The sequence below is a fragment of the Panulirus ornatus genome, chromosome 48 (genome assembly GCF_036320965.1).
Source record: "Panulirus ornatus isolate Po-2019 chromosome 48, ASM3632096v1, whole genome shotgun sequence".
Lineage (NCBI taxonomy): Eukaryota > Metazoa > Arthropoda > Malacostraca > Decapoda > Palinuridae > Panulirus > Panulirus ornatus.
In genome coordinates, this window is record NC_092271.1 from 15,917,062 (window position 1) to 15,978,009 (window position 60,948).

Sequence of the window (60,948 nt, forward strand, 5' to 3'; positions counted from 1 at the left end):
TCCACATATTCTTCAATGCTCCCAGAACCTTCGCCCCATCCCCCACCCTATGACTCACTTCCACTTCCATGATTCCATCCGCTGCCAAATCCACTCCCAGATATCTAAAACACTTCACTTCCTCCAGTTTTTCTCCATTCAAACTTACCTCCCAATTGACTTCTCCCTCAACCCTACTGCACCAAATAACCTTGCTCTTATTCACATTTACTCTCAGCTTTCTTCTTTCACACACTTTACCAAACTCAGTCACCAGCTTCTGCAGTTTCTCACCCGAATCAGCCACCAGCGCTGTATCATCAGCGAACAACTGACTTGCTTCCCAAGCTCTCATCCACAACAGACTGCATACTTGCCCCTATTTCCAATACTCTTGCATTCACCTCCCTAACAACCCCATCCATAAACAAATTAAAAAACCATGGAGACATCACACCCCCCTGCAGCAAACCAACATTCACTGAGAACCAATCACTTTCCTCTCTTCCTACTCGGACCCATGCCTTACATCCTCGATAAAAACTTTTTACTGCTAACAACTTGCCTCCCACACCATATATTCTTAATACCTTCCACAGAGCATCTCTATCAACTCTATCATATGCCTTCTCCAGATCCATAAATGCTACATACAAATCCATTTGCTTTTCAAAGTATTTCTCACATACATTCTTCAGAGCAAACACTTGATCCACACATCCTTTACCACTTCTGAAACCACACTGCTCTTCCCCAATTTGATGCTCTGTACATGCCTTCACCCTCTCAATCAATACCCTCCCATATAATTTCCCAGGAATACTCAACAGACTTATACCTCTGTAATTTGAGCACTCACTTTTATCCCCTTTGCCTTTGTACAATGGCACTATGCAAGCATATATGTAGGATTTCAACTCTGCTGAACCTAAAAATCTTGCTCTTTTTCACATTTACTCTCAACTTTCTCCTTTGACATACTTTTTCAAACTCAGTCACCCACTTCTGCAGTTTCTCACTCGAATCAGCCACCAGTGCTGTATCATCGGCGAACAACAACTGACTCATTTCCCATGCCCTCTTATCCCCAATAGACTGCATACTCACCCCTCTCTCCAAAACTCTTGCATTTATCTCCCCAACCACCCAACCCAAAAACAAATTAAACAACCATGGGGCTATCACACACCCCTGCTGCAGACCAACCTCCACCTTGAACCAATCACTCTCCTCTCTTCCTACTTGTACACATGACTTGCATCCTTCACTGCTTCTAGCAGCTTACCTCCCACACCATATACTCTCATCTCTATCAACCCTATCATATGCTTTCTGCAAATCCATAAATGCCACATACAAATCCATCTGTTTTTTAAATATTTCTTGCATACATTCTTCAAAGCAAACACATAATCCACACATTCTCTACCATTTCCGAAACCACACTGCTTGCCCCTAGTCTGATGCTCTGTAAATGCCTTCACCCTCTCAATCAATACCCTCCCGTACACTTTTCAAGGAATACAGAAAACATATGCCTCTTCATTTTAACCAATCACCTTTATCTCCTTTGCCTTTGTACAATGGCACTATACATGCATTCCGCTAATTCTCAGGCACCTCACCATGACCTATACATACAATGAATACCCTTACCAACCAATCAACAACACTCACCCCTTCTTAATAAATTCAGCTGTAATACCATCCAAACCTGCCGCCTTGCAGGATTTCATTTTCTTCAAAGCTTTCACCACCCCTTGTCTCTTAACCAAACCATTCTACCTGACCTTCTCATTCCCACACCACCACAAAACACCCCTACACTTGCCACTCCATCATCAAACACATTCAATAAACCTTCAAAATACTCATTTCATATCCTTCTCACTTCATCACTACCCATTATCACTTCCCCTTTGCCCCCTCCACAGATGTTCCCATGTATTCACATCTTTTGCACGTTATTTATCGCTGTCCAAAACCTATTTTTATTCTCCCTAAAGTTTAATGATACTCTCTTACTCCAACTCTCATTTGCCTCTTTTTCAACCCTTGCACCTTATTATTGACCTCCTGCTCCTTTCTTTCATATATCTTCTAGTCATTTGCACTCCTTGTAAGTATCGTCGAAATGCCTCTCTTTTCTCTTTCACTAACAACTTTACTTCATCCCACCACTCACTACCCTTTCTAATCTGCCCACCTCCTGCCTTTCTCATGCCACATGCATCTTTTGCACACGTCATTACTGCTTCCTGAAAAATATCCCATTCCTCTCCCACTCCCCTCGTGTCATTTGCTCTCACCTTTTACCATTTTACACTCAGTTTCTCCTGGTACTTCCTCACAAGCTTCCTTTCCAAGGTCATTTACTCTCACCACTCTCTTCTCCCCAACATTCTCTCTCCTTTTTTGAAAACCTCTATAAATCTTCACCTTTGCCTCCAGATGCCCCTTTCAGCACATTAACATCTAAAATTCTCTCTTTTACATGCCTATCAATTAACACACAATCTAATAATGCCCTTTGACCATCTCCTACTCACATACATATACTTGTGTATATCTCTATTATTTTTCAACCAGGTATTCCCAATTGCCAGTCTTTTTTCAGAACATAAATCCACAAGCACTTCGCTATTTCCATTTACAACACTGAATACCCCATATACACCAATTATACCCTCAACTACCACATTACTCACCTTTGCATTTAAATTACCCATCACTATAACCTGGTCTCGTGCACCAAAGCTGCTGACACACTCATTCATCTGCTTCCAAAACACTTGCCTCTCAAGCTCTTTCTTCTCATTCATCTGCTTCCAAAACACGTGCCTCTCAAGATCTTTCCTCTCATGACTAGGAGTATATGCATCAGTAATCGCCCATCTCTCTCCATCTACTTTAAGTTTTACCCACATCAATCTAGAAATTACTTTCTTACACTCTTATCACACACTCCCATAACTCCTGCTTCAGAAATGCTTCTCCTTCCATAGCTCTTGTCCTCCCACCAGCCTCTGACTATTTCCAAGACTTTTCCAAACGAATATTCCCCTTTACTCTTGAGCTTCATTTCACTCAGAGCCAGATCATCCATGTTTCTTTCCTCAAACATACTTCCTTTCTTCTCATCTTGGTTGCTTCCACACAAATTCAGACCCCCCAATCTGAACCTTTGAGGAAGATGAGCACTACCCACTTGACTCCTTCTGCTTCCCCTTCTAAAAATTGAAGTACAAGTAGGGAGTGTTTCCAGCCTCCCACTCCAACCCCCTCTAAACACCTTCTACGACACGCAGGGAATATGTGGGAAGTATTCTTTCTCCCCTATCTCCAAACATATCCCAAAAGCCCCTCATACCTATATGCATCTACCATAAAGAATACACAGAGCACTTACTGCTCAATTACTTTGCATTCTCTGCACGTACACAACATCACAACACTTTATTACCTGTGGTCCCAACCACTGGACATGACCACATTTGTGAGAGCTGCAAGAGCCTCATAAGGTTAGGATTCACATAAAACTACATAACCTCACTAAGTCTTCAACCAAAAGGACTGGAATAGATGGGGATATTTACTTATTTCATAAAAATTTATCATATCAATACATTATTCTAAGACATTTGAAAACTTAACTTACAGAAATTTAAAAGATGATAACTATACTTTTGAGTGAATATGATGGTCATGCTTCAGCTCTGTAAAAGAATAAAAAATGTGCCAATTTAACTCTGCATATGTGCTGGGCAAGTGCAACTGCTGAACTGTGTGGAAGACCTAGATGCTGCACTAAAGTAGGCAAATTTAATAATAAGAAAGCACGTCCATCAATCTCTTGCTCCCGTAACCTGACTGCATGGTGACAAATTGCAGGTTGGCTCGCCACATACTGCTCAACATCATGAACTGTCCATTCTAGGGGGTCAGATGTAACAGTTGCAGGTTCTAGGCCTGAATTTGTATCAGGATATTCATTTTTTCTACTTCTTTTCATTCGCTCTTTTCGGTCAAATGGTTCTTCACGGCAGCTTGAAGCACTGGATGAACATTCTCCTACTTCGAATTTCTTTTTGACATGCCTCATTTTCATTTGTGTTGCATAATCAGGCAGTTTAATACCTCTAGTTTGCATTTCAAGCCGTGGAAACACTCTTCTTCGTCGATGACCAAGACCATGTTCCATGATTGGGCTTGTGGGTCGCGAACCACGTGAGCTTGTGTCACCATCGTCAGAGCCACTTCCAACCTCATCTTCCTCCACTTCCTCAATTTCAGCATCTTCCTCTTCATCAACATCCTCTGATACATCATCTGATGGTGCTGTAAGACATATAAATGCTGTATATCTGAATGCTTTATCACCAACATCCTGAGTATGTAAAACTCATTTACAGGTGAAATTTAACAGTATTACCTACAAAGAAATGGTCAACTTTAGCCAGGACCTTAATATCACACTCATTAGCTATGACCACATTATAGTTGGTGTCTTCATATAAAATCTTTTAAGCCATTCTACTGTGTTAATGCTTAACTTCTGAATTATGCAAAAAACAATAAGTAACAGCACACCAAATAATCCCTAAATTCAAATACATTTCATGTAAGTTGATTTTTGTCTTTATACAAAATGTAATGACATATTCAAGAAAGTGCATTTTTACACAAAAACACCTAGCAAATATCAGAATAGCATTCAAGTCAATGAATAGAAAATTATTCAACAAACTTCACATCATACATGAGTCAAAACTAGAATATGTTTTTCAAGTCTGATCACCATACCTAAACAAGCACAAAGAGCTAACAGAGGAGGGCAACAAATATGGTACCAGAAGTAAGAGAGCTGAGTTAAAGGGAAAGGCTAGAGGTTTTACATTTGTCCACCTTGGACAAGAAAAGAGTGAGGGATGACCCAACGGCAATCAGAAAACCTGAGGACATACCATGAAATTAAGCAAGACTTGTTAAAAAAAAATGAGAAAGTGTTTTTATAGTAAGAGTGGTCGATGAATGGAACAGAATGACTAAAGACATGGTTAATGCAGACAGCATACAGAAATTTAAGAAGTTACACAACAGGTTGTTCAAGAGATGAGGTCCCACGAGTGTAAAACTCCCTCTCCTTACAGTACAAACAGGTAATTACACATATACAGTCAGACCAGCCAAGATCTATAGGACCAACTCTCATCTATAGAGGGATCCATAACAGCATAACAAAGACAGATGTCAGGTACTATTCACTGATATTTCTAACACTCATTCTGTAACAGTGTTCAGGTAAATGATAACAAGAACTAATGAGATTAAGTGAATTAAATAGCTGATGGAAAAAAACTTGAATACCATAGTGTAACACTTAAAAACTTAAAAAACAATGTCTTTTTTGCTAATTAGGTGACCAAACCAACTGTTAGCAATGCTTGACTTCATTCAAAAAGATGCTCTGATTAAAATCTATAGCTCATAATACATGAGCTTGACTTTGAACATTCAGAAGCTTTATTGTGTCACAGTGACGAAGTTTTTATAGAAAGTTGTATTCACATTCATGGTATGTCAGCAGTGATGAAGTTTTTATAGAAACTTGTACTCTCTTTTATGGTAAAACTTAAGATAGAGGATACACTGGTTCCCAACTTTTGGGTCATAACCCAAAATTGGGTTGCCAAACTATTATGATTGCATTGGCAAGGGTCTCCAGTGACTGACAGTTCAATCTTTCCCTTATAGGACAGCAGTGGCAATACCAAGAAAGAGGGCAGAGGCAACCTCTTTCCAATATCATTCCCCTTCCCCTCTGCAACTCCATAAATCTAAAACATCTAACTTTGTTTCCATGATTACATTGCCACCTTCCACAAATTGATTTTCAAACAACAACAAATCTGACTATCTATTCGCACCAAAATTTTGCTATTCACAGTTTCTTGATGCAATTTTCACTTTTGTGCATCTTAAAAGTTTATAAAAAATTAATTGAATATATAAGTACCCTACATTCAATATTTCATTTTGAAAAACAAAACGGTTTCATTCACTGACATCCACAATGTCATAAAGTATATGTCCAAACTAATTACTGAACTGACAACTATATAACTGAGAATGTGATCAAATACAGCTAGGTAAAGAACCCATTAATTATTGATGCAGAACTACAAGAAGAAATTTCAAGTATCAATAAGGTGCAGGTGAAACTTGGTTAGCTCCAAAATAATGAAATGGAGCACAAAAATTTAAAAGAGTAAAAGGAATAGTACAAACACTGTGGATCAAAGTACAAAAGGAAAAGCCAGTTCTAGGGACTGAAGCATTCATGGTGCTCTTGCTCTCTGCTACAAACTACTTTTATAAAGCTGGATTTTCAGCAATTATTTGTCATGTTATATGGTTGCGAGGCGTGGGCTATAGATAGAGTTGTACAGAGGAGGGTGGATGTGCTGGAAATGAGATGTTTGAGGACAATATGTGGTGTGAGGTGGTTTGATCAAGTAGGTAATAATACGGTAAGAGAGATGTGTGGTAATAAAAAAAGAGTGTGGTTGAGAGAGCACAGGAGGGTGTTTTGAAATGGTTTGGTCACATGGAGAGAATGAGTGGGGAAAGATTGACAAAGAGGATATATGTGTCAGAGGTGGAGGGAACGAGGAGAAGTGGGAGACCAAATTGGAAGTGGAAAGATGAAGTGAAAAAGATTTTGAGTGATTGGGGCCTGAACATGCAGGAGGGTGAAGGGCGTGCAAGGAATACAGTGAATTGGAATGATGTGGTATACCGGGATCGACGTGCTGTCAATGGATTGAACCAGGGCATGTGAAGCATCTGGGGTAAACCATGGAAAGTTCTGTGGGGCCTGGACGTGGAAAGGGAGCTGTGGTTTCGGTGTATTATTACATGACAGCTAGAGACCGAGTGTGAACGAATGTGGCCTTTGTTGTCTTTTCCTAGCAGTACCTCGCACACATGAGGGGGAGGGTTTTTTTATTTCATATGTGGTGGGGTGGTGATGGGAATGAATGTATATGTGTATATATGTATATATGTATATATATATGTCTATCCCTGGGGATAGGGGATGAAGAATACTTCCCACGTATTCCCTGCGTGTTGTAAAAGGCGACTAAAAGGGAAGGGAGCGGGAGGCTGGAAATCCTCCCCTCTCGTTTTTTTTTTTTTTTTTTTTTTCTAATTTTCCAAAAGAAGGAACAGAGGGGGTCCAGGTGAGGATATTCCACAAAGGCCCAGTCCTCTGTTCTTAATGCTACCTCGCTAATGCGGGAAATGGCGGATAGTTTAAAAGAAAAAGAAAGTCTGTGTGTGTATATATATATGTATACGGTGAGATGTATAGGTGTGTATATTTGCGTGTGTGGACGTGTATGTATATACATGTGTATGTGGGTGGGTTGGGCCATTCTTTTGTCTGTTTCCATGCGCTACCATGCTAACGTGGGAGACAGCAACAAAGCAAAATAAATAAAATAAAATATAAAAAGAGAAATAAAAGATAAATGGATAAAGAAATCAAGAAGTGGTGGAACTTAACAAAAATCATTAAAAGTCAACAGTGATAAAGAGACTAGGGACAGAAAAATAATCAAAAAGCATAATAACAAAATCAAAGCTGCAAGAAAAATTCAAATGGAAAGGAGGCACATATTGTGAAAGAGATTAGAATAAAAAGGTCAGGGGGGGTCTTTCCAGAGGTCTCTTGAGATAAGTCAACAAAAGAAAGTCTCCAGTGCACATAGGCGGATGAAAACAGTAGACACACCTGGAGATTATTCTGGAATTGAGGAAGAGAAGAAGGGAGCATTAACTGGTGCAGAGGAGCAAATATCGGGACTCTGAAACATAGTGACACAGTGAATTACTATATGAAGCTTGGTTACAGCATGGAAGCAGTGACAGGTGGAAGAAAAATTACCTGAACATGTTCAGATAACTCATCAATACTGATGGGATGACTATGATCACTTCTAGGATAAGTAATGCATTTAGTTCCACCTTGTTCTTCACACAATATCTATTTACTGTTGGATATAAGTGAATGGTAAACCATTCTTTAAAAACATCCACTGTGACCCAGGGTATTGTCTTGGGTTGCCAAATAGTAGGGAGATGGTGTTTTGAATATCCTGTGGTGACTAAATAGTACACCACCAAGAGTGTGAGCTCAAAACCTTTTAAGCTACCACCTAGCAAAACGTCCAGTGGTCTTTCTATGAATCAAAACCCCTAACAAACTTTTCTTCTTTCAAGATGTATGTTCTCATTAGCATATGCTTCCAGGAAATACCTGTTTCATCCAAAATACATACTCAATGAGCTGTGTAATCATTTTCTTCAATAATACCCTTTAGTATGTTAAGGTAACTGGTTGCTGCTTTGTCATCACCACCAGGAACTTTACTATTTATCTTGATATTGTGCTAATTGCTATACCTTCGAGCATTCAAGCCAATTACAATCAGCACTAAATGTTTCCAATATGAACTCTTGACATAGTTTTCCTTGTACTGTCAAACAAATTCTAAACTTTTTCTTGTATAATCATCATGGAAATCCACAATCTTAACATTCTCTCTAAATTTTCCATAATACCACTCCTGTTAAGTGTGATCTTTCTAATGCTTGAAGGTGTAATGCTAAGCCCTTTCCTCAGTTTTCTAAATTGGGAAGACCAAACACTTTGCTAATATCACCAACATATTCACCTACTTCAGAATGTCTCAAAACATGAAAGTTACCTCTAAACTGACACTCTTCCTTTGCCTCTCCCGGCCAGAAGCACCTCTGTCACTCACTGGGCATTTAGCATATATGTTTATGGAGTTATGATAAAGATTTTAAGAAGAGAAGTTAAAAACATGGAATATTGAAAAGTCTGGGATGCATTCACTCTAACTAACCTTTCCATTCAGCACTCTCCCCAAGTTTTGCTGGGGAAAATGAATAAATGAATTTTAACAAACTATCATTTAGAAAACACACCTTAGAAACTATGGAACAATGAAGACACCAAGGAAAAAAAATATATAATTCGGCATAAACCCTGCGGAGACAGAGTCACAAGCTCACCCTGGGCAAGGGAAAGGAGTTGTGTTATTGCATAACAATACACATTCTATCAACTGAAACACAATCTAACCCATGTAAAAGCCCATGGGGGCCTATTGTTTTTTCATTCTGAGTGCATACCACAGTTCCAAACAAATCATATATGAGGTAATGCATGAATATATTGAACAAACTCCAAATTTAAAAAGGTGAGAAAACTGTAGTTACTTTTCCAGATTTGAAAAATGCCATAGCTTTTGAACTAAACAAAGTATCACTATTTGTTTTTCAAATATACCTAACCATGTACATCAGTGCAATTAATGGGAATACTGATGAGTGTGTGAAAAGAGAGGTCATTATCTGCCATGCAAAAATAGGTAAGTCTGGAGGTATAGTGGTCCCAACAATGTTATCTGGATGAGGAGGGTGGAAGTGTTGGAAATTAAATTTTTAAGGACAGTGTGTGGCAAGAGTGATGTGTAGTACTAAAAAGAGTGTGGTTGAGAAACCTGAAAAGGGTGTGTTGAAATGGTTTGGGCATACAGAGAGAACAAGAGAAGGGAGGTTGACCAAGAGGATATATATGTCAAAGTGAAGGGGACAGAAGTGGAGGATAGTGTGAAAACATTTTGTGTCATTGGGGCCTGAGCATGCATGGGACAGAGTGCTCTCTGTGGACTGAACCACAAGTGAGTGAAGCATGTGGGGGGAAACCATGGAAAGGTCTGTGGAACCTGATTGTGGATAGAGGGCTGAGGTTTCAATCCGCTGTACATGGCAGACAGAGAATGAATGTGAACAACTATGGCTTTTCTTCATCTGTTCTTGTTACTATCATTCTAATGCAGAAAATGGCAATCAAGTATGAAAAAATGTAAAAAAGATTTAGAGTGAATGTAAATGATATTTTTGAAGATGTTTTTAGCTGCTTGCAAAACAGACAAACAATTATAAAGTACATAATTTTCTCTTATAATACTAGCTTATACAACATATGAACACTAAACATCGAAAGTTACAGACATTTCAAGAAAAAGACAATAACTGCAGTAAATATACTTGATGAAATGAAATGATGAGTATAAGTTTTCAAAGTTTGCAAAACAAACAAAATAATATTAAGCATGTAAATTTCTCTAATAATACCTTGATATACTGAATATGAATATTGATGCTTAAAAGATGTGAACATTTCAAACAAAAGGACAATAACTAGTTTTCTCTCGTTTAATAGTTTGAAAATACACAAAATAGTACCCTATTATCAATAATTCTCTAAAAGTCACAGTAATAAAAATAATGATAATAACAGCATAAATTTATCCCTGGGGATAGGGGATTAAGAATACTTCCCACGTATTCCATGCGTGTCGTAGAAGGCGACTAAAAGGGGAGGGAGCGGGGGGCTGGAAATCCTCCCCTCTCGTTTTTTTTTTTTTAATTTTCCAAAAGAAGAGAACAGAGGGGGCCAGGTGAGGATATTCCAAAAAAAGCCCAGTCCTCTGTTCTTAACGCTACCTCGCTAACGCAGGAAATGGCGAATAGTTTAAAAGAAAAAAACAGCATAAATTATAAGAAAAACAACAAATGATACAAAAAAGTATATTGCACTCACCAGCCTAGTATCACTAATTGACAATGATGCATGGGTGGTGGGCAGTGAATTCTTGATTGGTTGGGGCAGCCTGTGTAGTGTGTTCGGGTTGGCATAATAATATCTACAAAGGCCTTAATGGAAAGAGCAGCACATTGTGATTGTTGGGCTGGTCTACTGGGGTAAGATGTGCCAATGTTGCTTTTCTGCATGCACAATGACACCAATGCCTTTTTCAAATATATATGGCAACTCAATTTTCTGTTTTCTTTGAACTTTCAACATTATGAACCATGCAAATAGTGGCTTATTCATTGCATACAGTAAAAACGAATGTTTGAAAATTATAATGGTACAAACAATCAGGTTTGGGCCATATTGGTTGAAGTCCTTAATGTGACCGGGACCTTAGATCCTCACGCACCTAATGGCTTGCTTCAGTTACGATGGTTCCATTTCTCAGGTATCTAAACAACTCCATTTCCTCCAAGGAACTGAGTCAATTGTTGTTCACCGATGATACAGCACTAGTGGCTGATTCGAGTGAGAAACTGCAGAAGATGACTGAGCTTGGAAAAGTGTACGAAAGGCGAAAGTTGAGAGTAAATGTAAATAAGAGCAAGGTTAGTAAGTTCAGTAGGGTTGAGGGACAAGTTAATTGGGATATAAGTTTGAATGGAGAAAAATTGGAGGACGTGAAGTGTTTTGGATACCTGGGAGTGGACTTAGCAGTGAATGGAACCATGGAAGCAGAAGTGAGTCACAGGGTGGGGGAAAGAGCGAAGGTTCTGGGAGCGATGAAGAATGTGTGGGAGGAAAGAATGTTATCTTGGAGAGCAAAAATGGGTATGTTTGAAGGAATAGTAATTCCAACAATGTTATATGGTTGCAAGACAAGGGCTATAGATAGGGTTGTATGGAGGAGGGTGGATGTGTTGGAAATGAAATGTTTGAGGACAATATGTAGCATGAGGTGGTTTGATCAAGTGAGTAATGAAAGGGTAAGAGAGATGTGTGGAAATAAAATAGTGTGGTTGAGAGAGCAGGAGAGGGTGTGTTGTGTTGAATTGGTTTGGACATATGGAGTGAACGAATGAGGAAAGATTGACAAAGAGGATATATGTGTCACAGGTGGAGGGAACAAGGAGAAGCAGAAGACCAAACTGGAGGTGCAAGGATGGAGTGAAAAAGATTTTGAGAGATTGGGTCCTGAACATAAAGGAGGGTGAGAGGCGTGCAAGGAATAGAGTGAATTGGAAAGAAGTGGTATACCAAGGTTGACATGCTGTCAATGGACTAAACCAGGGCATGTGAAACTTCTGGGGAAAACCATGGAGAGGACTGTGGGGCCTGGATGTGGATAGGGAGCTGTGGTTTTGATGCATTACACATGACAGCTGAGAATGAGTGTGAACAAATGTGACCTTTTTCTGTTTTCCTGAAGCTAGCTCGCTCAAGCAGAGGGTAACTATGCTGCTTTCAATGGGGCAGGGTAGAGCCAGGAATGGATGAAGGCAAGCAAGTATGTATATGCACATGTGTATATATGTATATGTCTTTGTATGTGTATCTATATGTGTATATAATGATATGTATATGTGCGTGTATGGGCATTTATATATATATATATATATATATATATATATATATATATATATATATATATATATTCCCAATCATCAGTCCTTTTTCAGCACATAAATCTACAAGCTCTTCACCATTTCCATTTACAACACTGAACACCCCATGCATACCAATTATTCCCTCAACTGCCACATTACTCACCTTTGCATTCAAATCACCCATCACTATAACCCGGTCTCGTGCATCAAAACCGCTAACACACTCATTTAGCTGCTCCCAAAACACTTGCCTCTCATATATATGGGTATGTTTGAAGGAATAGTGGTTCCAACAATGTTGTATGGTTGCGAGGCGTGGGCTATGGATAGAGTTGTGCGCAGGAGGATGGATGTGCTGGAAATGAGATGTTTGAGGACAATGTGTGGTGTGAGGTGGTTTGATTGAGTGAGTAACGTAAGGGTAAGAGAGATGTGTGGAAATAAAAAGAGCGTGGTTGAGAGAGCAGAAGAGGGTGTTTTGAAGTGGTTTGGGCACATGGAGAGGATGAGTGAGGAAAGATTGACCAAGAGGATATATGTGTCAGAGGTGGAGGGAGCAAGAAGAGGGAGACCAAATTGGAGGTGGAAAGATGGAGTGAAAAAGATTTTGTGTGATCGGGGCCTGAACATGCAGGAGGGTGAAAGGAGGGCAAGGAATAGAGTGAATTGGAGCGATGTGGTATACCGGGGTTGACGTGCTGTCAGTGGATTGAATCAAGGCATGTGAAGTGTCTGGGGTAAACCATGGAAAGCTGTGTAGGTATGTATATTTGCGTGTGTGGAAGTATGTATATACATGTGTATGGGGGGGGTTGGGCCATTTCTTTCGTCTGTTTCCTTACGCTACCTCGCAAACGCGGGAGACAGCGACAAAGTATTAAAAAAAAAAAAAAAAATATATATATATATATATATATATATATATATATATATATATATATTATCCCTGGGGATAGGGGATTAAGAATACTTCCCACATATTCCCTGCGTGTCGTAGAAGGCGACTAAAAGGGGAGGGAGCGGGAGGCTGGAAATCCTCCCCTCTCGTTTTTTTTCTTTTTTTTTTCCCCCAAAAGAAGGAACAGAGGGGGGCCAGGTGAGGATATTCCACAAAGGCCCAGTCCTCTGTTCTTAGCGCTACCTCGCTAACGCGGGAAATAGCGAATAGTTTAAAAGAGAAAGAAAGATATATATATATATATATATATATATATATATATATATATATATATATATATATATATATATATATATATTTTTCAAACTTTTCTTTCAAACTATTTGCCATTTCCCACATTAGCGAGGTAGCATTAAGAACAGAGGACTGGGCCTTTGAGGGAATACCCTCACCTGGCCCAATTCTCTGTTCCTTCTTTTGGAAAATTAAAAAAAAACGAGAGGGGAGGATTTCCAGCCCCCGCTCCCTCCCCTTTTAGTCGCCTTCTACGACACGCAGGGAATACGTGGGAAGTATTCTTTCTCCCCTATCCCTAGGGAATTATATATATATGAAAATAAATATATATATATATATATATATATATATATATATATATATATATATATATATATATATTTTATTTATTTATTTTGCTTTGTCGCTGTCTCCCGCGTTTGCGAGGTAGCGCAAGGAAACAGACGAAAGAAATGGCCCAACCCACCCCCACACACATGTATATACACACACGTCCACACACGCAAATATACATACCTATACATCTCAATGTACACATATATATACACACACAGACACATACATATATACCCATGCACACAATTCACACTGTCTGCCTTTATTCATTCCCATCGCCACCTCGCCACACATGGAATACCATCCCCCTCCCCCCTCATGTGTGCGGGGTAGCGCTAGGAAAAGACAACAAAGGCCTCATTCGTTCACACTCAGTCTCTAGCTGTCATGCAATAATGCCTGAAACCACAGCTCCCTTTCCACATCCAGGCCCCACACAGCTTTCCATGGTTTACCCCAGACACTTCACATGCCCTGATTCAATCCACTGACAGCACTTCAACCCCGGTATACCACATCGATCCAATTCACTCTATTCCTTGCCCACCTTTCACCCTCTTGCATGTTCAGGCCCCGATCACTCAAAATCTTTTTCACTCCATCTTTCCACCTCCAATTTGGTCTCCCACTTCTCCTCATTCCCTCCACCTCCGACACATATATCCTCTTGGTCAATCTTTCCTCACTCATTCTCTCCATGTGCCCAAACCATTTCAAAACACCCTCTTCTGCTCTCTCAACAACACACTTTTTATTTCCATACATCTCTCTTACCCTTACATTACTTACTCGATCAAACCACCTCACACCACACAGTGTCCTCAAACATCTCATTTCCAGCACATCCACCCTCCTGCGCACAACTCTATCCATAGCCCACGCCTTGCAACCATAGAACATTGTTGGAACCACTATTCCTTCAAACATACCCATTTTTGCTTTCCGAGATAATGTTCTCGACTTCCACACATTCTTCAAGGCTCCCAGGATTTTCGCCCCCTCCCCCACCCTATGATTCACTTCCGCTTCCATGGTTCCATCTGCTGCCAGATCCACTCCCAGATATCTAAAACACTTTACTTCCTCCAGTTTTTCTCCATTCAAACTTACCTCCCAATTGACTTGACCCTCAACCCTACAGTAATAACCTTGCTCTTATTCACATTTACTCTTAACTTTCTTCTTTCACACACTTTACCAAACTCAGTCACCAGCTTCTGCAGTTTCTCACATGAATCAGCCACCAGCGCTGTATCATCAGCGAATAACAACTGACTCACTTCCCAAGCTCTCTCATCCACAACAGACTTCATTCTTGCCCCTCTTTCCAAAACTCTTGCATTCACCTCCCTAACAACCCCATCCATAAACAAATTAAACAACCATGGAGACATCACACACCCCTGCCGCAAACCTACATTCACTAAGAACCAATCACTTTCCTCTCTTCCTACACGTACACATGCCTTACATCCTCGATAAAAACTTTTCACTGCTTCTAACAACTTGCCACCCATATATATATATTATTTTTTTTTTTTTTATACTTTGTCACTGTCTCCCACGTTTGCGAGGTAGCGCAAGGAAACAGACGAAAGAAATGGCCCAACCCCCCCCCCATACACATGTATATACATACGTCCACACACGCAAATATACATACCTACACAGCTTTCCATGGTTTACCCCAGACGCTTCACATGCCTTGATTCAATCCACTGACAGCACGTCAACCCCGGTATACCACATCGCTCCAATTCACTCTGTTCCTTGCCCTCCTTTCACCCTCCTGCATGTTCAGGCCCCGATCACACAAAATCTTTTTCACTCCATCTTTCCACCTCCAATTTGGTCTCCCTCTTCTCCTTGTTCCCTCCACCTCCGACACATATATCCTCTTGGTCAATCTTTCCTCACTCATCCTCTCCATGTGCCCAAACCACTTCAAAACACCCTCTTCTGCTCTCTCAACCACGCTCTTTTTATTTCCACACATCTCTCTTACTCTTACGTTACTCACTCGATCAAACCACCTCACACCACACATTGTCCTCAAACATCTCATTTCCAGCACATCCATCCTCCTGCGCACAACTCTATCCATAGCCCACGCCTCGCAACCATACAACATTGTTGGAACCACTATTCCTTCAAACATACCCATTTTTGCTTTCCGAGATAATGTTCTCGACTTCCACACATTCTTCAAGGCTCCCAGAATTTTCGCCCCCTCCCCCACCCTATGATCCACTTCCGCTTCCATGGTTCCATCCGCTGCCAGATCCACTCCCAGATATCTAAAACACTTCACTTCCTCCAGTTTTTCTCCATTCAAACTCACCTCCCAATTGACTTGACCCTCAACCCTACTGTACCTAATAACCTTGCTCTTATTCACATTTACTCTTAACTTTCTTCTTCCACACACTTTACCAAACTCAGTCACCAGCTTCTGCAGTTTCACACATGAATCAGCCACCAGCGCTGTGTCATCAGCGAACAACAACTGACTCACTTCCCAAGCTCTCTCATCCCCAACAGACTTCATACTTGCCCCTCTTTCCAAAACTCTTGCATTTACCTCCCTAACAACCCCATCCATAAACAAATTAAACAACCATGGAGACATCACACACCCCTGCTGCAAACCTACATTCACTGAGAACCAATCACTTTCCTCTCTTCCTACACGTACACATGCCTTACATCCTCGATAAAAACTTCTCACTGCTTCTAACAACTTTCCTCCCACACCATATATTCTTAATACCTTCCACAGAGCATCTCTATCAACTCTATCATATGCCTTCTCCAGATCCATAAATGCTACATACAAATCCATTTGCTTTTCTAAGTATTTCTCACATACATTCTTCAAAGCAAACACCTGATCCACACATCCTCTACCACTTCTGAAACCACACTGCTCTTCCCCAATCTGATGCTCTGTACATGCCTTCACCCTCTCAATCAATACCCTCCCATATAATTTACCAGGAATACTCAACAAACTTATACCTCTGTAATTTGAGCACTCACTCTTATCCCCTTTGCCTTTGTACAATGGCACTATGCACGCATTCCGCCAATCCTCAGGCACCTCACCATGAGTCATACATACATTAAATAACCTTACCAACCAGTCAACAATACAGTCACCCCCTTTTTTAATAAATTCCACTGCAATACCATCCAAACCTGCTGCCTTGCCGGCTTTCATCTTCCGCAAAGCTTTCACTACCTCCTCTGTTTACCAAATCATTTTCCCTAACCCTCTCACTCTGCACACCACCTCGACCAAAACACCCTATATCTGCCACTCTATCATCAAACACATTCAACAAACCTTCGAAATACTCACTCCATCTCCTTCTCACATCACCACTACTTGTTATCACCTCCCCATTTGCGCCCTTCACTGAAGTTCCCATTTGCTCCCTTGTCTTACGCACTTTATTTACCTCCTTCCAGAACATCTTTTTATTCTCCCTAAAATTTAATGATACTCTCTCACCCCAACTCTCATTTGCCCTTTTTTTCACCTCTTGCACCTTTCTCTTGACCTCCTGTCTCTTTCTTTTATACATCTCCCACTCAATTGCATATATATATATATATATATATATATATATATATATATATATATATATATATATATCTTCTTCATACTATTCGCCGTTTCCCGCGATAGCGAGGTAGCGTTAAGAACAGAGGATTGGGCCTTTTTTGGAATATCCTCACCTGGCTCCCTCTGTTCCTTCTTTTGGAAAATTAAAAAAAAAAAAAAAAGAGAGGGGAGGATTTCCAGCCCCCCGCTCCCTCCCCTTTTAGTCGCCTTCTACGACACGCAGGGAATACGTGGGAAGTATTCTTAATCCCCTATCCCCAGGGATAATATATATATATATATATATATATATATATATATATATATATATATATATATATATATGTGTGTGTGTGTGTGTGTGTGTGTACATGAGTGGATAGGCCATTCGTTGTACCTTTCCTGGATCTCCCTCCCTGATGCGGGAAACCAATTAAGTACAAAAAATAAATAAAATGAATAAATAAAATAATTTAAAAATAATAATAATAATAATAATAAAATAATAAAAAATAATAAAATAAAAAAATAATAATTCAGAAGAAGAAGAAGTGGGAGACGAAATTGGATGGGAAAGATGGAGTAAAAAAAGATTTTTGAGTGATCGGGGCCCCCCCGAGCATGTGGAGGGTGAAAGGCGTGCGGAATAGAGGAATTGGAACGATGTGGTATACCGGGGGCGACATGCTGTCAATGGTCGAACCAGGGTATGTGATGTGTTGGGGTAAACCATGGAAAGTTCTGTGGGGGGGGGGATGTGGGGAAAAGGGGGCTGTGGTTTCGGTGCATTAAAAATGACAGCTAGAAACTGAGTTGAACGAAAGGGGCCTTTTTCAATTCACTCTTTCCTTGCCCTCCTTTCACCCTCCTGCATGTTCAGGCCCGAATCCACAAAATCTTTTTCACTCCATCTTTCCCCCTCCAATTTGGTCTCCCTCTTCCCTGTTTCCCCCACCTCCGACACATATATCCTCTTGGTCAATCTTTCCTCACTCATCCTCTCCATGTGCCCAAACCACTTCAAAACACCCTCTTCTGCTCTCTCAACCACGCTCTTTTTATTTCCACACATCTCTCTTACTCTTACGTTACTCACTCGATCAAACCACCTCACACCACACATTGTCCTCAAACATCTCATTTCCAGCACATCCATCCTCCTGCGCACAACTCTATCCATAGCCCACGCCTCGCAACCATACAACATTGTTGGAACCACTATTCCTTCAAACATACCCATTTTTGCTTTCCGAGATAATGTTCTCGACTTCCACACATTCTTCAAGGCTCCCAGAATTTTCGCCCCCTCCCCCACCCTATGATCCACTTCCGCTTCCATGGTTCCATCCGCTGCCGGATCCACTCCCAGATATCTAAAACACTTCACTTCCTCCAGTTTTTCTCCATTCAAACTCACCTCCCAATTGACTTGACCCTCAACCCTACTGTACCTAATAACCTAGCTCTTATTCACATTTACTCTTAACTTTCTTCTTCCACACACTTTACCAAACTCAGTCACCAGCTTCTGCAGTTTCACACATGAATCAGCCACCAGCGCTGTGTCATCAGCGAACAACAACTGACTCACTTCCCAAGCTCTCTCATCCCCAACAGACTTCATACTTGCCCCTCTTTCCAAAACTCTTGCATTTACCTCCCTAACAACCCCATCCATAAACAAATTAAACAACCATGGAGACATCACACACCCCTGCCGCAAACCTACATTCACTGAGAACCAATCACTTTCCTCTCTTCCTACACGTACACATGCCTTACATCCTCGATAAAAACTTCTCACTGCTTCTAACAACTTTCCTCCCACACCATATATTCTTAATACCTTCCACAGAGCATCTCTATCAACTCTATCATATGCCTTCTCCAGATCCATAAATGCTACATACAAATCCATTTGCTTTTCTAAGTATTTCTCACATACATTCTTCAAAGCAAACACCTGATCCACACATCCTCTACCACTTCTGAAACCACACTGCTCTTCCCCAATCTGATGCTCTGTACATGCCTTCACCCTCTCAATCAATACCCTCCCATATAATTTACCAGGAATACTCAACAAACTTATACCTCTGTAATTTGAGCACTCACTCTTATCCCCTTTGCCTTTGTACAATGGCACTATGCACGCATTCCGCCAATCCTCAGGCACCTCACCATGAGTCATACATACATTAAATAACCTTACCAACCAGTCAACAATACAGTCACCCCCTTTTTTAATAAATTCCACTGCAATACCATCCAAACCTGCTGCCTTGCCGGCTTTCATCTTCCGCAAAGCTTTCACTACCTCCTCTGTTTACCAAATCATTTTCCCTAACCCTCTCACTCTGCACACCACCTCGACCAAAACACCCTATATCTGCCACTCTATCATCAAACACATTCAACAAACCTTCGAAATACTCACTCCATCTCCTTCTCACATCACCACTACTTGTTATCACCTCCCCATTTGCGCCTTTCACTGAAGTTCCCATTTGCTCCCTTGTCTTACGCACTTTATTTACCTCCTTCCAGAACATCTTTTTATTCTCCCTAAAATTTAATGATACTCTCTCACCCCAACTCTCATTTGCCCTTTTTTTCACCTCTTGCACCTTTCTCTTGACCTCCTGTCTCTTTCTTTTATACATCTCCCACTCAATTGCATATATATATATATATGTATATATATATATATATATATATATATATATATATATATATATATATATATATATATATATATCTTCTTCATACTATTCGCCGTTTCCCGCGATAGCGAGGTAGCGTTAAGAACAGAGGATTGGGCCTTTTTTGGAATATCCTCACCTGGCTCCCTCTGTTCCTTCTTTTGGAAAATTAAAAAAAAAAAAAAAAGAGAGGGGAGGATTTCCAGCCCCCCGCTCCCTCCCCTTTTAGTCGCCTTCTACGACACGCAGGGAATACGTGGGAAGTATTCTTAATCCCCTATCCCCAGGGATAATATATATATATATATATATATATATATATATATATATATATATATATATATATATATATATATGTGTGTGTGTGTGTGTGTGTGTGTACATGAGTGGATAGGCCATTCGTTGTACCTTTCCTGGATCTCCCTCCCTGATGCGGGAAACCAATTAAGTACAAAAAATAAATAAAATGAATAAATAAAATAATTATAATAATAATAATAATAATAATAATAATAATAATAATAATAATAATAAAAATAATAATTCAGAAGAAGAAGTGGGAGACGAAATTGGATGTGGAAAGATGGAGTGAAAAAGATTTTGAGTGATCGGGGCCTGAGCATGTAGGAGGGTGAAAGGCGTGCAAGGAATAGAGTGAATTGGAACGATGTGGTATACCGGGGTCGACATGCTGTCAATGGATCGAACCAGGGTATGTGATGTGTCTGGGGTAAACCATGGAAAGTTCTGTGGGGCCTGGATGTGGAAAGGGAGCTGTGGTTTCGGTGCATTATTACATGACAGCTAGAAACTGAGTGTGAACGAATGGGGCCTTTGTTGTCTTTTCCTAGCCCTACCTCGCACACATGAGGGGGAGGGGGTGTTATTCCATGTGTGGCGGGGTGGCGATGGGAATAAATAAAGGCAGACAGTATGAATTATGTACATGTGTATATATGTATATGTCTGTGTGTATATATATGTGTACGTTGAGATGAATGGGTATGTATATTTTCGTGTGTGGACATGTATGTATATACATGGGTTGGGCCATTCTTCTGTCTGTTTCCTTGCACTACCTCGCTAATGCCGGAGACAGCGACAAAGCAAAATAAATGAATTCAAATTAAGTAAAAATAATTATAATAATCCCTGGAGTTTGGGGAGAAAGAATACTTCCCATGTATTCCATGCATGTTGCAGAAGGCGACTAAAAGGGGCAGGAGCAGGGGGCTGGAAATCCTTCCCTCCAGTTCTACTTTTCCAAAAGAAGGAACAGAGAAGGAGGCCAAACGAGATTTCCCTCTAAGGCTCAGTCATCTGTTCTGGAACGCTACCTCGGTAATGCAGGAAATGGCAAATATGTATGGAAAAAAATACTACTACTACTACTACTAATAATAATAATTTTTTTTTTTTTTTTTTTGCTTTGTCGCTGTCTCCTGCGTTTGCGAGGTAGCGCAAGGAAACAGACGAAAGAAATGGCCCAACCCACCCCCATACACATGTATATACATACATCCACACACACAAATATACATACCTACACAGCTTTCCATGGTTTACCACAGACGCTTCACATGCCCCGATTCAATCCACTGACAGCACATCAACCCCGGTATACCACTTTGCTCCAATTCACTCTATTCCTTGCCCTCCTTTCACCCTCCTGCATGTTCAGGCCCCGATCACACAAAATCTTTTTCACTCCATCTTTCCACCTCCAATTTGGTCTCCCTCTTCTCCTCGTTCCCTCCACCTCCGACACATATATCCTCTTGGTCAATCTTTCCTCACTCATTCTCTCCATGTGCCCAAACCATTTCAAAACACCCTCTTCTGCTCTCTCAACCACGCTCTTTTTATTTCCACACATCTCTCTTACCCTTACGTTACTTACTCGATCAAACCACCTCACACCACACATTGTCCTTAAACATCTCACTTCCAGCACATCCATCCTCCTGCGCACAACTCTATCCATAGTCCACGCCTCGCAACCATACAACATTGTTGGAACCACTATTCCTTCAAACATACCCATTTTTGCTTTCCGAGATAATGTTCTTGACTTCCACACATTCTTCAAGGCTCCCAGAATTTTCGCCCCCTCCCCCACCCTATGATCCACTTCCGCTTCCATGTTTCCATCCGCTGCCAGATCCACTCCCAGATATCTAAAACACTTCACTTCCTCCAGTTTTTCTCCATTCAAACTCACCTCCCAATTGACTTGACCCTCAACCCTACTGTACCTAATAACCTTGCTCTTATTCACATTTACTCTTAACTTTCTTCTTTCACACACTTTACCAAACTCAGTCACCAGCTTCTGCAGTTTCTCACATGAATCAGCCACCAGCGCTGTATCATCAGCGAACAACAACTGACTCACTTCCCAAGCTCTCTCATCCCCAACAGACTTCATCCTTGCCCCTCTTTCCAAAACTCTTGCATTCACCTCCCTAACAACCCCATCCATATACAAATTAAACAACCATGGAGACATCACACACCCCTGCTGCAAACCTACATTCACTGAGAACCAATCACTTTCCTCTCTTCCTACATGTACACATGCCTTACATCCTCGATAAAAACTTTTCACTGCTTCTAACAACTTGCCTCCCACACCATATATTCTTAATACCTTCCACAGAGCATCTCTATCAACTCTATCATATGCCTTAATAATAATAATGTAACAATGTATTCTATATGGAAGGATAAAGTTACCTATCAGACTTACTTGTCAAGGTTTTGCTTTGCATGAGACGGTTTGGTTTCACTGGCACAAAGAGACGTTTACGACCACCTCTTTTGCGTCGATGAATGATTCTTGAAGTACCTGGCCCACCTCTGATACCCTTGTTAATGGAGATTCTACCTCTACCTCGGATGCATGATGACTGACTGCCTTGTAATGACATCTGATGATAATAACGGTACTGTGATATCATATATTTACAAACTACTGCTTGATAAGAAATAAAGAAAACATAGTTCCTATTCATACAATTTGAAGCAATGACTTTTACCCTGTATAATGTCTTGTTGAAAAAAATAAAGTGAATTTCCTATTTTCAGTGCTCTGATCAATGACAAGGTTGTACAGAAAATTTACCAGTAAAGCTGTATCATATAAATTCACACATGCTTCTAATAACATACCTAAATACAGGATGTTATCAAGCATCTAGCAGTTAAATCACTATCCAAACTTTAATATGACAAAGAAAAGAATCATTGATCAAGGGCACAAAAAAGATATGCTTGCAATTTCTGAAAGCATTGATGAAATGTATGATTCAGTCTGCTCTCTTGTAATAGTTCCAGCTGTACAGGTTTGCAAAGCCGACATATATCAGCAACATCTACTCACTGCTCAAATAGTTCTCTTGTAGGGAATAATTTGAAGAGCTGTCAACACTGGGAAGAGTGGGTCATGAGTTGACTGAGGCTCGTGCTGATACTATTGAGTGGCTAGTGGCTGTAGTGGAGTTTCATGTTCATGCGAGGTAGTGCTAGGAAAGGACAACAAAGGCAACATTCGTTCACACTCAGACTCTAGCTGTCATGTGTAATGCACCAAAACCATAGCTCCCTTTCCACATTCAGGCCCCACAAAACTTTCCATGGTTTACCCCAGATGCTTCACATGCCCAGGTTCAATCCAATGACATCATGTCGACCCCGGTATACCACATCGTTCCAATTTACTAAATTCCTTGCACGCCTTTCGCCCTCCTGTATGTTCAAGCCCCGATTGCTCAAAATCTTTTTCACTCCATCATTTCCCCTCCAATTTGGTCTCTTACTTCTCGTTCCCTCCACCTCTGACACATATATCCTCTTTGTCAATCTTTCCTCACACATTCTCTCCATGTGACCAAACCATTTCAATACACCCTCTTCTGCTCTCTCAACCACACTCTTTTTTATCACCACACATCTCTCTTACCCTTTCATTACTTACTTGATCAAACCACCTCACACCACATGTTGTCCTCAAACATCTCATTTTAAACACATCCATCCTCCTCCGCACAACCCTATCTATAGCCCACACCTCACAACCATATAACATTGTTGGAATCACTATTCCTTTGAACATACCCACTTTTGCTTTCCAAGATAACGTTCTCGCCTCCACACATTCTTCAACGCTCCCAGAACCTTTGCCCTCTCCCCCACACTGTAACTCACTTCCACTGCCATGGTTCCATCCGCTGCTAAATCCACTCCCAGACATCTAAAACACTTCACTTCCTCCAGTTTTTCTCCATTCAAACTTACCTCCCAACTGACATGCCCCTTAACCCTACTAAACCTAATAACCTTGCTCTTACTCACATTTACTCTCAGCTTTCTTCTTTCACACACTTTACCAAACTCAGTCACCAGCTTCTGCAGTTTCTCACCCGAATCAGCCACTAGCGCTGTATCATCAGTGAACAACAACTGACTCGCTTCCCAAGCTCTCTCATCCACAACAGACTGCATACTTGCCCCTCTCTCCAAAACTCTTGCCTTCATCTCCCTAACAACCCCCATCCATAAACAAATCAAACAACCATGAAGACATCACACACCCCTGCCACAAACTGACATTCACTGGGAACCAATCACTTTCCTCTCTTCCTACTCGTACACATGCCTTACATCCTCGAAAAAATTTTTCACTGCTTCTAGCAACTTACCTCCTACACTATATACTCTTTATACCTTCCACAGAGCATCTCTATCACCTCTTATCATATGCCTTCTCCAGATCCATAAATGCTACATACAAATCCATTAGTTTTTCTAAGTATTTCTCACACACATTCTTCAAAGCAAACATCCGATCCACACATCCTCTACCACTTCTGAAACCACATTCTTCTTCCCCAGTTTGATGCTCTGTACATGCCTTGACCCTCTCAATCAATACCCTCCCATATAATTTACCAGGAATACTCAACAAACTTACACCTCTGAAATCTGAACACTTACCTTTATCCCTTATTACCTTTGCCTTTGTACAGTGGCACTATGCAAGCATTCCACCAATCCTCAAGCACTTTACCATGAACCATACATACAGTGAATATCCTCACCAACCAGTCAACAACACAGTCACCCCCTTTTGTAATAAATTCTATTGCAATACCATCCAAACCCACCATCTTTCCACTTTTCATCTTCCGCAAAGCTTTCACTACCTCTTCTCTGTTTACCAAATCATTCTCCCTGACCCCTCTCACTTCGCACACCACCTCGACCAAAACACCCTATATCTGCCACTCTATCATCAAACACATTCAACAAACCTTCAAAATACTCACTCCATCTCCTCACTTCACCACTACTTTTTATTACCTCCCCATTAGCCCCCTTCACTGATGTTCCCATTTGTTCTCTTGTCTTACACACTTTATTTACCTCCTTCCAAAACATTTGTTTATTCTCCCTAAAATCTAATGATACTCTCTCATCCCAACTCTCATTTGCCCTCTGTTTCACCTCTTGCACCTTTCTCTTGACCTCCTGCCTCTTTCTTTTATACATCTCCCAGTCATTTGCACTATTTCCCTGAAAATATTGTCCAAATGCCTCTCTCTTCTCTTTCACTAATAATCTTATCTTCTTCATCCCACTACTCACTACCCTTTCTAATCTGCCCACCTCCCAACTTCCTCACGCTACAGACGTTTTATGTGCAAGCCATCATTGTTTCCCTAGATACATCCCATTCGTCCTCCACTCCCCTTACATCATTTTCTCTCACCTTTTTCCATTCTGCTCTCAATCTCTCCTAGTACTTCCTCACACAAGTCTCCTTTCCAAGCTCACTTTCTCTCACCACTCTCTTCACCCCAGCATTCTCTCTTCTTTTCTGAAAACCTCTACAAATCTTCACCTCTGCCTCCACAAAATAATGATCAGACATCCCTCCAGTTGAACCTCTCAGCACATTAACATCCAAAAGTCTCTCTTTCATGTGCCTATCAATTAACATGTAATCCAATAATGCTCTCTGGCCATCTCTCCTACTTACATAGTATACTTATGTATATCTCTCTTTTTAAACCAGGTATTCCCAATCACCAGTCCTTTTTCAGCACACATATCTACAAGCTCTTCACCATTTCCATTTACAACACTGAACACCCAATGTACACCAATTATCCCCTCAACTGCCACATTACTTACCTTTGCATTCAAATCACCCATCATTATAACCCAGTCTCGTGCATCAAAGCTGCTAACACACTCACTCAGCTGCTCCCAAAACACTTGCCTCTCAAGATCTTTCCTCTCATGACCAGGTGCAGAGGCACCAATAATCACCTATCTCTCTCCAACCGCTTTCAGTTTTACCCATATTAATTTAGAGCTTACTTTCTTACACACTATCACATACTCCCATGACTCCTGCTTCAGGAATAGTGCTACTCCTTCCCTTGCTCTTGTCTTCTCACCAACCCCTGACTTTACTCCCAAGACATTCCCAAACCACTATTCCCCTTTACTCTTGAACTTCATTTCACTCAGAGCCAAAACATCCAGGTTCCTTTCTTCAAACATACTACCTATCTCTCCTTTTTTCTCATCTTGGTCACATCCACACACATTTAGACACCCCAATCTGAGCCTCTGAGGAGGATGAGCACTTCCCACATGACCCTTTCTTCTGTTTCTCCTTTTAGAAAGTTAAAATACAAGGAGGGGAGTGTTTCTAGCCCCCCACTGCCGTCCCCTTTAGTCGTCTTCTACAACACACGGGGAATGCATGGGAAGTATTCTTTCTCCCCTATCCCTTGGGATAATTATAAATTTTCTTCTTTATTTCATACTATTTGCCATTTCCCATGTTAGCAAGGTAGCGTTAAGAAAACAGGACTGAGCCTTTGAGGGAAATCCTCACTTAGCCCCCTTCTCCAGAATGTACCTTCTTTTGGAAAGTTAAAAATGAGAGGGGAGGATTTCCAGCCTCCCACTCCCTTCCCTTTTAGTCACCTTCTACGACACGCAGGGAATATGTGGGAAGCATTCTTTCTCCCCTATCCCCAGGGATGATATCTATAGATAAAAACTAAAAATATAAAATTCTGAAATGACTTCAGAAAAAAAAACTATTTGCTACTTTTGGGTAGTACTTATTATACTTTTATACAACTGCACAACTAAATTACCTTATATTCAAGGTTAAAATCCTCTCCTTAAGACAAACTTACCTGTGATGTACAGAGCAATGGGCAGTTTTCTCCAGTCTGTATAGGTGACCAAAGATTAGGGCAACACTGTAGAGTCTGGCAGATGGAATACAAGAAGTCACTTATATCACTGGCTCTGGTGGCCACTGGGATACTGGCTGTATAAGTGTATCTTTTGAACCTGTATAAGAATAATGTAGAAAGAAGCATTTGTAAGTAATATAAATAATTATCCAAATTCATGGAGGATAATGTTCTCCACATTCAGGACAGATTAATTCTTTTTGGGTGTTCCCTAATCACTTAATTCACTAATAAAACCACCCAAGTATCTAAGACCAAACTGCAATGCTCAAAGCATGAATCAGAGTTACCAAGTATCTGTATTTGGTATGCAGGGTAATATGATACATAATCTATAGAGGTTACTCATATAGTGTATTTACATATAACAGTGATTGTAACAAAATAAAATCTAAATTATTATCATTCTAACTACATATATAAGGCAAAAAACAATCAAGATAAAATAATGATAGCGGCAAGACTGTCTAACATCATTTATGGTAGTGATGGCATAGCAAATTATTGTGGACTTTTCATGACTAAACATACTTTTATGTTGTTAAACTTTCATTCTGTAAGGATGAGAATATTTTTAAACATTCTAAAAAATAAGTCTTACAGAAGTGGATAAAAAACTTTATTGAGAGATTAGAGAGTTATGGGTTAAATGTGGTAACCAAACTTAAGAAGCACATTCTAGTCTTGCCTAATGAACAATTTTAATATCTGCCAGAAGACAGTATATGTCCTCTACTATTATCCTAAGGTGAGGTTCTGTGCATAAGTCAGGTATGATATTGACCTCCAAGTTCCTCTCACACACAGTTTCCTCTTGCTTATTTCATGCTATATTACAGTTCTATTAAGGCCTTCTATCACAGAATCTCATCACTTTCACTTTGAAGCAGAGACTCAGGTTGAATGATATCAACCTTATATCAAACCAATTTTGGTTTCTGTCGTTATCCCTTTGTAAGTTGCTGCAATCCCCTTACTCTCTTTCCCTCATGACACTGGTATCATCTGCAAACATTTTCAAGTATGATCCAATCACTTCGGCAAGTCACTTACATAGATCAAGTGGAGCAATGGTCCCAGGACCATCCTTAGTTTTCTTCCAAAGAGGTAATTTTTTATCAGATGAAAGAGTCTCTCCCTTATTCCCGTCAGAAGATGCAGCATCTTTAATAACCTCTGTGGTACAATGTCAAACTTTCAAGCAGTGCAAATGCACACACTCTACCCAACCATCTCTTTAGTCTAATATTGAGCTTACTCACTCAAAGAAGTCTACAAGGTTTGTTACACATGACTTTCTTTCCAAGGAATCTATGTTGTCTATCACTTAAGTAGTCTCTCTTTTGTAAGAAGTCATCCATTTAGTTTCTAATTATTTTTTTCCAGTATTTCACAAACAATACCCACCAGAGAGACTGGTCTGTAGTTCAGCAAAATTTCCCACTTGTGTGTGAGCATGGTTGTCAATGTGCAAGAGGCAGGCTGGGAAAGCAACTTTTCTAGATTCCTTCACCATGGCTGCTCATTCCATTTTCAGTGGTATTTCTATTTTCTATGCAAGTTATCTTTCTTTTGTTTTTGTTTTGGCTGGTGCACTTGATGATAAAATCGATACATTTGAACAGTGATTATACAGATATTATCTAATACTGAAATATCATTAAAATTCTATTGTTAGAGTGTTATCAATCTGCTCAGTAGCTCTCTAAACTTACTAAAAATTTTCAGTGTTTGTCTGTGACAGCCATCCAACCCATATCTTTATGAAATCTGGGAGCTCTGATATTTACTTACTCGGAGGTAAGTTTGTCTTAACACATCTACCACCCAAGATATATATGATGGAGCAATGAGTGGCAATTGGTCCTCTAATTACACTTAGGATAGTGTTTAAGTCATGAGATCAGGATATGTGAGAGATGTTAATGATTTGGTTTTTGCTAAGCATGAGGAAATTGAAAAATTAATATTTTATACCTGAACAGAAGCTAGTTAGTAAGGGAATTAATCTGCACAAATAAGTCTTACAAAACAAAATTTATGAAGATTTTCAACCATAACTCAAACTGCATTAATCTCTCTTGGGTGGAAAGTAGCATATTGTATAACAAAAGAACTTACTTTGCTTTGAATGGCATAAGGTGCCATGATGAAGATACAACTTGTGGGTCAGGGCCATTACGTTCTAGTTCCCTAAGAACTCGTGTGGGTATATATGCTGCATTGATGGTCATTGACAGTACCTCACGTAGCACCAACTCTACTGACCCAGGACCTACACTCTGGGACTGTTTTGCTATAAATGTATGGTAAAATGATTTCAATTATCTTAAAAGAAACTAAAACAGCAAAATACTGAGTTGAAGAATATTCAAGAAGTGGAAATTTTATTACATATAAAGACATTAACAACTGTATATACAAAGGTTTTCTCACCCTAAAAAATAAACAAAAGGTCTATGTCACTATCTGAAATTCAAATACTTTTCCAAAAACTTACTATTTTATTATTTCCTCTAATCTAATGCATTTTCTGACTGCTCTTTAAAATAATGACTAAATCAACACACACACACCAATATTCAGTTCCACTGCTGTAAAAAGCATGCTCCTAATGATCATTTTCCAAAGGCCAGGAATCATAGCGCCAAGAACGGATGAAAGGAAGCAAGTATGAATCTGCACATGTGTATATATGTATATGTCTATGTTATTTTATCCCTGGGAGTAGGGGATTAAGAATACTTCCCACGTATTCCCTGCATGTCGTAGAAGGCGACTAAAAGGGGAGGGAGCGGGGGGCTGGAAATCCTCCCCTCTCGTTTTTTTTTAATTTTCCAAAAGAAGGAACAGAGGGGGCCAGGTGAGGATATTCCAAAAAAGGTCCAGTCCTCCGTTCCTAACGCTACCTCGCTAACGCGGGAAATGGCGAATAGTTTAAAAGAAAAAGAAAAAGTCTATGTTATTTATTATTTATTTATTTATTAATTTATTTTGCTTTGTCGCTGTCTCCCGCGTTTGCGAGGTAGCGCAAGGAAACAGACGAAAGAAATGGCCAAACCCACCCTCATACACATGTATATACACACACGTCCACACACGCAAATATACATACCTATACATCTCAATGTACACATATATATACACACACAGACACATACATATATACCCATGCACACAATTCACACTGTCTGCCTTTATTCATTCCCATCGCCATCTCGCCACACATGGAATACCGTCCCCCTCCCCCGTCATGTGTGCAGGGTAGCGCTAGGAAAAGACAACAAAGGCCTCATTCGTTCACACTCAGTCTCTAGCTGTCATGCAATAATGCCCGAAATCACAGCTCCCTTTCCACATCCAGGCCCCACACAGCTTTCCATGGTTTACCCCAGACGCTTCACATGCCCTGATTCAATCCACTGACAGCACGTCAACCCCGGTATACCACATCGATCCAATTCACTCTATTCCTTGCCCTCCTTTCACCCTCCTGCATGTTCAGGCCCCGATCACTCAAAGTCTTTTTCACTCCATCTTTCCACCTCCAATTTGGTCTCCCACTTCTCGTTCCCTCCACCTCCGACACATATATCCTCTTGGTCAATCTTTCCTCACTCATTCTCTCCATGTGCCCAAACCATTTCAAAACACCCTCTTCTGCTCTCTCAACCATACTCTTTTTATTTCCACACATCTCTCTTACCCTTACATTACTTACTCGATCAAACCACCTCACACCACACATTGTCCTCAAACATCTCATTTTCAGCACATCCACCCTCCTGCGCACAACTCTATCCATAGCCCACACCTCGCAACCATACAACATTGTTGGAATCACTCTATTCCTTCAAACATACCCATTTTTGCTTTCCGAGATAATGTTCTCGACTTCCACACATTCTTCAAGGCTCCCAGAATTTTCGCCCCCTCCCCCACCCCATGATTCACTTCCACTTCCATGGTTCCATCCGCTGCCAGATCCACTCCCAGATATCTAAAACACTTTACTTCCTCCAGTTTTTCTCCATTCAAACTTACCTCCCAATTCACTTGACCCTCAACCCTACTGTACCTAATAACCTTGCTCTTATTCACATTTACTCTTTTAACTTTCTTCTTTCACACACTTTACCAAACTCAGTTACCAGCTTCTGCAGTTTCTTGCATGAATCAGCCACCAGCGCTGTATCATCAGCGAACAACAACTGACTCACTTCCCAAGCTCTCTCATCCACAACAGACTTCATTCTTGCCCCTCTTTCCAAAACTCTTGCATTCACCTCCCTAACAACCCCATCCATAAACAAATTAAACAACCATGGAGACATCACACACCCAGGCCGCAAACTTACATTCACTGAGAACCAATCACTTTCCTCTCTTCCTACACGTACACATGCCTTACATCCTCGATAAAAACTTTTCACTGCTTCTAACAACTTGCCACCCACACCATATATTCTTAATACCTTCCACAGAGCATCTCTATCAACTCTATCATATACCTTCTCCAGATCCATAAATGCTACATACAAATCCATTTGCTTTTCTAAGTATTTCTCACATACATTCTTCAAAGCAAACACCTGATCCACACATCCTCTACCACTTCTGAAACCACACTGCTCTTCCCCAATCTGATGCTCTGTACATGCCTTCACCCTCTCAATCAATACCCTCCCATATAATTTAATTTGAGCACTCACTCTTATCCCCTTTGCCTTTGTACAATGGCACTATGCACGCATTCCGCCAATCCTCAGGCACCTCACCATGAGTCATACATTCATTAAATAACCTTACCAACCAGTCAACAATACAGTCACCCCCTTTTTTAATAAATTCCACTGCAATACCATCCAAACCTGCTGCCTTGCCGGCTTTCATCTTCCGCAAAGCTTTTACTACCTCTTCTCTGTTTACCAAATCATTTTCCCCAACCCTCTCACTTTGCACACCACCTCGACCAAGACACCCTATATCTGCCACTCTATCATCAAACACATTCAACAAACCTTCAAAATACTCACTGCATCTCCTTCTCACATCACCACTACTTGTCATCATCACCTCCCCATTAGCGCCCTCCACTGAAGTTCCCATTTGCTCCCTTGTCTTACACACTTTATTTACCTCCTTCCAGAACATCTTTTTATTCTCCCTAAAATTTCATGATACTCTCTCACCCTAACTCTCATTTGCCCTCTTTTTCACCTCTTGCACCTTTCTCTTGACCTCCTATCTCTTTCTTTTATACATCTCCCACTCAATTGCATTTTTTTCCTGCAAAAATTGTCCAAATGCCTCTCTCTTCTCTTTCACTAATAATCTTACTTCTTCATCCCACCACTCACTACCCTTTCTAATCAACCCACCTCCCACTCTTCTCATGCCACAAGCATCTTTTGCGCAATCCATCACTGATTCCCTAAATACATCCCATTCCTCCCCCACTCCCCTTACTTCCATTGTTCTCACCTTTTTCCATTCTGTACTCAGTCTCTCCTGGTACTTCCTCACACAAGTCTCTTCCCAAGCTCACTTACTCTCACCACCCTCTTCACCGCAACATTCACTCTTCTGAAAACCCATACAAATCTTCACCTTAGCCTCCACAAGATAATGATCAGACATCCCTCCAGTTGCACCTCTCAGCACATTTACATCCAAAAGTCTCTCTTTCGCGCGCCTGTCAATTAACACGTAATCCAATAACGCTCTCTGGCCATCTCTCCTACTTACATACGTATACTTATGTATATCTCGCTTTTTAAACCAGGTATTCCCAATCACCAGTCCTTTTTCAGCACATAAATCTACAAGCTCTTCACCATTTCCATTTACAACACTGAACACCCCATGTATACCAATTATTCCCTCAACTGCCACATTACTCACCTTTGCATTCAAATCACCCATCACTATAACCCGGTCGCGTGCATCAAAACCACTAACACACTCATTCAGCTGCTCCCAAAACACTTGCCTCTCATGATCTTTCTTCTCATGCCCAGGTGCATATGCACCAATAATCACCCATCTCTCTCCATCAAATTTCAGTTTTACCCATATTAATCGAGAATTTACTTTCCTACATTCTATCACATACTCCCACAACTCCTGTTTCAGGAGTACTGCTACTCCTTCTCTTGCTCTTGTCCTCTCACTAACCCCTGACTTTATTTCCAAGACATTCCCAAACCACTCTTCCCCTTTACCCTTGAGCTTCGTTTCACTCAGAGCCAAAACATCCAGGTTCCTTTCCTCAAACATACTACCTATCTCTCCTTTTTTCACATCTTGGTTACATCCACACACATTTAGACACCCCAACCTGAGTCTACGAGGAGTATGAGCACTCCCTGCGTGACTCCTTCTGTTTCCCATTTCTTTAGAAAGTTAAAAATACAAGGAGGAGAGGATTTCTGGCCCCCCGCTCCCGTCCCCTCTAGTCGCCTTATACGACACGTTAGGAATGCGTGGGAAGTATTCTTTCACCCCTATCCCCAAGGATAATATATATATATATATATATACATACACACACACATACACACATATACACAAATACATACATATACACACACACACACACATATATATATATATATATATATATATATATATATATATATATATATATATATATGAAAAATGTAAGAAATAATTTAGAAAACTGAAACTTCTATCTTAAAATGAAATTAAAAAAAATGAATGTCACATTATGGTTCAACCTCTGGCTATGGAAAAGGGAAATGTATAATTTATTTACACAAACGTCAATAGTAGTTTTCATCAATTTAACCACTGTATCATACTGCCTGGACCATTTCTCTTATCATGAAACTAGAATATTGGCTTATGATGTTTCTCAATTGTCTTCATTACACAAAGTACAACCATATCTTGGATACATGAGAGTAGGTAGTTGGTCATCCGCCATAATAAAGCCTTGACAGACCAAAAGTTTATCTAGGGTGTGTGGATCAGATGTTTGCTTTGAAGAATGTATGTGAGAAATACTTAGAAAAGCAAATGGATTTGTGTGTAGCATTTATGGATCTGGAGAAGGCATATGATAGAGTTGATAGAGATGCTCTGTGGAAGGTATTAAGAATATATGGTGTGGGAGGAAAGTTGTTAGAAGCAGTGAAAAGTTTTTATCGAGGGTGTAAGGCATGTGTACGTGTAGGAAGAGAGGAAAGTGATTGGTTCTCAGTGAATGTAGGTTTGCGGCAGGGGTGTGTGATGTCTCCATGGTTGTTTAATTTGTTTATGGATGGGGTTGTTAGGGAGGTAAATGCAAGAGTTTTGGAAAGAGGGGCAAGTATGAAGTCTGTTGGGGATGAGAGAGCTTGGGAAGTGAGTCAGTTGTTGTTCGCTGATGATACAGTGCTGGTGGCTGATTCATGTGAGAAACTGCAGAAGCTGGTGACTGAGTTTGGTAAAGTGTGTGAAAGAAGAAAGTTAAGAGTGAATGTGAATAAGAGCAAGGTTATTAGGTACAGTAGGGTTGAGGGTCAAGTCAATTGGAAGGTAAGTCTGTATGGAGCAAAACTGGAGGAAGTAAAGTGTTTTAGATATCTGGGAGTGGATCTGGCAGCGGATGGAACCATGGAAGCGGAAGTGGATCATAGGGTGGGGGAGGGGGGGAAAATCCTGGGAGCCTTGAAGAATGTGTGGAAGTCGAGAACATTATCTCGGAAAGCAAAAATGGGTATGTTTGAAGGAATAGTGGTTCCAACAATGTTGTATGGTTGCGAGGCGTGGGCTATGGATAGAGTTATGCGCAGGAGGATGGATGTGCTGGAAATGAGATGTTTGAGGACAATGTGTGGTGTGAGGTGGTTTGATCGAATGAGTAACGTAAGGGTAAGAGAGATGTGTGGAAATAAAAAGAGCGTGGTTGAGAGAGCAGAAGAGGGTGTTTTGAAGTGGTTTGGGCACATGGAGAGAATGAGTGAGGAAAGATTGACCAAGAGGATATATGTGTCGGAGGTGGAGGGAACGAGGAGAAGAGGGAGACCAAATTGGAGGTGGAAAGATGGAGTGAAAAAGATTTTGTGTGATCGGGGCCTGAACATGCAGGAGGGTGAAAGGAGGGCAAGGAATAGAGTGAATTGGAGCGATGTGGTATACCGGGGTTGATGTGCTGTCAGTGGATTGAATCAAGGCATGTGAAGCGTCTGGGGTAAACCATGGAAAGCTGTGTAGGTATGTATATTTGCGTGTGTGGACGTATGTATATACATGTGTATGGGGGGGGGGTTGGGCCATTTCTTTCGTCTGTTTCCTTGCGCTACCTCGCAAACGCGGGAGACAGCGACAAAGTATAATAAAATAATAAAAAATAATATATATATATATATATATATACATAAAGAAAATCATAAAATGGGGTGTTAAAACTTACCAACTTTAGATTTACTTAGGTATGGTCCTGTGTAGCACCAATGGTTCACATACAGTCTTGGGCACCAGAGTGACTGCTGACTCCCTCCTCCACTCAGTATTGCATCTGCTGTTTGTGAATTCTCATTACTTCTTTCTTGACTTATTTCCTGAGATTATCATAAAAATATTTTCAAAGAAAGTCATAAAACAAAGAATCTCTTTCATGGCTTGACAAAATCAGCAATGAAATATTCATCTAAATATTCTACTCACTTAAAAGAATTCAAATATGCATGTTCCCAACCAGTTAAAATCCCCCATTAAGATTTTACCATTCCAGAGATGGACAATGTCCTTTAACTGTTCCCAATTAAAGCTCAACAAAAAAGATAAAATCTTCAATGTTCTGCCCAATGTGATTACAAGAGGAAACAGCATTGAAACATTCAAATGAAATTTCAACTTGTGGTTGAAGGTTGGAGCTACATCAACCCAGGATTCACAATTTTGGATAATGTATGGTTGTGGAAGTCACTGGTACAGTACAGTGATTCATACAAAATACATAGTGAGTGATATGCACTAGTATTGCTTTAAGCAAAATCTTATAGAGTACTTATATGTTGGTAGGTATGCTCTCTCTTTCATCAGTTTGATGAAAATACCATGAAAGTTGCTGAAGCAACTGAAGATAACATAATGATAGCAACTGATGAATAAAATTCAGCATTAGGACCAGATGGCATATCAGATTTTCTCCTATAAAAGACAAAGAGGATGACAGCAAAACCAATAATGGTATTGTTGAGGCAGTGTCTACATTCGTCACTGGACTAATACCTGTACGATAAATGAAATGATATCATCTCTTTTTATATCATCATTCCCATTCCCAATTCTATTGAGTGGGTCTGGTATGTGTAGCCTCTGAATATCACTCACACACATGCCTGATGCTTTAAGATAGAACACGAGATTATGCTAATCAGGGATGATTTTCTTGTTAGGGTATCTTTAGATTCATTTATTACTACATTCATGATTCCAACATTCTAAAGTCATTGAATGGAAAGAGTAAACTTGCTTACAGCAAAAGAGGTGGAAAAGAAAAATAAACACAGTAAAACTTACCAATGATGAACTTTCAAGAACTCTGGCTTTGGGAAAATATTCTGCTGGTAACTGAAGGGGGTAATTGTTTGCCTGGCACCATCCCGTTGGGAAGAGATCTTGACTTGTTGATGCCTGAATTACTTGCCTTGGCTCTGGTTCACAATCAAGTTGAATCACCAATAAATGTCCACATGTTTGTTTAACAGTTGCTGCAGAAATCTGATCAGGGGCTGAAGGATTCACTGCTTCTAATCTCAGCCCTGGTTTAAAACCCTTATCTTCTGATGACTGATATGCAGGAAACATTTCAAATCCAGCACAGAGTGATCCAGATGAATCAAGGTAAATATCCCAATCAAATTCTAGCTCACTTTGCCAATCTTTAGGTAACTCTAGACTTAAACCATTCTTTTTGCAAAATCCACAGGGTAGCAGTAATGAATCATTTATACACGTTACCCAAGAAACTTCCTCCATGTCCATCTTAGAATGAATGTTGACTCTGAAGAATTGTGAATCAATCGTTTCAGATATTCTCCCCACATGGACAAAATATGGTTTGAATGGATGCACTGCTTCAAGAAACATTCCAGTTCTTAAACAATGATGATCAGGAGCTGACATTGGCGAGAGAAGGGAGACTGGAAGTGATGAGTGTCGTGCATCATCACGACTCATTTCTAGGAGAGCAGCCCATTCAGCATCTTCATAAGGTGAGGAAGAACATGGGTGACTGTACCTAATGAAAACATGGCAAAATCTAAATAATTTCTAGATCTTTATTCCCTGTTTACTAAGACTAAAGAAGATGCCATTTTCTTGTTCACATCCAAATACAGTACTTTTCTCCTGAATTTCACTAGACTTATGATTCCTTTAAAAACCAAAGAATGTCCACCCACAACAAGTGGTACTGCCTCTGCTAAGTCAGCAAATCTTGATTCTTATGCATCATCTGTATCCACACAATCACCCTTTCCAACAGCTAAAAGCCACAAACAATCATAAAATGTTCAATCTGAAGCTTAAACCATTAACATGCAGCAAGGAGACAAGAGGTCTAGCTCAATTTTGGCTGGTAATTTCCCAAGCAAAAATTAGTTGTGTATTTGAAAACACACTTTCATTATAGTTTTGTGAATAAACAGAATCATAACCTTATCATCACACTCTCTCACTGAAACAGATATTGACATGAATCTTGGATAATTAGATCTAAAATAACTCTTTGTCCAAAATATCAATTATCATAATAATACATCAGTTTGACAAGATGCTACTCCGAAATAAAAGAGAGATCTTTTAAATCAGAACCTAGAAACAAAGTTTTTAAAAAATAAAAAATAAATCTTAGATATTTTCAAAAGTACAATGGTGTGTTTTGATAGTCTACCACTTTTTTGAAGGGGTATGTTGAAACTTTCTCTTGAAGTGTAACTGATTTTACTTGCCAAATCATTAATAGGAATATCATCGATCAAAAAGCAGGAGCGTGACTGGGGCTTAAACCATATCATTATGCAATCTGGATACTGGAGAATAATCTAATGAATATGCAAATATTACTAATGAACTCAGATTGTTTTCTGATGATGGAGAAGCATGTTATCAGGCTAAATATTAAATAAGTGAAGGTCATCAACACTTGCCTGAAAACATTCAAAAAGTCAAGGTCATTCACACTTGCCTGAGAAAACGAATTACTTTGATTCTAGATGGGCAATTCTTACACACAATGAGACTAGTGATATTTCTACTCAATACCAAAAATAACATCAAATACACCTCTATTTTTTGGCCAATATATTCAGACTGCTTTTTTAGTATGAAGAAGCACATCATCATGCTTATCATTGTACAGGACAAGAATATCAATATCTCCCTGAGAAAACAAAGTATCTTAATCTTAAATTTGTAACTGAGGAGTTGCAAGTAAGCAGAAAAGGTGAGTGGTTCATGGTGAGGTGGGTCCCAATCAAGGGTGTGTAATACTGTATGACATGGCTGCTTAAGTTGTTCACGGACAGCATGGTGAGAAAGGTTTAAGGGTTTTGGAACGAGGGACAGTTCTACAGTATGCTGGGAGTTGGGGGGCTTGTGATGTGAGTCACTTGCTGTTTGTAGATGAGGCTCTGGTAGCAGATTCCACTGAAAAACTTCAGGAGTTGGTGTGTGAGTTTAGAGGAATGTGGGAAAGGAGGAAGTTGAGAGTTAATGTGAATAAGAGTACAGTAATCAGGTGCAGCACAGAGGTGAAACAATATGGTTTGAGTGTGAGTTTGACTGAGGAGGATTTGGAGGAAATGGAGTGCTTCAGGTACCGAGGGTCAAGCAAAATTTCTGACCTGCACATTGGGTAAACAGTAATCCAGTTACATTCAAAAGTGTTTAAATGCAATCTCTTATGTTATCAGAATAGCTTCTACTGTATTTAAAAGTTACCTTAAATTCTGTACTCACTTCCTTGGTAAACCCTGATGATGAATCCAATCAGGTGGGCACAGGCGAGGATGCTGGTAGAAAAGCCAGAAGGTCTCACCAGAGCAATCAGGGGTGTCATAACGTAGAAGCAGACGGCCACCAACATTATCCATGACTGTTGCTATCCACCCACACATTGGGTTTCCATCATATAAAACCTATCAGTTATGGCTGAATCAGTAATAAGTCTGTCCTATATTTGCAATGGGATTCATTATAATAATAACAATACTAATGTTATTCAAAGTTATGAGGTATGAATTCTTAATACCGAGAGACCCGGCTACTCATCTCCTTATACAAATTACAAAACTATCCTACTGTTTTCGGCCTCTCTCTCTTTACTTACAATACTTGATCACCGTTTCCTGCTTAGAGAGGTAGTGCCAGGAAACAGATGAAGGAAGACCCATCCACTCATGTACACACATGTACATACACGAATATATTAATATACACATACAGATGCTACTAGACTCAAGATGAGGTTACGTTCCGATAAACCCATCTTAAGATGAATATTGTAATTATGTTCCGATAAACCCATCTTAAGATGAATATTGTAGATGAATATTGTAATTACGTTCCGATAAACCCATCTTAAGATGAATATTGTAAGTCAATAAGTCAAAAATAAATCAAATATGTACATTTAATACTGTACATCTAACCTACTGAACATCATAGCTTAGCCTAGCCTACCTTAAATGTCCTCAGAAGACTTCAGCCTATAGTTGGACAAAATCATTTAACACAAAACCCATTTTATAATAAAGTGTTGAATATCGCATCATTGTAAAGTTGAAAAATCATAATTCGAACTATCATGAGTCAGGAAGCATCTAATAAAAATTTATTTTAACTTTCTAAAAGGGGAAGCAGAAGAAGGAGTCACACGGGGAGTGCTCATCCTCCTCGAAGGCTCAGACTGGGGTGTCTAAATGTGTGTGGATGCAACCAAGATGAGAAAAAAGGAGAGATAGATAGTATGCTTCAGGAAAGGAGCCTGGATGTTTTGGCTCTGAGTGAAAGGAAGCTCAAGGGTAAAGGGGAAGAGTGGTTTGAGAATGTCTTGGGAGTAAAGTCAGGGATTGGTGAGAGGACAAGAGCAAAGAAAGGAGTAGCATTACTCCTAATGTAGGAGTTGTGGGAGTATGTGATAGAGTGTAAGATATGGGTAAAACTTAAAATGGATGGAGAGAGATAGGTGAATACTGGTGCCTATGCACATGGTCATGAGAAGAAAGATCATGAGAGGCAAGTGTTTTGGGAGTAGCTGAGTGAGTGTGTTAGCAGCTTTGATGCACGAGACCGGGTTATAGCGATGGGTGATTTGAATGCAAAGGTGAGTAATGTGGCAGTTGAGGGTGTGACTGATGTACATGGGGTGTTTAGTGTTGTAAATGGAAATGGTGAAGAGCTTGAAGATTTGTGTGCTTAAAAAAGACAGGTGATTGGGAATACCTGGTATAAAAAGGGAGATATACATAAGTATACATATGTAAGAAGGAGAGATGACCAGAGAGCATTATTGGATTACATGTTAATTGATAGGCATGTGAAAGAGAGACTTTTGGACGTTAATGTGCTGAGAGGGGCAGCTGGAGGGATGTCTAATCATTATCTTGTAGAAGCGAAGGTAAAGTTTTATAGAGGTTTTCAGAAAAGAAGAGAGAATGTTGGGGTGAAGAGAGTGGTGAGAGTAAGTGAGCTTGGAAAGGAGACTTGTGTGAGGAAGTACCAGGAGAGATTGAGTGCACAATGGCAAAGGGTGAGAGCAAATGACGTAAGGGGAGTGGGGGAGGAATGGGATGTATTTAGGGAAGCAGTGATGGCATGCGCAAAAGATGCTTGTGGCATGAGAAAGGTGGGAAGTGGGCAGATTAGAAAGGGTAGTGGGTGGTGGGATGAAGAAGTAAGATTATTAGTGAAAGAGAAGAGAGAGGCATTTGGACAATTTTTGCAAGGAAAATAATGCAAATGAGTGGGAGATGTATAAAAGAGAGAGGCAGGAGGTCAAGAGAAAGGTGCAAGAGGTGAAAAAGAGGGCAAATGAGAGGTGGGGTGAGAGAGTATCATTAAATTTTAGGGAGAATAAAACGATGTTTTGGAAGGAGGTAAATAAAGTGTGCAAGACAAGAGAACAAGTGGGAATATCAGTGAAGGGGGCTAATGGGGAGGTAATAACAAGCAGTGGTGAAGTGAGAAGGAGACAGAGTGAGTGCTTTGAAGGTATGTTGAATGTGTTTGATGATAGAGTGGCAGATATAGGGTGTTTTGGTCGAGGTGGTGTGCCAAGTGAGAAGTTCAGGAAGAATGGTTTGGTAAACAGAGAAGAGGAAGTGAAAGCTTTGTGGAGGATGAAAACTGGCAAGGCAGCGGGTTTGGATGGTATTACAGTGGAATTTATTAAAAAAGGGGGTGACTGTGTAGTTGACTGGTTGGTAAGGATGTTCAATGTATGTATGGTTCATGGTGAAGTGCCTGAGGATAGGTAGAATGCATGCATAGTGCCACTGTACAAAGGCAAAGGGGATAAAGGTGAATGTTCAAATTACAGAGGTATAAGTTTGTTGACTATTCCTGGGAAATTATATGAGAAGGTATTGATTGAGAGGGTGAAGGCATGTACAGAGCATCAGGTTGGGGAAGAACAGAGTGGTTTCAGAAGTGGTAGAGGATGTGTGGATCAGGTGTTTGCTTTAAAAAATGTATGTGAGATATACTCATGCATGACAAAAAATCCTGCAAGTATAAATGCATGACAAAAAAAAAAAAAAAAAAAAAAAAAAGAAACTTCAATTAAGACTGAGAGACACAATGGAATCTGTCTTTACAAGAGGAATCCCTATAGCCACAGAGGGATGCACAAGGTATAATCTAAAGTACTGTCGGACAAAGGTGGTAGATGAGGGCAAGACTCTTTTTACTGATTTCTTCCAATGAAAGATTTCTTAGGGAAGATTTAGGTGGAGACCATTTTCCCAACCCAACATCATGTGCTCCAGCATAAAGCCCAGGTTGAGTAAATAAAACAAGTTCCTTAATACATGTGGATAAGTTCCTCACTGAAAGAGGTGATAAGGTTCTACGGTGCACAAATAACTGGTCAACTCAATAATCTCTGCTGAAGTTTTCCATGAGTTGATGACAAGACTCTTTCAAAATTCAATGGTTTCATTCTTAACAAAATATTAGTGTCTAAGTTTATCTTAATCCATAAGAGACTGTCATTAAAGTGAAGAATATTCTTGTATCTGGACACTGCATAATTCAGTTACACATCTGTCGGAGACCAAATCTAAGGAGAAAAGTTTTTCATAAAAAGTTGATGAGGAACTAAATTGCCAGAAAGTTATAAGACTGTAAAAAGTCTAGGATTTTGAAAACCCCTCACTCAAAACGAATGGAGAAGCAACCAGCATCAAAGAGAACTTTAAAGGTTATCCCAAACAAGACCTTCCAAATCAAAACCACAACCCAGAGACACGGTTTGTATTAGAACTCTCTTATAAGGAGCAAAACTGTTACAGCCTTTTTCTTTTCATGAAAAAGGCTAAAAAAAAAAACTGAAATAATGGCCTCAATCAAGTCTGAGACAAAAGATTCTTTTGGGAAGAATGTCTTTGAGCAGAATGGTGAATGTTATGCAAAAGGTTATCAATAAAGTGTTCTTGAAACCTCTGCATACAAAAATGTTTGAGAAAACTAATATGTGTAAAATCCAGAATCCAAGACTTGAGGTATGGATCATGCGAAAAAAGCTAAGGTGGTCTAGAAGAGCCTCAGGTATCACCGATGAGTATGGCATAGCTAAAGGAGTCTCTGGGACTCAGATTGTTTGTCCCAAATAGGAGCTCCTAGCTTCAGTAAACCCAAAAAACAACAAAGTAAGACATTTTTCCAGAAAATATACTGGGAGATAAAGTTAACAGGTGGTTCCAATAATTCCAATCCAAAAAGAGTGCATTTTTTGCAGCTGCTCCCCTTTTTAAACTAGGGATACATAGATCAGTAGTAATGCACCAGTTCTGGTTGCAAAGAAATCCACCTGGGGTACCATTTAGGAGAGATCCAATTGAAAAACTCTTTAACTGCAGATATTTCTGATGAAACTGTTTCTGATCTTGATGGGGCACCTGTCTAGACATAGCATACTTCAACTGAGATAAGAGGCTTGATATAGTTAGGTAGAGTCCAGGAGCTTACATGTCATGATTAACTGCTTGACCCCATGGATCAAATACCAGTTCCTTAAGCTAGATATACAGAATACAATCTAGTATCAGGTACCCCAATACTATGCCATATCTTTAAAATATATTTCATAACAATGGTTGAACACAGAATTTCTACCTTTACAAATGTAAACCACATGCTGACTGTATTTTGAAGTCCTAAAGTAAATAAAATTAAACATCCTTAATTCCTCATGCATACCTCCACTTTCATGCCCTGCTTAATACGGTCCACTGCAGTGTAACCCTCTCCATCAAGTGATTCTTCTGGTACTGATACACCTTCCTGCTGAGCTTGTTCTACTGTCTCTGTGGCTTCCTTTATGCTGTCTTCATCTTTCAAAACAGTGCTGAGGTCATGGGGTAAGGAAAGGCGAATGTTATGATGACTGCACCAACCTACTGGGTGGAGGCCCCCACAGGCAACCTCACGCCAGCATTCAACATTAACAGAACCTTGAGTAACATAACGCAATCTGAAAAGAAAATAGGACCAATAACAAATGATTAATATCAATAGCCATGAATCATAAAAGTGAGTCAGTTGGTGCCTAAGTGTGAGAGTGTATGTAAAAGAAGAAAGGTGAGAAGTATGAATAAATGCAAGGTTATTCAGTTTAGTAGTGCTGAGAACACATCAGTTGAGGTGTGAGTTTGAATGGAGAAACTTGGGAACTGAAGTGCTTTACATACCTGGAAGTGGACATGGCACCAATTGGAACCATGGAAGTAGAGAATCTTAGGGTAGGTGAGGGGTCAAAGTTCTTGGGATATTGAGGAATGAGAGGAAAGAGAAGTCACAATCTGGAAGGCAAAAATGGCTATGTTTGAAGGCACAGAAGTCCCAATGATGTAATATGTAAGGCATGCACTATATATAAGAATGTTAAGAAATACAGTCAGTGAGTTGGAAAAGAAATGTTTAAGGACAATATGTGTTATGAGGAAGGTTGATCGAGTAAGTAATGATAAGGTAAAAGAGATGTGTGGTAATAACAATAAGAGTAGGGTTGAGAGAACTAAAGAGGGTGTGCTGAAATAGTTTGAACACATGGAGAGAATGAGGAAGGAGAGGTTGGCAAAGAGGATACATATGTCTGAAGTGGAGGAGGTAAGAAGGGGAGATTGAACTGGACATGGAAGGATGGAGTGAAGAAGGTCTGTGGGACCTTGTTGTGGACAGGGGGCAATGGCTTTGGTACATTGCACTAGCCCATAAGAGAATGGATGAGATCAAATGAGGCCCATTCTTCATGTGTTCCTGGTGCTATCTCACTAACATGGTAAAATGCAAACAAGTATGAAAGAAATTTTTTTTTTCAAACTTGATCACTGCAATGCCAGGAACAGATGAAGAACAGCTGCATTAGTTCACATCTATCATCTAGCTGTTATCTGCAATGCACATAACAGCATACCGACTCTACACCACATCATTCCAATTCACTCTATCCCATGCATGCCTTTTACCCTTCTGCATGTTCAGGCCCCATTCACTTTAAATCTTTTTCACTATATCCTTACACCTCTAATTTGGTCTCCCCTTCTCCTTGGCCCTTCCACTTCTGACAAATATATCCTCTTTGTAAACCTCTCCTCATTCATTCTCTAAATATGTCCATAGCATTTAAGTATAATATATAATATACATCTATCTATTATACTTAACCACCGTCTACCGTGTTAACGAGGTAGCAGAGGGAAACAGACAAGGAATGGCCCAACCCACCCACATACACATGTATATACATAAACGCCAACACACGCACATATACATACATATACATTTCAACGTATACAGACATTCACATACACAGACATATACGTATATTCACATGTACATATCCATACTTGCTGCCTTGATCTATTACCATCACCACCCCACCACACATGAAATAGCATCACCCTCCAGTGAGGCAGCACCCGGAACAGACAAAAAGGCCACATCCATTCACACTCAGTCTCTAGCTGTCATGTGTAATGCACCGAAACCACAGCACCCTTTCCACATCTAGGCCCCACATACCTTTCCACGGTTTATCCCAGATGCTTCACATGCCCTGGTTCAATCCACTAATAGCACCTCGACCCTAATATACCACATCATTTCAATTCGCTCTATTCCTTGCATGCCTTTCACCCTTCCGTATGTTCAGGCCCTGATCGCTCAAAATCTCTTTCACTTCATCCTTTCACCTCCAATTTGGTCTATTGCTTCTCCTTCTTCCCTCTACCTCTGACACATATATCCTCTTTGTCAATCTTTCCTCCGTCAATCTCTCCATGTGACCAAACCATTTCAACACACCCTCTTCTGCTCTCTGAACTACCCTCTTTTTATTACCACACATCTCTCTTACCCTTTCATAACTTACTCAATCAAACCACCTCACACCATATATTGTCATCAAACATTTCATTTCCAACATATCCACCCTCCTCTACAGCTCATGCCTCACAACCATATAACATCTTTGGAACTACTATTCCTTCAAACATACCCATTTTTGCTCCGAGATAACGTTCTTGCCTTCTACACATTCTTCTTCGGATTGCTGAAACAATGTCAATACTGTTACTGGGATGGGTGAGGCAAGAGCAATTACAGGAAAGTGTGACTTATGTTTATCCTGGGAGTGTGGCTCATGACTGGGGTATATCTGGTTGGTTGGAGCTTAAGACTGAGTTGGGAAGGAAGGTGGGTGGGTGATGTGATTGGGGTGGGGTGGGGGGTGGGGTGGTGTGTGTGTGTGTGTGGGGGGGGGGGGCTTTTTCTATTTCAACTTGGGGGTTGAGGGTTAGTTATGAAGTGGTTTGGATGGGAGGGGTTCCATGCTGTTGCATGAAACTCAGTGCTGAGCAAACTGAGGTGAAATTGTAACACGGGGACTTTGTTTCAACATGCAGTTAACGAGTGTTTGTGTTTTGTCAGTAATATGTTTGCTTGGGGTTGGGATATTTGTGAGGACTAGCTGTAGAAGTATGAAGCATAGATAAGGTTATAATTTCTCCCTGGGGGTTGGTGGTTAGCCACGGAGTAGTTTGGATGGAACGCATCAAGTGCTATTTCAAAATACTGAGTGCCAAGCATGCTGATGTGAGGCTGTATTGAGATTTTTCTTTTCTCATTTTTTGTGAAGGTCTTAAGTGCTTATGGTTGCTATGCAGATGGTGATTTTTCTGAATCTTCTGTTTTGTGTGGTTTGGAGCTTTGTTACATTTGCTTTTGACATTCTAAATTGACATGAAAAAGTTTCCTATAGTTGCAATGCCTACTTTACCTTAGCAATGGTCCACAGGTCGTAACAACTTTTGCCAGCCAGTATCCAGATGAATGTTGATTTGATGATGAGTGAACTACCTCTATCAGCTGGTCTTCTATCACACCAGACTCTAAACTCTTTTCAACCTGAATTACATGAAAAATTGTAGTTAGCAAGATCATGCATAAAAATTATGAGCAAAGAAAGCTGAAACACACAGCATTAAAGGAAATGTGTTTAAAGCAGCTTAGATATGACACTGTCAGCAGGTGGTGGCTGCTGACTGGAGGGGAGTTCCAAGACTATTGCTGCAACTACTGTTTGGGGAGGTTTGTAGAGAGTATGAAGTGTAAACCCTACCAGAATAAATGGGTCTGAGGCTTCTAAATCCAAAAATCCATGGATGCATTTAATTTGATCATGGACAGCTGACCCAGGAGATATAGACTGGATTCTCCAGTTCTTCTCTTCTGAATGGTAATCCTGTACTTACCAGATTGTTATGTAACATAAATTAGTATGTGGATACTGCAAGGTTCAGCATGTTCATAAGATAACCAAAACAATCAACTTCTGGTACAACTATATGATGCCATCGACGAACACAGAACCGCTCTGTTACTATCACAGAGGATTTAGATGTGGACAGCTTCCTATCTCCTCCTCACTTGGCACCAAACATATGCATCTACAATGGGCTGATCAGCCTTTTAAAATTCAGATGTACTAGCTAATTCATGAACAAAATCACTAAACAGGAGAGAATTCATAGAAAATAAAATTACACTAAGGCTGGCTCAGGGAGTACAATTGGGTGTTATTTACATTCAATAAAGCAGCATAAAAAGAATACTGGTAAAAAATAAAAAGTTTTTGGAGGTGTATGTTGGATGAGACACTAACCAGTTTGTATATATGTCAATTAAACAACATATTTCCCACTGTTCTAGAAATACCTTATGTCCCTGATTTGTTACATTATCTATATCTCTGATGCCCGTTCCCATTGGAATCTCCCATCAAGTAGACGGCCTCTTATTCCTGTCCTTACATGCCTCCTTGCATACACCATTCCATGCATTCTTCCCAAATTTCTCTCCCTCCAGTACTTTTCCTCTCTATTTTCACATGTTAAAGGTAGTCTTTCTCAACACCAACCCCTTTAACTGTAATATCATACACTCTCCCTATAACATCCCTATTCTGAGTTATTTCCACATGCCCAAACCACCTCAAAGTGATATGTTTCACCCACTCTATCACTCCACATTCCCTTTGCATTCCCTGCCATACCAAATCTCTCATAAACCATTCCATCTAGTCATACCATATGCTCCTTTCAAATGACTCATTTCCACAATCTGGATTCTTGGTTCATGTGATCCATCCCAAGTCCATGCTTTTGCTGCATACGTCAGGGTCAGGAATATTATGCTGTCCTTTAATCCTTTCTTCACTTCCATACTTACATCTATATCCTTCATTATTCTACCATGGGCCCAATGACTTTTATATCCTGTACTCCTTTCTCCCTTATCTCTACTTACACATAACTAAAATTATCCAATACAGCTCCTAAATACTTAAATTCTGTCACCTCTTCCAGTCTTTCTCCCCCCTTACATTAAATCAAATCAAATCAATACCTACATGATGAAATGCTGTAGGTGGAACTGCTTCTGTCTGTGTTTCTTCAAGGTATTCTTCCCATACAAATTCATCATCTGAAATGCCCAACATCTATCACATTCTATGTTTAGAGTATAGTCACTAAATGGGACAAAAATCCATAAACAGTTTGCAAGAACGCCAAATACAGGCACGTCTACACCAAAGCAACAGTGCTGGGAACACTGGTGTCAACAGTATGAACCACAGTCGGTAACATTATTGGTAACAAGGTTGAAATTGAATCCAGACCAACAACATATGTTTTGGTAATACTGTACGCAACATTGTTAAAAACAGAGGTGTAGTAATCAAAGAGTAAACAACAGTGCTAACTACCAGTGTTGCTAACATTAATCCCATCAATGGAAGACAGTTCTATGCTAATAATCATATGTTAATAATCATAATGGAGCTACTATGTTCGTGAATGTGACAACTTTCCTGATAACAATGTAGCAAACACATGTTACTGACAATGTTTTCATTGGATCCACATGAGAACAATTTTGAAAATGATGTTTGTAACTTCGTGGAATATTGATGCCATCATTGTTACACATGTTACCAGTCTACACGAGCCGTTGTCCATATTGTTTTAACCATGTTCCCAATGATGTTATGTTGGTGTGGCACCTCCTTTAAACATCCCACTTCCTCCAAGTTTTCTCCATTCAAACTCACACCCTAATTACTCTATCTCCCTGCGCTGCTAAATGTAGTAACCTTGTTTTATTCACATATACTCTTAACTTCCCCCTTTCACAGTCTCCCAAGCTCAGATACCAACTTCGGCAATTCCTCGCTCAAATCTTCCATCATCAACAAACAACGACTGACTCACTTCACAGGCCTCTTCATCCCCTACAGACTGCACCTCTGCCCCTCTCTCAAAGACCCTTGGATTTACTTCCCTCACCACCTCATCCATAAATAACTTAAAACAGCCATGATTACATCACACAACCCCTGCTGCACACCAACCTTCATCTGTAACAACGCATCCTCCTCTCTACCTACAGACATGCATGCTTTACATTTTGATAAAATTCCTTACTGCTTCTAATAGCTCTCCTCCCACACCATAAATCCATAACAACTTCCACAAAGCATCTCTATCAATCCTATCATAGGCCTTCTCCAGAACTATAAATGCCACTTATAAATCTTTTTGCTTCTCTAAGTATTTCTTTAACATTCTTCAATGCAAAGACTTGATCCAAATATCCTCTACCATTCCTGAAATCACAATGTTGCTCCCCAATCTGATGCTCTGTGTATCCTAGCATCCTCTCAGTCACCACTCCCCATACAACTTTCCAGGTACGCTCAACAAACTTATACTTCAGTAAGTCAAACACTCACTTTTGTCCCCCATGCCCTTAAACAATGGCACTATATATGTATTCTGTCAATCCTCCGACATTTTACCATGACTCATGCATAAGCTGTAAAATCCTAACTAACCAATCAACAACAAGGTCACCCCCTTCCATAAGAAATTCAGTTGCAATACCATCTACTTCAGCCACCTTGCCACATTTCATCTCAAGCAAACAACCTGATATGGCTCTCACTTTGCATACTTCCCTGATCCAAGCACCCTACATCTGCCAACCTATCAACAAACACATTCAATAATTCTTCAAGACATTCACTCAATCTCCTCTTCAACTCATCACTACCTGTTCTACTTCCCCATTTGCCCCATTCATCAATTTTCTCATTTGTTTTCTTGTTTTTCTCAAACTATTAACCTCCTTCCAAAACATCTTATTCTCCCTGAAGTTTGCTGATACTCGCTCACCCTTTTTCTCATTTATCCTGTTTTTATCCTCTCCACTGTCTTTCTTGTCTTCCTGCTTCTTTCCCTTGTAAATTTCTCATGCAATCAAACTCCTTCCTTGTGAGTACTGCTCATACACTACACTTTTCTTTTTTCTTTCACAAGCAACCTTATTTTGTTGTCCCATCACTCATTACCCTTTCTCACCTGCTCATCTCCCACCTTTGCATACCACAAGCTTCTCTCACACATGCCAGCACTGCTTCCCTAAGTACTTTCAATTCCTAACCCACTCCCCCAGCTTCGTTTACTATCACCGATTGCCATTCCACACTAAATCTCTCCTGACACTTTTTCATACAAGTTTCTTTTCCAAGCTCACTATCACCACCTTCACCTCATTCATATAACTTTCTCTTTACCAGAAACCTCTACCAATCTTCACCCTTGCCTCAACCAGGTAATGATCAGACATCCCACAAGGTGTGACTCACAGTATATTCACATCTCTCTTTTGCATGCCTAACAATCAGTATGTAATCCAGTAATTCCCAGCAATCATCTTTCCTACTCAACTATGTATACTTAGATATGTCCCTCCTTTTAAAACAGGTATACCCAATCATGAGTCCGTTTTCAGCATACAATTCCACAGGCTGTTCACCATTCTCATTCACAATATCAGGTACTTCATGCCCCACAATTATAACCACAGCTAACACATTACATACTTACTCATTTAAATCACTCATCAATAATCTGATCTCTTGCATCACAACTGCTGACACACTTACTCACTTGCTCCCAAAACACTCTTTTACACATTTTCACATCTCTGCCACAGACTGACATTCACTGGGAACCAATCACTATCCTCCCTTCCTACTCATACCTTACATCCTTGATAAAAACTTTTCACTATTTCTAGCAGCTTACCTTGCACATCATATACTCTTAAGACCTTCTACAAAGCATCTCTATCAATCTGTTTTTCTCAGTATTTCTCACACATATTCTTGAAAGCAAACACTGATCAACACATCCTCTACTACTTCTGAAAGCACACTGCTCTTCCCCAATTTAATGCTCTGTACATGCCTTCACCCTCTCAATAAATTCCCTCCCATACAATTTTCCAGGAATTCTCAACAAACTTATGCCTCTGTAGTTTAAACACTCACCTTTATCCATAGCCTTTGTACAATGGCACTATACAAGCATTCTGCCAATCCTCAGGCACTTCACTATGATCCATACATGCACTGAATATCCTCACCAACCAATCACCTGCATGCCTCACACATTCCTACATGTTCATGCCCTAATCACCCAAAGCATCTTTTGCCATCTTTCGAGATCCTCCATAGTTTCCCCCTTTTTCTTGTTCCCTCCTTTACTGACATGTATACCCTCTTAGCCATCCTTTCCTTTTCATGTCCACACCATTTCACAAAAACCTCTTCAGCTGTCTTATACAACCACCTCTTACTACCATACCTCTCTCTTCCCTAGTATTTCTTATTTACCAACTCTCTTGCATGGGTTGACTCTGCACAACCTCATTTGAATTAGAGGGCATGCTTTATCAGTATGTAGAGCTTCCTTATGTTATGGAGCTATAATTAGCATTAAAAACAATCCTTTTCTATGTTCCAAAATACAACAATGATTACAATTTGAGTTTTATGGGGAGAGTTTATATTTGCGCTGCCTCATCATCAACCTGTGGGGATTTGTACAAGTTAGCTTTTCCTGCCAACATCTAAAACAGAAGGTACACTCTTTTTCAGTATGCTGATATACCTTATGTCTCAGGCAACAACAATTAGCACTGGGAAAGAATCCTTCCCAAGCATCACTTAAACAGGATGGCAAGCTTTTTTAGTATGCAGAGATGCTTATGTCACATGTAACTAAAATTAGCACTGGCACTAGATCCTGGGGATAGGGGATTAAGAATTCTTCCCACGTATTCCCTGCGTGTCGTAGAAGGCGACTAAAAGGGGAGGGAGCGGGGGGCTGGAAATCCTCCCCTCTCGTTTTTTTTTAATTTTCCAAAAGAAGGAACAGAGGGGGCCAGGTGAGGATATTCCGAAAAAGGCCCAGTCCTCTGTTCTTAACGCTACCTCGCTAATGCGGGAAATGGCGAATAGTTTGAAAAAAAAAAAAAAAAAACTAGATCCAAATATCTTAATTCACCACATAACATAACTTTTTTTTTTGCTTTGTTGCTGTCTCCTGCGTTTGCGAGGTAGCGCAAGGAAACAGACGAAAGAAATGGCCCAACCCACCCCCATACACATGTATATACATACGTCCACACACGCAAATATACATACCTACACAGCTTTCCATGGTTTACCCCAGACGCTTCACATGCCCTGATTTAATCCACTGCCAGCACGTCAACCCTGGTATACCACATCGCTCCAATTCACTCTATTCCTTGCCCTCCTTTCACCCTCCTGCATGTTCAGGCCCCGATCATACAAAATCTTTTTCACTCCATCTTTCCACCTCCAATTTGGTCTCCCTCTTCTCCTCGTTCCCTCCACCTCCGACACATATATCCTCTTGGTCAATCTTTCCTCACTCATTCTCTCCATGTGCCCAAACCATTTCAAAACACCCTCTTCTGCTCTCTCAACCACGCTCTTTTTATTTCCACACATCGGTCTTACCCTTACATAACTAGGGAAGTATTTTTTCAAACATATTCGTCATTTCCCATGTTAGCGAAGTAGCATCATGAACAGAGGACTGAGCCATAGAGGGAAAATCCTAACTTGACCCACTTCTCTGTTCCTTCTTTTATAAAAGTAAAAACTGGAGGGGATGATTTCCATCTCCCCACTACCATCCCTTTAAGTCGCCTTCTATGACATGCAGGGCATATGTGGGCAGTACTCTTTCTTCCCTACCCCCAGGGATAAACTAGGGAAAGTATAGTCTTTTTTAGTATGTTGAGATGCCTTTTGTCACAAGTAACTAAAAATAGCACCAATACTGAAACCTAGTCTCTTAACCATATAACACAATGGGGGAAGATATAGCCTAGGCATGCACATTCAGTATGCCCCAAGCTGACTAGGGGCTAAGTAGTGATACTTAAGGGCACTAATTATGGTGATAATGATTTGTTGGATGCTGAATGATTGCCACTCAGAAAATTTCTTTGTGAATCAGTAATCCACTGGTCAGCAGAGGTCAACAAATGCATGGCAAACCAAGCACACAGCATAAAAAATCTAAACACCTGTACAGTAATAAATAGGGATAATTTACCAAATATTCTTAAATTTTCTTGATATTTCCTATTAAATCGTACGAATAAAAATATTATTTTTATTTGTTCAATCCTTTCTGGAAAATATTTCCACTTATCATATCTTGCTAATATTTAACTAGCTGAAGTAGGCTATCAAACTTGAGGTTGTAGAATATTCCCTTCCCTACCTGGAGCAGGTTCAAAGGCTGAATCATGTGAAAAGGATTTTTCTGTAAGTTCAGATTCCTGGGTGTCAGAAGGTTGCTTTTCAAATTTTGCAACTGTGCTTAAATCCATTCCTTCATCTTCCATGGTTCCTGACATTATGCTCCTGTATGCAGCATAAATGAAATCACCACATCTATACACCTTTGTCACCTGGGATAAAAAAGGAAAAAGAATAAATACAATGCAAAAAAAGGGTAAAACCATATTCTGTGCTTAAGAAGAGATAAGTGAATACGCTTGTTGCTGTCTCCATACTCTCAGTGAGCATATTCCAGTACCTGAAAAATCTTACTGGAAACAAATTTCTTGAAACTTGTATTCTAATTATAACATGTTGCTATTTGATACTCAAGAACCACGATAAAAAAAAATCTGCTGTAATGTAAGTTGTCGTGACCATGTTGAACTTTACAGACTTGAATCATATCTCCACTCAAACATCAGTCCTTTAGGGTTTGGCTCCCTGAAAATATACATCTTCCATAATATCCTAAATTAGCATCTCTAGAGCCAATTCACTATCTCTAAGATGAACTCTCCCTATGGAACATATGTCTTTAATCAAACCAGGGGAACAACATTTTTCAGCATACATATTCTAGGACAGGCCTAACTATGGCTAAGTATAATGATAGAAATATTCCTATATCTATAAACTTAAATTTTCTCAATCATGCACTATCTCCTATTAGCTCATACAACAAATACAATTAGAAATGATGGAAGAAAAAGAAAACATAAAGGAAAAATCACAAGAGAAATAAAAGGAACATACAGTAGTTCAACTACAATAATGTGGAAGTATATAAACATATCAGGTAAAAGGAAGTGAAGTAACGAGGAATTAAAACTACATGATGAACATGGGTAAGAGCTTACAGCACAATGATCAGAATTAGAACACATGCACTACTGGAATGGTATTTATCAAAAACATGAAAATGATGTAGATATCATATGAATAAAGGAAGCAAAAGAATTTACTTACAAAGATAAGAAGAGGATGATATTCTACAAAGGAATGGAAGGAATTGTGCAGTAAAAACAACAATGGAGAGATGGTTATAGAGGACCAAACAGAATATTCATCTATCTGCAATCAGAATAAAAATATACTGAAATGGCCTGTAATGTGAGAAGAAGCAAAAAACATGAAAGAACCTATAAAATCAAAAGTACAAGTAAAAGAACATTCATACAAACCACTGGTAAAAAATCATAGTGCTAATATCTGAAACCAGAAATTTATATGGTATTTTTTAAGTCAGATGCATGTGAAAGAGCTGGCAAACTATCTAAACAACATAATTCAGACAGGGAAAATACCAGACGAGTGGAGAACATAAGAACAAACATGGGCAGTGGGGACAAACTGAAAATCATATTCATGAGATTGAAGAGTCAAAAGAAAATCAGTGGTTTTACAAAGTAAAGGCATACTGAAAACAATATAATCTATATCAAAGCACAGAAATGCAGGTTATAAGACAAGCGCTAATAAAGTTAACATTATTTGACCAAGCTTCTGATTTTGTTAAAAGTGGGAAAATAATTCTTATATCAAAGGAACATGAAATGCATAACATAAAATACACCCAAAATGAAGACATAACTGCAAATATTTACAAAGGGGTTAAAACAGGTACAAGTCACAGAAACCATAAAAATGTGGAGTTATACATAAGAAATAGGTTAAGCTAAGGATGCACAGGTTCTATAATGCTATTTATGACAAACTATACAAGAAATGTGTGCAATGATAATTACTAAAAAATAAGCACACTTTGCAGATGATGGGCTTTCTAGCAAAAAAAAAAAAAAAAGAAGTGGAAGAGGCAAAAGAAGTGTTCAATGCATTAATGAGAGTAAGTGCAGATTGAGGATTAAACATAAATAATGAAAGAAGAAATACAATTATTTCTTGTTTAAAGAAACAGCCAGAAAATATCAGGACATAAAAGTAATAAATACATTTAAATACCTAGGAATTGCTACAAACAGTGAGTGAAACTGTTTCGAAGATCAAACAGAAAAAAATGCTATTAGAGCCAAACATAGAAACACCTAATATATCCTAATAACTGAACAAAGCTTCAACAAAACAGCAAGAAAAATCCATTAAAAAACCTCAGCTCCTTATTTTGCATGACAAATTCTTACAGCAGAACATGCTTCACAATGGCAGATTTTACAAGCAAAGATTACACTTAGGAAACAGCACAATGAAGGGATATAGGAGCACCCACAATGAGAGCAAGGATTATGGAAAGACATTTTAAATATCTGCAATATTCCATGTAGGAAAATGGAAATGACCTATTTGAAAAATAACAGAAGAAATAAGAATGAAGGAAAAGATTAATGGATAACAACAACACAATGTTATATTCAAGAGACAGGAACAGAGTAACTTTAGAAATCTGAAGGAAATTACTAGGCAAGAAATCATAAATGAAAATAAGGAGACGGGCTACTGAAACGTAGAGAAAGATGGAAACTAAATATAAGAATTTAAAGAAACTTGAAGAAAAATATAAAAGCTAAAGAAACAGTGTATAACAGCAATCATTATCATGGCTCTGTATAGAACAAATATCTTGCCCTTAATGGGTAGGGACATATCATCAAAAGGATACACGACCAGTGATTGTTGTGGAGCAAGATAAAATATTCATATAATTTCATTCTGTGTTGCTGAATAAATGAATAAAGCAAAAATGAAAAAAAGGTTAAAGCAGCCATACACAACCAAGTAGAATCAGAAACTAAAAGGAATACATAATATTTGATGAAAAAAAGTTTGTATTAAAGAGAATAAACAAATTTGTCAATAAAGAGTAAGATCAGAGTATGACGTTGAGGCAGATAATAAAATACATAATAGAGGGAGGGGCAACTGAAAAAGCAAAATATTCTGACAACTGAAACCTGAGAAAGCTTGGTCCTCTGCAGGTATTTCTGTAATCACAATGTACTACATAAAGCACCTAAAGCATAAGTAGCTATTTCATAAGTAAAATCTAATTTCCATGCAGTAATGAAATACACTTTTATCAATCACTTGATACATATATATATATATATATATATATATATATATATATATATATATATATATATATACCTAGTTTCGATACATGCCTAACTTCGTAATACATCGAGCTTTTGTACAAATAAAATCGAACAATGGGTAAGTTTCAGCTGATATAGGGAGATAGGTAAGGTTTTTATGACTTCTTATTCAAATAAGTGTTGCACTTACTTTCCCACGTCTTCCCTTATTTTCATGGTCCTCCCTGCTACCACTTACTGATCAATGCAGAATTACTTAATCATAATATATTATTAAAGTCCCATGAGTCTATCAATATACCCTTCTTTTCTAGATCACTTGCTTCTGTGCCCTCACACAAATGTACATTATCAAAAGTCAATAATATATATATATATATATATATATATATATATATATATATATATATATATATATATATATATATATAAAATGAATATATGATGTAAATAATCTTACAATATATATATATATATATATATATATATATATATATATATATACACGAAAGGTGAGCTTTTCTTTCTAAGACACTCACCTGTCAAGTTGTTTCCTTAAGTGTGATGTATAAATATTGCACCGCATCAACATCATTCAATTAATAAGCAGTGGCAAAGTACTCGCAATCTCGCCATGGAAATCATATTTAGTAAAATTTCAACGTAAACTGCTAAAACTTGATTCCTTTGACACCATCGAGAAACTCAGAGCAGAGAAGTAAACATTCCACCTCAGACAAGCCCTTGAAACACAGACCAACACACCACCCACACACGGACCCAACTCCTAGCACGGACCCCAATCAGCTTTTATCATTTATAATTATAGATGTAACACAATAAAGTCCGTGCTAAACATAACTACATTAATCAGTTCAATAGCTATCATGACGAGAACAATAATAACCGGTTAAAACAACAGCAATAATGATATATTATTTTCCTTGTCTATGTTAATATCATTATCATTACGCTTATGGTTATCACCAACTTGTGGCACAGCAGAAATGATATATTAAATGAATATATAATGTTACTGGGCTCCTCCAGCAAGAGGTTAAACCGGGAGTGAAGGCATTCAAGCGAGGCTGTATACCCTGGTAGTACAGTCTCGTCAAACAACTTTTCTCTGAAGGAATCCACACGATTTCCTTATTTTGTAACTAGAGCAGCTTTGGGCTGTAGTTTTTAGAGAAAGGCCCTCGGTAACACAAGGACTTCAGGACTTTCTCATAGAAATATGAGAGAGAGAGAGAGAGAGAGAGAGATAATCACAGCAGTCTGAATAACCAAGCTAAAGCAGTGGTCAGATAGGGGCACCCGGGAGATATACGCTAAAATACATGTAGTGTATCATGCAACGCTGAGGAAACGAGGACGATGATTTTAGCTTTACTATTAGATATAAGATTAAATGAGATAAGAAAAAAAAGGGCAACTGAGGGGGGGGGGGGATAGAATAAGGCTAGGTCCAGGCCTCTTTAAATGGGATCGGTCCACGAGGATGTGCGGCTTTAAGATCTATTAATACTGGGGGTCAAGAATGTCAACGTCAAGTTATATGAGTGATTTGGCGTGAATTTATCTATCTATCTATCTATCTATCTATCTATATATATATACATATATATATATATATATATATATATATATATATATATATATATATATATATATATATATATATATATATATATATAGGGGATAGGGGATTAAGAATACTTCCCACGTATTCCCTGCGTGTCGTAGAAGGCGACTAAAAGGGGAGGGAGCGGGGGGCTGGAAATCCTCCCCTCTCGTTTTTTTTTTTTTTTTTTTTTTTTCCAAAAGAAGGAACAGAGAATTGGGCCAGGTGAGGGTATTCCCTCAAAGGCCCAGTCCTCTGTTCTTAATGCTACCTCGCTAATGCGGGAAATGGCGAATAGTTTAAAAGAAAGAAAAAAGATATATATATATATATATATATATATATATATATATATATATATATATATATATATATATTTTTTTTTTTTCAAACTATTCGCCATTTCCCGCGTTAGCGAGGTAGCGTTAAGAACAGAGGACTGGGCCTTTTTTGGAATATCCTCACCTGGCCCCCTCTGTTCCTTCTTTTGGAAAATTAAAAAAAAAAACGAGAGGGGAGGATTTCCAGCCCCCCGCTCCCTCCCCTTTTAGTCGCCTTCTACGACACGCAGGGAATACGTGGGAAGTATTCTTAATCCCCTATCCCCAGGGATATATATATATATATATATATATATATATATATATATATATATATATATATATATATATATATACACACACACTTCCAGTGTAATCCTCATACCTTTAAAGTAAGGGATAACAATAAAATAATACTAGAAATACAGTTGAACTCATATGAAACCAAAATTATTTTTCCATGACTGAATATCATAAACAGTTACTTACCAGTCGAATGATTTTAAACACCAGAGGTGTGTAAGATGATACATATACTATACCCACACTAATGCACGTATGACACATTCTCATCGTTGATCTAGCGACTTTTCTCAGTAGCATATTGATAATTGCAGTGATTCCGGCACTGCAAGTACATGTACTCGTAAGCAAATTATGCCTGTATGCGATGAGCTTTGAGTATTCAATTTTAGAAACATACAATGCTTTCAGAGTTTTAAGTACGAGAATTTGTTTTTTCTGGCAACACAAACCACAGACACAGTGGTTCGTCGTGGAAATGCATATTTGTATTTAAGTAGATCTATGTCGTCATGTTTTCTGGTCGGTATTTCATAGGCCAGCCTTCAGTATGTGGAACAACTAATCATAGAGGCTGCTTGTTAGTCTAGGAACCCAAAATTAGATCTACTCAAACTAAACCACCAATCATTGCGGAAAACTCCATTGCAATATGTAAACTAGCAAACAGTGTCATCATAAGGGAGGACTTGATAAGAACTTTAGGTATCTGATTACCTGCCATACTGTTCTTAGTCGCATTTTGCCTAGATATAGGCCTACTTGCTTTACTATAGAGTACGTGCTTAATCTTGGAAGCTAGTTTGCCTTTACAAACATTCAGACATCACTTGTGGCAAGTGTATTCTTGGTAAACCTGCACATTTACAGAAATGTTGGTTGGGTATTGGGTGTTATACAACGAACATTTAACTGCTTTTTTTTCAATGCAACAAGTCATACATCATTTTCAGATGGCGTTGTTTTGTGTTGCGACTGATATACCTTCACAACCGAACAGGAACGACCTACTAAATACCAGTTTTACCCAATGGTGCCAGAATTACTCGGGTATATACATAGAAACTTTGATAACATTTGTTTGAAATTTACGAATGGAACTGTTTCAGGCGATTCGTAGTCACGTTATATTCAACTGTTTAGTTGATATTCTTGTGAAGTAACAGTAAATTAACGTGCATATTATGATGACTACCTAATGTATAACGTTTTGTGGGGCTGTTGTTGGAAAAAGCTAACTGATGAACGGTTAAAAACTGTAACGAGTAACCTTTCCGAAACTGATTTTCGAAAGTTGTCCAAAGATTATGGTTGTTCGTCATAACTCTAGTCCTCTTTTCTTTCAGTGTCGTCTGTTTGTAAAAAAGTTAATGTCAGAAGCCCCGGAATGCGACACCGATTATGAAGGCATTTGTTAACTCCCTTTCCATATCATTACGAGGACGGTTGTATAACAGCATAAGTTTTAACCGTATCGAACGGTGTCCCATACCAACACGTGCTCCTTTTCATCACAAAGATATTGGCTGTTTCCCTCATCGCAAGCTTCGTCCATAACGGAAGACAAGCATTTATAATTTGATTTGGTCAGCTCGGCGACGGAAGCTTTCTCAGCGAATAATCGGCATTGAAATCTGGTTTTGTGTACAAGACTACAAACTAGCCATTTTCGTATGACCATAATCGTACCTCTGCTTAAAACATCATATTGCAGGAGCAAATTAAACTTGCAGGCACGGCTAATGAGAGGGTGATGCAGGGATCTCAGAAATGTTT

At 39.4% G+C, this 60,948-nt stretch overlaps 1 protein-coding gene across 1 annotated transcript; it reads right to left on the reverse strand.

Moving 5' to 3' along the window:
* Positions 1-3,558: 3,558 nt before the first annotated feature.
* On the reverse strand, positions 3,559-57,685 carry LOC139764135 (scm-like with four MBT domains protein 2). The gene is made up of 12 exons (XM_071690670.1): positions 57,462-57,685; positions 53,811-54,000; positions 48,551-48,624; positions 46,919-47,046; positions 43,840-44,113; positions 39,379-39,557; positions 36,937-37,657; positions 35,825-35,972; positions 29,527-29,701; positions 27,343-27,502; positions 22,872-23,052; positions 3,559-4,317 (listed from the first exon to the last, which is right to left on the reverse strand). Exons 2-12 carry the CDS (start codon positions 53,944-53,946, stop codon positions 3,683-3,685), a joined length of 2,811 nt encoding a protein of 936 aa, XP_071546771.1. The 5' UTR covers positions 53,947-54,000; positions 57,462-57,685; the 3' UTR covers positions 3,559-3,682.
* Between the last annotated feature and the right edge of the window lie 3,263 nt (positions 57,686-60,948).

Excerpts from the sequence above, each read along its gene's own strand:
- LOC139764135 (XM_071690670.1), bottom strand. The coding sequence starts at position 53,946 with ATGTCAGGAACCATGGAAGATGAAGGAATGGATTTAAGCACAGTTGCA. Across the intron at positions 39,558-43,839 it reads AGCAGGGCATGAAAGTGGAG|GTTTTATATGATGGAAACCC; the intron begins GTATGCATGAGG and ends CATAACTGATAG. Across the intron at positions 23,053-27,342 it reads CATTGCTCTGTACATCACAG|ATGTCATTACAAGGCAGTCA; the intron begins GTAAGTTTGTCT and ends TATTATCATCAG.